At 40.3% G+C, this 72,089-nt stretch overlaps 2 protein-coding genes and 1 non-coding gene across 8 annotated transcripts in view; all 3 read right to left on the bottom strand.

Moving 5' to 3' along the window:
* Window positions 1–3,836, bottom strand: part of LOC127440885 (gastrula zinc finger protein XlCGF7.1-like) — a 16,505-nt gene extending 12,669 nt beyond the window's left edge. Inside the window, exons 1-3 of one of the 3 annotated variants that reach the window (XM_051697964.1) lie at window positions 3,643–3,836; window positions 2,695–2,940; window positions 1,694–1,780 (exon numbers count right to left, since the gene is read on the bottom strand). In XM_051697964.1, the coding sequence (XP_051553924.1) occupies window positions 1,694–1,780; window positions 2,695–2,779 (172 nt within the window). In that variant the 5' untranslated portion in view covers window positions 2,780–2,940; window positions 3,643–3,836. The remainder of the gene's footprint in view (window positions 1–1,693; window positions 1,781–2,694; window positions 2,941–3,642) is intronic. The other 2 variants (XM_051697965.1, XM_051697966.1) reach the window with 2 other exon arrangements.
* Window positions 3,837–13,042: 9,206 nt separating this feature from the next.
* Window positions 13,043–63,445, bottom strand: LOC127440840 (gastrula zinc finger protein XlCGF7.1-like). Of its 4 annotated transcripts, XR_007897202.1 has the most exons (5): window positions 63,407–63,445; window positions 62,303–62,418; window positions 53,510–53,748; window positions 44,190–45,218; window positions 43,777–43,846 (listed from the first exon to the last, which is right to left on the bottom strand). XR_007897202.1 is itself a non-coding variant. In XM_051697812.1 (4 exons), exons 3-4 carry the CDS (start codon window positions 37,024–37,026, stop codon window positions 15,362–15,364), a joined length of 1,059 nt encoding a protein of 352 aa, XP_051553772.1. In that variant the 5' UTR covers window positions 37,027–37,494; window positions 43,472–43,745; window positions 44,190–44,591; the 3' UTR covers window positions 13,043–15,361. The 4 variants fall into 4 exon arrangements, 3 of the variants coding, with proteins under 3 accessions (XP_051553772.1, XP_051553775.1, XP_051553773.1); XM_051697812.1 differs by lacking the exons at window positions 43,777–43,846; window positions 53,510–53,748; window positions 62,303–62,418; window positions 63,407–63,445 and adding exons at window positions 13,043–16,303; window positions 36,910–37,494; window positions 43,472–43,745 and having other exon boundaries at window positions 44,190–44,591; XM_051697813.1 differs by lacking the exon at window positions 43,777–43,846 and having other exon boundaries at window positions 43,853–45,218.
* Window positions 63,446–68,722: 5,277 nt separating this feature from the next.
* On the bottom strand, window positions 68,723–68,795 carry trnak-uuu (transfer RNA lysine (anticodon UUU)). The gene has a single exon. It is a non-coding gene; the product is annotated as a tRNA-Lys (tRNA).
* Window positions 68,796–72,089: the final 3,294 nt, after the last annotated feature.

The following is a 72,089-nucleotide window of genomic DNA, read 5'->3' as shown; positions in this document are numbered from 1 at the left end:
TGTGCAGAGCTGGTCGCTCACACGTCTGCTTCTTGCATGGCGTCACGTGACCTCTACCCTTAGTTCTTAATACTGTTTATTGCCCCCCTATAGCATCACTGACAGCGTGCAGTCTTTTGTAATAGTTGTCTATGAGGCCCCAAATTCTTGCAGGTGGTATAGCTGCCCATTCGTCTTGGCAAAATGCCTCCAGGTCATGCAAAGTCTTTGGTCGTCTTGCATGAACCGCACGTTTGAGATCTCCCCAGAGTGGCTCGATGATATTAAGGTCAGGAGACTGTGATGGCCACTCCAGAACCTTCACCTTTTTCTGCTGTAACCACTGAAGGGTCAACTTGGCCTTGTGCTTAGGGTCATTGTCGTGCTGGAAAGTCCAAGAGTGTCGCATGTGCAGCTTTCGTGCAGAAGAATGCAAACTGTCTGCCAGTATTTTCTGATAACTTGCTGCATTCATCTTGCCATCAATTTTCACAAGATTCCCCGTGCCTTTAGAGCTCACACACCCCAAAACATCAGTGAGCCACCACCATGCTTCACAGTGGGGATGGTATTCTTTTCACTATAGGCCTTGTTGACCCCTCTCCAAACATAGCACTTATGGTTGTGACCATAAAGCTCTATTTTAGTCTCGTCACTCCAAATTACAGTGTGCCAGATGCTGTGAGGCGTGTCAAGATGTTGTCGGGCATATTGTAACCAGACTTTTTTTGTGGCATTGGCGCAGTAAAGGCTTCTTTCTGGCAACTCGACCATGCAGCTCATTTTTGTTCAAGTATCATCGTATTGTGCTCCTTGAAACAACCACACCATCTTTTTTCCAGAGCAGCCTGTATTTCTCCTGAGGTTACCTGTGGGTATTTCTTTGTATCCCGAACAATTCTTCTAGCAGTTGTGGCTGAAATCTTTCTTGGTCTACCAGTCCTTGGCTTGGTATCAAGAGATCCCCGAATTTCCCACTTCTTAATAAGTGATTGAACAGTACTGACTGGCATTTTCAAGGCTTTGGATATCTTTTTTATCCTTTTCCATTTTTATAAAAGTTCCATTACCTTGTTACGCAGGTCTTTTGACAGTTCTTTTCTGCTCCCCATGGCTCAGTATCTAGCCTGCTCAATGCATCCACGTGAGAGCTAACAAACTCATTGACTATTTATACACAGACACTATTTGCAATTTAATAAGCCACAGGTGTGGTAAATTAACCTTTAATTGCCATTTAAACCTGTGTGTGTCACCTTGTGTGTCTGTAACAAGGCCAAACATTCAAGGGTATGTAAACTTTTGATCGGGGCCATTTGGGTGATTTCTGTTATCATTATGATATAAAAAGGAGCCAAACAACTATGTGATAATAAATGGCTTCATATGATCACTATCCTTATGTAAAAGACAGTTTTTTTGCATGATCAGTCATATTTTCAAAATCAATGCCAAAATTTCACAATTTCTGCCAGGGTATGCAAACTTTTGAGCACAACTGTATCTATTAATCATTGTATTTGCATTAGGCTAAACGTGTAATTTTTCATCAGGGAGACTATTTTAAAATTGTTTGTCTAAAGAACAGAATCAATTTATTTTCCCACCTCTATTAGTTACAATGATGCTACACAAATAATACTTAAAAGGAATAGTTCACCTCATGATAGGTGTGGGTGAGAAACAGATCAATATTTTTTACTATAAATCTCACTTTCAAACAGCCCTCCTAAGCGCTCTTCTCTCCTAAGAGTTCTTTTGTTTTCCAACGATTCGCATTCTTCATGCATATCACCACCTACTGGACAGGGAGAAGTATTTATAGTTAAAAAGGACTTAAATATTGTTCTGTTGCTCACCCACACCTATCATATAACTTCAGAAGATATATTTAACCACTGGAGTCTTATGGATTACTCTTATGCTGTCTTTAATGGCGTAACAACCGGCAGCTGAACACAAACAAGCTGATAATAGTGTGATAAAGATACTGACAGTAAATTAATATATTCCTTAAGATGTGGCATATAGTAACAATACTGAGCAAACAAAAAAATTACAATATTATTATGTCAATATTTTAAGATCACTCTAGTAAGGTTACAAGTGGGTGGGTGTGGGGGTTAAGTAGGAGGCCTCATTAAGTTTTTTTTGCACTGGGGCCCTCAAGATCCTAGTTATGCCACTGGCTGCTTTTATGTGCTTTTTTGAACTTCAAAGTTTTGGACGCTTTTGCATTGTGTGGACCAACAGAGCTGAGAAATTCTTCTAAAAATCTATGTTTGTGTTCTGTAGAAGAAAGAAAGTCATGTGGATCTGGAATGGCATGAGAGTGAATAAATGATGAGAGAATTAAACTATGCTAACTAACGGGAAACAAAATGCTACTACCAAAGTCACCAGAACTGAACGCTTTGGTGCTGTTTTTTGCTAAACATTGGCAAGTGGGTGGTGCTTAACTGCTGTCCGGGATGCATCAGAATGGATTAGTGTTTACACCTCAAATGTGATGTGGTCACATGCGTTTTTGTCAACCTCCATATGTGGTTTTTGTGATCCGATCACAGAACATTTGGGACCCATTCTGCAGCTTTATTTAGCGCTGGCCACTTGTGATCAGATCACCCAAAATGCATCTTAATACCAGGTGTAAACGGGGTCTGAGATACTCAAATCACACATCAGCAGTCATTAATAAAGAATCAAGACACAAACCTATTTGTTCCTCAGTTTCTTCATCTTTCACTCTGTGTGGTTCTGGATAACCCATGTCCTCTCTCTCCTCTTTAATAAAATCCATCTTTGCAGTAGTATGTCAGAAATTGTTGACACACTTGAAATTTGTCCTGCTCTTCTGGAAACTCTTCTTCAGTTCAAAGATGACAGGAATATTCAGAGCATTTACTGGTGAATTGCTTTGGGAGTGGATTCACAATCACTGTGTGGTTGCAATGACCAGACCTGTCAACATTAAAAATAAATGTCAGAATTTAAAGGTTTCTGTATTGCCACCTTTAAGTCTTTCTGCTTTACAATTTACATGTACGAAACACATATAAATAAATGTAACAGTAAAAAAGACAGAAATAAGAAAAAAATAAAGGAAGTAAAATGATAAAAGATTTCACAGGCTCTTTAATTCTCATGGGTATAAGGCTACAGTCAGTCAGGCTCATTACCACAGACACTTATCAGGGCATGCATAACTGATAAAAAAAAAAGAAACACAAAGTACTCCGGAGATTGTTGGAACTTTTCTTTCTAAGGCTGCACAATCAAAATCATGATATGGCCTTGTGCAATTATTAAACCACAAAAGGCTGTGATTTAAGCTCAGGGTGGATACAATTAGCAATTATATGTTCTGTGAAGGATATCTAGATTATTTACTTTCACATTTGTACACTTATAATGATTAAGGCTACCTAATGGTATTTTAAACACCATCGTGGTTTTCTGCCTCTCACGGTTAATTAAACATAATCGTCTGCGGTATTATTGAACGAGTAAGCAAATTAGCTGCCAGGTAAAGTTACAAAATGTTCATTCTCATTATGGGCTGTGTCCGTATCCTGTACTGAACAAGAAACATCCTTACATGAACCTCCAGCAATCTGACACACAACAAACCTAAAATATAAGGAGAAAATGTGTTCACTTAACTCTGTATACAACCAGATATCTGATTTACGGCGCTCTGAATACATTAATTCAAGTAATCTCAACATTTACTGAACGGAAAACAGCTATGAAAAATAAATAAACGCGCTTTATACAAATACATTTACAACCAGCACTTCATAAACCAACGCAAAATGATTTCAATGACATGAATAGCATTTACATGTTGTTGGAACACATTTGTAAATCTTATCAGCACTTTTGAACGTTTTGTATCTATTTATTCACATTCAATGCAGAAGACAAACCTGAAACAGAACAACAGACCGATGAATCACGGCGCCGCTTTATGATGTCGAAACAACACGTTAGTTCCGAAATTCAAAATAAAAGTCCTGTCACACTATTTATCAATGTCTATTTCTTAAATCCCACAAAATATTAGAGTGGGGATACAATTATTAAATGTAGCCTAATCTATAGTATATTTATTATTAATTAAATATTTAAAACATACTTTGATTACCTAGAATTTTGTAATTTTTCATAAAACACCTAGATTTTAAGAATTATATGTTTTATTCTAAACGACCAACTTTATCAATATGTCTCCGATTCATTAGGAAATTCTGAGTTGAATATGACAAATATAGTTTTCGCAAGTATGCCCCCAGTTAGGGTTGGTTTGATACCAAAATTTTGGCTTCAGTACGATCTATTGGTATCTATACTAAACTGAATAACCCAGCTAGGGTTGCAGCGGTATACCACGGTATGAAAATTGACGGATTCATACCATGTACATTTGCTTATCTACGGTATTGAGGAAAAAAATTCAACCGAACGGAGAATCTCACCTGCGCGTGCGCATCTCCTTTCCTCCTCGACTGCTGTATGCGCCACACACATATGCAGTGGAGAAAATGTCAGAGAAAAGCGAGGCGAGGTGGGTCTGACATAAGTGTGTGTGTGTGTTAAAGCAGTGTTTCTCAATTGGTGGGTCACGACCAAAAAGTGGGTCGCAGGTCTATTCGGACTGGGTCGCGGACAGCAGGGAAAGAACAATGCCATGGTAATCCCATTGAAGATATTTCGGCGGCCGCCCAAGTGATAGCCTATTTAGGACTGCCGAGGTAGATTTAATGATAATCTCGCAATCAGCTAAAGGCTTTTCATCTGTGCTTTCGCACGAGTGTAACGGAACCAGCTCGCGATCATGATCTGCTCTTCTGTCTGAGGAAAAGAGCAACACTGTGCTATGCACATTTCTTTCCCCCATTATACATCACCATTACAAAATTGTTTCACAATTTTACATTAGTAAAAGTAACTGTTATATTTTGAAAAAAATTTAGTTTCATATGAAATAACCTAAAGGTAGAATCTATTAGACCTCATTTTATATCAACAGTGGCAGTTGCAGTTAAAGTTTCAAGATGTGTTTCAGCTAGTACTTATTTTTTCATAAATACTATAATTTATTAATATTATTACTATTATTTAAGACTAGCTACACTGACATGGTAATGAGGAGCCTTTTCTCCTGTGTAATATGAATGTTCTGTTTGAATTATGTTTGAAATTAGGAAACAAACGGGATAATAATGGGCTCATATATGTAAATATGCTCTTCAATTTTTAAAAGGGGGGAGAGAAAACTTCCTGTCGCTTTTGTTGTTGACGTCAACAACAAAAATAATGTCACTTGATGCATGTCCTTGTACTTGAAAACCATGAACAAAACTATGCAACATAAAAGGAAATGCACCCAGGATACATTAAATACAGGTTACTATGGTGGGTCGCCACTTGATTTCCAATGTAAAATCTGGATCCTGAAGCAAAACCAGTTGAAAACCCGAGTTAAAGGTACAGACAGGAGCAGTCTGGCTGGGCTGTCGTGCACCTACGGTATATATTAATTGTTAATAATCATAGGACATTACTTTAAAAGCTCATACAGCTGATGTTATTCTTCATTTAGTAGTTAATTTAACAAACCATAATTTGGTTTATTATTATAATTCTGTTAGCTTTCTTATTTATTCTATTTATTTTCAAAAGGGAGAAGTTTTTTACACATACTTCCATTAAAAAAAAATGGTTTCAAGTTTCAATTATAATAAGAATTTGTTCAACCAAAAAAAAAAAAAAAAAAACTTCTGTCTTCACTCCTTTAAGGGTCATTGTAACTGACAATAATAATTGTGTAATACCGTATACTGTGATACCGTGATATATTCTGAGATGGTTATCGTACCGTGAAAATCTCATACTGTTGCAACCCTAAACCCAGCTAACAATTTTTGGTTCCCAGAACATTCTAGGAACGTTAGTTTTTGGTTCCCAGAAAGGACATCCTAACGTTCCCTGTTGGTTAGCCAGGAAAGTTTTTTATTTTTGATTTGAACGGAAATAAAACATTCCCTTTAGGTTTGGAAAACGTTCCCTGATCATTTTCTAAAATCGTTTCCTAACCTTCTGCTAACGTTCTACTAACGTTCTGTTAATGTTCCCCTAACCTCAATTTCATTTATTTTTATATATTCATACATGAATACATCATTAATAATAAATAAAACAATCAGTCTATATAAATATGTAAATAATCAGCCCACAATCAAAGTCTTTGTTGAACCATTGTTTAATTCAAAACATTCAATTATCATTTAATACAAAAAAACATTCAAACATTTTCATAAATAAATGTGCAAGAACATTGCATCATTAAAAAATAAATTGTAGCCTAAATGTAAAAACTAATACATTTTTGGTAAACTTCTCCACTACAGAAAAACAGGTTCTTCCACCACTGTCATCTGCAAATTTAGCAAAGAATCACATGGTCATAGATTAAACAATTAGATGAACAATTAAATAAATCTTCTACTACTTTATATAGGCCTTTAATATCATGAAGTGTGTGCACGGCCACATAAATAAAAAAATAAACATATTTTCAGTTAAAATATCTAAATCTTCTAAAAAATATAAATTATCACGAGAAGCAAACATGAATTAGATACAGTGCATCAGGAAAGTATTCACAGCGCTTCACTTTTTCCACATTTTGTTATGTTACAGCCTTATTCCAAAATGGATTAAATTCATTATTTTCCTCAAAATTGTACAAACAATACCCCATAATGACAAAGAAGTTTGTTTGAAATCTTTGCAAATGTATTAAAAAAAAAAAAAATGAAAAAAAAAAAAAAAATCACATTCACAGCCTTTGCCATGACACTCAAAATTGAGCTCAGGTGCATCCTGTTTCCACTGATCATCCTTGAGATGTTTCTACAACTTGATTGGAGTCCACCTGTGGTAAATTCAGTTGATTGGACATGATTTGGAAAGGCACACACCTGTCTATATAAGGTCCCACAGTTAACAGTGCATGTCAGAGAACAAACCAAACCATGAAGTCCAAGGAATTGTCTGTAGACCTCCGAGACAGGATTTTATTGAGGCACAGATCTGGGGAAGGGTACAGAAAAATTTCTGCAGCATTGAAGGTCCCAATGAGCACAGGGGCCTCCATCATCCGTAAATGGAAGAAGTTTGGAACCACCAGGACTCTTCCTAGAGCTGGCCGCCCGGCCAAACTGAGCGATCGGGGGAGAAGGGCCTTAGTCAGGGAGGTGACCAAGAACCTGATGGTCACTCTGACAGAGCTCCAGCGTTTCTCTGTGGAGAGAGGAGAACCTTCCAGAAGAACAACCATCTCTGCAGCACTCCACCAATCAGGCCTGTATGGTAGAGTGGCCAGACGGAAGCCACTTCTCAGTAAAAGACACATGACAGCCTGCCTGGAGTTTGCCAAAAGGCACCTGAAGGACTCTCAGACCATGAGAAACAAAGATTGAATTCTTTGGCCTGAATGGCAAGCATCATGTCTGGAGGAAACCAGGCACCGCTCATCACCTGGTACAATACCATCCCTACAGTGAAGCATGGTGGTGGCAGCATCATGTTGTGGGGATGTTTTTCAGCAGCAGGAACTGGGAGACTAGTTGGGATCGAGGGAAAGATAAATGCAGCAATGTCCAGAGACATCCTTGATGAAAACCTGCTCCAGAGCGCTCTGGACCTCAGACTGGGGTGAAGGTTCATCTTCCAACAGGACAACGACCCTAAGCACACAGCCAAGATAACAAAGGAGTCGCTCCGGGACAACTCTGTGAATCTCCTTGAGTGGCCCAGCCAGAGCCCAGACTTTAACCCGATCGAACATCTCTGGAGAGATCTGAAAATGGCTGGGCACCGACGCTCCCCATCCAACCTGATGGAGCTTGAGAGGTCCTGCAAAGAAGAATGGGAGAAACTGCCCAAAAATAGGTGTGCCAAGCTTGTAGCATCATACTCAAAAAGACTTGAGGCTGTAATTGGTGCCAAAGGTGCTTCAACAAAGTACTGAGCAAAGGCTGTGAATACTTATGTACATGTGATTTTATTTTTTTAATAAATTTGCAAAGATTTCAAACAAACTTCTTTCACATTGTCATTATGGGGTATTGTTTGTAGAACTGAGGAAAATAATGAATTGAATCCATTTTGGAATAAGGCTGTAATATAACAAAATGTGGAAAGAGTGAAGCGCTGTGAATACTTTCCAGATGCACTGTATTTAGACTTGTTTTGTGTATTTTGTCATAAATCTTGTCAATGGAAGATAAAATACACTCCTCTGCGGTTTGGTTCTCATATTAATGTATACATTTTTAAGGATGTTTATGCATCGTCAGTTACAAAATAAGTTAAACACATCATCACACATGATATGGAGTGATGGCTAAATGAATGGATATATTCATATCCATCTGTAACAGGTAAAGATTGGGCAGGGAGGAGGCGGGAACCGGCTGAACAGTCAACATAAAGTTTAATGGACAACAAACTTAAACCAACATAAGGACACACACAATGTGGCCGCATGCGTCTCTCTCGGACCAGCACCTCCGGCTGCCCCTTATCTCGCTCTCCCGCTGATTCAGCGCTGGCCATGCTCCATCACGGCCCGGCCACACTCCTCCTCTGCCCGATTCAGGCCAGGGCACCACCGGTCTGACTAACTCCCCCCATCTCTGGGGGGGGGGAGACAAATCAAAATCAAATCACTTTATTGTCACACAGCCATATACACAAGTGCAATGGTGTGTGAAATTCTTGGGTGCAGTTCCGATCAACATAGCAGTCGTGACAGTGATGAGACATATACCAATTTACAATAACATCAAATTAACACAACACAATTTAAACATCTGTTGTACACATAATTACACTCAACAGTATACAAATAATAACATACACTGTACAGTATACAATACGCACTATATAGGTACACATTATTCAATAAAAATAAAAAATAAAAATATATAAAAAAGTATATATATATATATAGAATGTACAGTATTGTACTGTATTGACATTCAGGCTGTCGGTTGATAGTCAGTTGTTAAGAGAGAACATAATATAATAATAATAATATAATTTATGACAGTCCGGTGTGAGATATAAGAGTAAGGGTAATAAAGTGCAGTGCTGATGTATTTTGATCGTGGGAGATCAAGAGTTCAAAAGTCTGATTGCTTGGGGGAAGAAGCTATCATGGAGTCGGCTGGTGCGGGTCCTGATGCTGCGATACCGCCTACCTGATGGTAGCAGTGAGAACAGCCCATGGCTCGGGTGGCTGGAGTCTCTGATGATCCTCCGAGCTTTTTTCACACACCGCCTTGTATATATTTCCTGGAGGGAGGGAAGCTCACCTCCGATGATGTGTCTGGCAGTTCGCACCACCCTTTGCAGTGCTTTGCGGTTGTGGGCGGTGATATTGCCATACCAGGCGGAGATACAGCCGGTCGGGATGCTCTCCACAGTGCAGATGTAGAACCATGTGAGGATGTGGCGGTTCATTCCAAACTTCCTCAGCCGTCTCAGGAAGAAGAGGCGCTGATGAGCCTTCTTCACAATGACTTCAATGTGGATGGACCATGTGAGTTCCTCAGTGATGTGGACACCCAGGAACTTGAAGCTGCTGACTCTCTCCACTGGTGCTCCATTGATGGTGATGGGACTGTGTTCTCAGTTTTTTCTTCTGAAGTCCACCACAAGCTCCTTTGTCTTACTGACATTGAGGGAGAGGTTGTGCTCCTGACACCAGTGTGTCAGAGTGTGTACCTCCTCTCTGTAGGCTGTTTCATCATTGTCAGTGATCAGACCTACCACCGTCGTGTCATCAGCAAACTTAATGATGCCATTGGAGCTATGTGTTGCCACACAGTCATGTGTGTACAAGGAATACAGTAGTGGGCTGAGAACACAGCCCTACGGGGCTCCAGTGTTGAGGGTCAGTGATGAGGAAATGTTGCTGCCTATTCTAACCACCTGGCGTCTGCTTGACAGGAAGTCCAGGATCCAGCTGCACAGCGAGCTGTTTAAGCCCAGAGCCCGGAGTTTCTCATCTAGCTTGGAGGGCACTATGGTGTTGAATGCTGAGCTGTAGTCTACAAACAGCATTCTCACATAAGTGTTCTTTTTTTCCAGGTGGGAGGGAGCAGTGTGTATTGTAGATGCAATGGCATCATCAGTGGAGCGGTTGTTGCGGTAAGCAAACTGCAGCGGGTCAAGAGAGAGTGGCAATACAGAGCAGATGTAATCTCTGATTAGTCTCTCAAAACATTTGCTGATGATGGGGGTCAGAGCAACAGGACGCCAGTCATTTAAACAAGTTATTTTTGATTGTTTTGGAACAGGCACAATGGTGGATGTTTTAAAGCATGTGGGGACTACAGACAAAGAGAGGGAAAGGTTGAAAATGTCCGTAAAAACATCAGCCAGCTGGTTCGCGCACGCTTTGATGACGCGGCCCGGAATGCCGTCTGGGCCAGCGGGTTTGCGGATATTCACCCGTCGGAAGGATCGTGCTACATCCGCTACAGAGATGGAGAGTGAACTAACCTCTGTAGCTTCAGCTGTGAGAGCTCTCTCCGCGAGGGCGGTGTTATTTCCCTCGAAATGCGCATAAAAAGTATTTAGCTCATCCGGTAGAGAGGCAGCGGTGTTCATGGCGGAGTTTTTATTCCCTTTAAAGTCCGTGATGATGTTAATTCCCTGCCACATGCTTCTAGAGTTGGTGGTGTTAAACTGTCCTTCAGTCTTACTCCTGTACTGGCGTTTTGCGGTTCTGATAGTTTTTCGGAGGGCATAACTGGCTTGTTTATTCTCCTCCACGTTCCCGGAATTAAAAGTGGCCTTCCGGCCGTTCTGTCAGCCGGTGGTCCACCCCACCTCCTGTTAACCTGGGGAAGACCCGGTTCAGTGGATGGAGCATTATCATTACATTCATGCAGGTTAAAGCCGCACTTTGCGGGGGGACACTTTTACATTCACCCGATTTCTCTCTCCCTTTTGTCTTGCAGACAGACGCTTCAGACAGAGGGCTGAGGGTCGTACTCTTGCAGGTGGTGGAGGGGGAGGAGCAACCGGTTCTGTACATTAACCGCAAGCTCTCGCTGAGGGAGACTAAGTACAGAACCATAGAGAAAAAGTGTCTCACCATCAAGTGGGCGGTCCTCACTCTCCGGTACTACCTGTTGGGGTGGGCCTTCACCCTCTGCTCGGATCACGCCACACTCCAATGGCTCCACCGCATGAAGGATACCAACGTGCAGATCACCCGTTGGTATCTGGCTCTTCAGCCATTTAAGTTCAAGGTGGTCCACAGACCGGGAGCGCAGATGGCTGTCGCCGACTTCTTTTCCAGAAATGGGGGGAGTGGTAGACAGGCCGGATGTCTCCCCGGCCTGAGTCAGGCAGTGGGGATATGTGGCAGCGGGGGCGTGGTCAAGCGTCCGTCCGGAGAGAGAGAAAGCTGTAAGGGTGCTTGCACCTGAGCTAGATTATGTGTAACACCTGTCTCTAATTCCAGTGAGCATGGGGAGAGTGGCATATAAGCAGCCACACCACCAGCAGAGAGTCTGGCACAAGAAAGGCCATGGTGCTCCTGAAGCTGCTACGTTTAATCTGTTATGTTTGTGAAGCTGAAGTGTTTAAGTTACTATGTGCCTGTGAAGCTAATGAGTTTAAGTCTACATGCCTGTGAAGCTGACGATTTTGTGAAGTTGTAAAGCACTGAAGTGGCCGATTAAAAGTCCTACCTGAGCCTGGAAAAACCTGCTTCCCTGCGTTCTCCTTCCCTTCTGTTTGTGAGCTGTTAAAGCTACTACTAGAGGGCAAGGAAGGGATTAGCAGATGACTACCACTAGAGGGTGAGGAAGGAGCTAAAGGCTGCACTGGCAGATCGCTACTACCAGCGGGTAAGGAAGGGATTGGCAGCTTGCTACCACTAGAGGGTAAGGAAGGGATTGGCAGTTGGTTACAACTAGAGAGCAAATAAGGGACCAAAAGTTGTACCAGCAGGCGGCTACTATAGGGAATTGAGCATGAGATATAAGACACTTCACTTTGAATACAAAGAGACTATTAAACTATTCTAAACCTACTACACTAACAAATCTAACACACACACAAATGAATAGGTAAAGAACCTGAGTTATGAGTTTTTAATACTGGAAATGAAAGAATATTGAGGTTATGGCAAGGGATGAATTCTGACAGACTCCAACTGAGCAAACCATCAATATATCCGTTTCAGCCGTGTATTCATTCAAATTTGGGGTTATGAAACATTTCTTAAGCACAAGATAAGCCAGAATATAGAGATATTGTGTCGCTGTTTACTTGGGCCTTGATGGGAGCCAGTGTTAATCTCATCAACGAAATCACTGATGAAAATGTTCGTTGACGAAGAGTTTTTGATTTCGTCAATGATATGAAGACGAGACAAAAAAGGTGCATTATGACTATAATTAAAAATTTTATTAAAGCATAATATTGACAAAAATATGATAAAATTATACTGCAAGATATTAACAGAGCAAGATATGAAAAGGAGAAAAAACATCTCTAGAATCTGAAGATATTAGATATCAAATCAAATCAAATCACTTTATTGTCACACAGCCATATACACAAGTGCAATGGTGTGTGAAATTCTTGGGTGCAGTTCCGATCAACATAGCAGTCGTGACAGTGATGAGACATATACCAATTTACAATAACATCAAATTAACACAACACAATTTAAACATCTGTTATACATAATTACACTCAACTTAAAACATCAAATTAACACAACACAATTTAAACATCTGTTATACACATAATTACACTCAACAATATACAAATAATAACATACACTGTACAGTATACAATATGCTGTTTTTGTTTTTGTTTTTTTTACTATATAGATACACATTATTCAATAAAAATTAAAAATTAAAATATATATAAAAAGTATATATATATATATATATATATATATATATATATATAGAATGTACAGTATTGTACTGTATTGACATTCAGGCTGTCGGTTGATAGTCAGTTGTTAAGAGAGACATAATATTAGTAATATAATTTATGACAGTCCGGTGTGAGATAAAAGAGTAATAAAGTGCAGGGCTGATGTATTTTGATCGTGAGAGATCAAAAGTTCAAAAGTCTGATTGCTTGGGGGAAGAAGCTATCATGGAGTCGGCTGGTGCGGGTCCTGATGCTGCGATACCGCGATACCGATATAGATTCATCTAAACCATTAATAATTGGGGATTTCTCCTCTTGAGCTGTGTGAGTTGAACACAGACAAAATTAACTTTAAAACGGGGTAAATACCTAATTCAAATGCATCCTATTTATACATTAAATCACTGTAGTAATGTATATCCACAACATATATGTAATATAACAACTTACACCTGCACAATGAACAGGCTAGTCAGAATATGCATAATTTTCGTTGCGTAACTTGCTTTGTGAATACACTTTCCGTAAGAAACACGCTACATGCAATGTAATATCCTTTCACAGAAAATTAATAACTCTCTAAAGTATGAAGGATTAGTTACAGTAGGCTAACTTCTAAAAAGTAGCTAATACTTCAGTCTATTCATTATTATTTTACAAGCTCCTTTATTTCACAAGGACAGTAGGCAATAAGCGAGGAGCCGAGGCAGGTGTGTTAAGATCCATGTGCAGTTTTATTAACAGTATAAATATTAAAACAAAAGTAGCAAAATAAAAAAAATAAATAAAAAAAGGCAAGCAATAGTTCGATGCACAGGTAAACAGTCCAGAAAGGCTAACAAACAAAGTAAATCCGACAGGCAGAGGTGTAATCCGGTAAACAGGCAATAAATCCACAAAAACTCACAAGTTGGCTGGGAAACACGAGAAACAGGCAGGAGTCAAAACAATAAGAGTCATGGGTAAATAACGCTCAGAAATGTTGACAAGGCAAACAAGACTTCGCACTGAATGTGAGAAAACAGGGAACTTAAATAACCAGAGTTAATGTGATACAGATGTGAGAGTAATCAGTCTGAGCGGAGGATTATGGGAAATGTAGTTCGTGAGATATTAATACTCAGGGGATGGCGAACTCTGGCAGCGTACAGGAGAGGTAGCAGGCACCGCAGGTGTAACAATAGTATAGTATAGTTAAGTTTGATACCGAAATGTTTGAATATTTGATTAAAGTTTGGTCTGTTACAGTTTGACATTTTTTGTCCATTTTGCACATCATCGTCAACTAAAATATTTTATTTTCTTTGACTAAAATGATATGTAATTTTTGTCAGACTAAAACTGCCTAAAACTAATGAATATGAGATGACGAAATATTGACTAATTTTAAAGGACATTTTTGTCAAAAGACTAAAACTATGACTAAAACAAAAAACTGTGAAAACATTAACACTGATGGGAGACTTCTTTCATTGCATCAGCCTTCTGGGAGTCTATTCGATGGTGACGTGCTGTTCAGAGGAGCCAACTGGAGATGGAGAATCAGCAGATGAATAAGCCAGGTGGAGTCTTGTAGTACTACACAGGTTGTACCAGAGTGCTATGGTTGCCAGAGGCAGTTCCCGGCAGAAAAGATGTTAACGAGCGTTAGATTTTGTGGAAAACAAAGACTAAATGGTGAATGCTCAAAATGTAGACTCAAACTTGACACTTCAACGTTAAATTAGACTCGTTCTTCAAATCAGGTTCTCAAGTTAGACTCAATGTTTTGCTTGTGTACAGAGAGTTTTAAACTTCTGGTGGGCCATGCCCTCCAAAAGGGCTGTAGCCAATCAGAAGTTAACTTGGAAGGAGGGCATAGCCAGTTCGCTCCTCCTCCTGAATTAATTCACATTCCTTTTAATTTCTGTTCTGGCTATGCTCAATTTCAGTTATTAATTTATAATCAGAAAACAAATGTCAGCTATCAAAAATTGTCCAACATTGGCAGTTTGGTCATGTAATTCCAAACACATAGATATAAAATATGCTGGGTTTGTGAGACAGCGTTTCAAAATGACACGCAAATCTGATCAAACATAATAAGGATACACTTAATATGGATACAATTGCATTGTTATAATCATTCACATGGTTACAACAGGAATAACATTAAATTGATAATCATTAACATGGTTATAACACAGATAATATTACATTGATATATTCTAGAGAAGATATATTGTAGGAACCACCTCCATGGTTGTGAACATGGGCAGAGACTTGGGAACGACCTCCGTGGTCGTGAACACCAGCAGAGACTTGGGAACAACCTCTGTGGTTGTGAGTACAGGCAGAGACTTGGGAACGACCTTTGTGGTCGTGAATATGGGCAGAGACTTGGAAACGACCTCTGTGGTCATGAACATGGGCAGAGACTTGGGAACGGAGCAGACTCAGACTTGGCTGTGACTTGGCATGGAGCAGACTCAGGCATGGTTGTGACAAGGCACGGAGCAGACTCAGGCATGGTTGTGACAAGGCACGGAGCAGACTCAGGTGTGGCTGTGACAAGGCACGGAGCAGACTCAGGTGTGGCTGTGACAAGGCACGGAGCAGACTCAGGTGTGGCTGTGACAAGGCACGGAGCAGACTCAGGTGTGGCTGTGACAAGGCACGGAGCAGACTCAGGTGTGGCTGTGACAAGGCACGGAGCAGACTCAGGTGTGGCTGTGACAAGGCACGGAGCAGACTCAGGTGTGGCTGTGACAAGGCACGGAGCAGACTCAGGTGTGGCTGTGACATGGCATGGAGCAGACTCAGACTTGGCTGTGACATGGCGTGGAGCAGACTCAGACTTGGTTGTGACATGGTGTGGAGCAGATTCAGACTTGGCTGTGAAATGGTGTGGAGCAGATTCAGACTTGACTGTGACATGGCATGGAGCAGACTCAGACTTGGCTGTGAAATGGTGTGGAGCAGATTCAGATTTGACTGTGACATGGCATGGAGCAGACTCAGACTTGGCTGTGACATGGCATGGAGCAGACTCAGGCGTGGAATCTGGGATCAGGGTAGGGAGAAGAGGAACCTCTGAAGCTAGAGCTTCTAATGTTAACCTCACATGTTCCTCCCTCGCGTAGTCTCCTGTCTTCGTCAATTCCCTCCACCGGTGAGCTGTTAGTCCGATCCGGTAAATTGACTTGAGATGGGAGTCAGCAAATCCTGTGACACTGGCAATGGCGCTGAAACGAAGGGAGTATTCCTTTATGGGTAAATCTGCCTGGCTCAAGTGGGTATATAAAGCTGCTAGATCCATCTTGTATGTTGAGAGACAGGAGACGTAGGATCTAAGTGCAGGCTTTAATAAAAAATTATGACAGTCAAAACAACAAATGGGAACTCAACACAACAACAAACAAGAACTGACAAGGGAATGCAAAAACTAGAGGGTATATATACACAAACAAGAGCTAATGAGTGAATGAAAAACAGGTGAGAACAATCAGGAACAGAAGGCAGTGATGAGGGCAGTGCATGATGGGAAACGTAGTTTGGCGAAACACTTCAAAATAAGCCACTTTATTTTGATGGTCCCAAATAGATATTTAACTGGCTATAAGTGACTTATCAACTGGCTTGCTATAGCTAGTAAACAGTGTTTCAGCAAACATTCAGTAGACTTTCAGTAGCCTGTATATAGATCTCTATTAATGACCAACTTACATTATTGTTGAGAACATCAGTTCATTAAAAGGTAATTAATAAAGATCTATATACAGGCTAGTGAAAGTCTACTGAATGTTTGTTGAAACACTGTTTACTAGCTATAACAAGTCAGTTGATAAATGTAAGTAGGTCATTAATAGAGATCTATATACAGGCTACTGAAATTCTACTGAATTTATTTAAAATTTATTTAAAAATTTTAAATAAAAAAGCCAGGAAGGCAAGAGAGGCAAATCCTGCAGGTCACCAAAGAGGGGTGTTTGAATAGTTGTGTTTAAGAATTTTATAGTATTTTTTTTTTTTTGAGAGAGAGCTCTGTGTTTATAAAGGCCTTGTGTTTGTAAAAAGTGTGAAAGTTTCTGTGTCTGTGAGAGTGTTTGTGTCTGTGTTTGAAAGTGTGTGAAGTGTGACTGAAGTGCAATTGCGTATGGAAGTGTAAGACTGAGTACAAATATGAGCCCAGTAGAGGGACTGGAATGTATGATGTGTCCTTAAAATAAAAGGAACACAAAGTGTATGTTATAGGAGTCCTATAAATAAGAAGACAAGTGTGAATTTGAATGAAATATGAGCCCTAAAAATAAAAAAAAATATTTTTTAAAGGGACACGATGAATGGAGTAAATGTCTAATAAAGAAGGATTGTCTTTTATATGTTGAATGAATGTTGGGAATGAAAGTCTATCTCTTGTGAAAATTTGGAAAGGAATTTCCTTTGTTAACACAGGGAAAACTAAAATGTTTCAAGATATTGGCATTGTAGATTATTCTAGAAGCAAATAAATTAAAGCAGTAAGATATAAGTTTATCCTCTAAATTTAATGATTTATCTAAATGAATTGTGATAAAATCATTTTTCATTCTTTACATGCCAAGTAAATATAACAGTGAAAGAAATAAAGACTCAGCTAATCTAAGAAAAAACAGCTGTTATTGTGATTTGGCACTATTTGGATACAGAGTGATCCTAAAAGTAAATTGACAACATGTAGAAAATTTGGACATGTATGTGGCATAATAATTATTAAAGTGCATGTTATAGAAGAAGAAAAGGGAAATTGGTTGATAAATAAATGAAAAAAAAAAATGTTTAATTTCTTTGGGAAGATGATGTTATTCGAACAAATACAAATTGTTACAAAAACTGATACATTGGTAAATTTGTAAGGGTTTGTTGTATTATAGGAAAAATCATGGCAGCCACTCCTGTGGACAAATTAAAGATTAAAATATCCATTGTGTAGAGAACTCATAAATAAGCTCTCAAGCAAATGGCAAAAGAGAACAAAGATATGATGACAAAATGGCCAAAGGAAGGGATATCTGCTGTAGCGTTGTGTGAGAAAATTGAAACTTTGATAAAAAATTATAAAACTAAAGATAAGAGTAAAAAAGTAAAAAAAGACATGTGCTAGCACTGAAAGGAGAAGATTCTAAGAAAAGATATAAGACTGGCAAGAAAAATACTGAAGGATGCAGAAAAAGAGATAAGTAAAAAAGGAGAGGTCCTTGTCAAATCACCTCCATATGTGCCCTCAGAAGGTCAGTTCCTAATACTCAAGGGAACTGTAGAAGTTTTAGGAGAAATGCAGATGGAGGGTCGTGTGGAGTTAGAAAATAAAGAAAAACAAGGCTGGGATCAAGAAGGGAAAGGATAGAAAAAATGAGAGAAACAGAAAAATTAATATGAGACACAGATAAATTGGTGAGAAATAAAAGTAGACTATTAGACAGTAGGGAGAGAAAAAGTGAAAAGTGGGCACAGGGAAGAGAAAAGGGCTACAAATCAGACTCCTGTTAATGTGTTAGGGAGAGATGCATTATGTAAATTGGGAATGTTTTTTGGAATTGCAATAATGATAGGAGGACTATTGTTTTGTTGTGTACTTTATTGAGGTCACTAGTTATCAAAGCCATGGTTAAGCAAATGGAAATGTAAGATGTCAAGGAAATGAGGAAGAGAAATTAAAAAGAAAGGTGAAAATGACTAATAAGAAAATTATATTTTGTAACTTGAGTATGAAAAGTAAACCATACATGCATTTTCTTAGGTTTGTTCTGTGACCAATCATGCCAGATAATATGGAAAATAAAGTCCCAACCTCCAATAAGGAGGCAGAACTAAGCAAACGTTGTAAACAGTTTTGCTCAGATGCTCTGATATCTAACAAAATAGAAGTTTACTCGCGCTAGAAGTTCTGATTTGAAGATGTAAGAAATATCTTGGACCTATTTGATTGTAAAAATTATTGATAATGCTAAGGAAAAAATTAGTGATTAGTAGTAAGTGAAACCCATGAAGAAACATTAAGATTAAAATTGAACATCATAAATAACTTCATACTCATGCATCTAGTCTTTGATACTAACTATGTTGTATTTCTGTTATCATCATTATGTGTATGTTGTTTCATTAACTCAGTCTGGAACCAGTCTCTCACCATTGCAGATGGCTAGGCCAGATGATTTATTAAGCTGATAATACTGCAGGAAGAAGTCCGGAGAAAAAACACTGAGAATGATGTGGGCTTTTATACGATTGATCCTCCCACTCATATGACTGCTGGTAATCATTACTGATTTAACATTTCAAATGTGGATTCAAATCTCTCTGGATAAGTTGATTTCAGTCTTATACCATCAATGAGATGTATAATTTACCAGACTGCCATCAATGGGTTGAATACCCAGGTCTAAATTGTTCTGAGGGTCTAAATTTAAATCCAGCATCTAACCGCTGATTTATTGATTTAAAGAGTAAATATTACAAACTGATGGCAAAGTTAGAGTTACCTATTGGATTGGTTACTCCCCCAAATTTTCCAGAGAGTACCCTCACTTTAAAGAAAAAGGTTAGTGGGTGCTACAAAGAGTTGATTGAGTTTCTTTTTCTTGTAAACTATTTCTATTTGGAGATTAATCCATGAAAGTATCACTTTAGAGGCCTACAGTTTCTGCACTGTGAATCTTGGTTTTGCCATTTAACTGAATCATTTTTCAAAAAATGCTGAGAAGTATAAAAGAATAATAACTGAAAAATCTTATTGTTAAATGATGCTGAAACAGTAAATAATTTTTTTTTTTTTTAAAACAAAAAAACAAAAAACAAGAGAATGAAGGGAAAAAGAAAGTTGTATTAAATGTAAAGAGAATGTTGGGGAAAGAAAGGCAAAGGTTGTGTTTTACTAAAGATTTGATCATTTTTGTTTTAGGGATCATTTGGGAAATCATGCAAGATAAACAGTTGTGAAAAAAGACAGAGATTATTTTCACAATATTGCATTCGATCTTGTTCTGCTCAACTAACAGAATTAAAATCTCTTACTACTGCATGTCAGTTATAGACAAACAGTTGACATTTTCACTGACTTGGCTTATGCTCATGGTGTTTGACATCTATTTGAAGCAATATGTAAACAAAAAGGTTTTAGAAAAAGTAATGGAAGCTTCATTTAACATGCAGAACAGATTGAACAGTTGATTTCTGCAATGATGTTACCTAAAAGATTGGCTATCATTAAATGTCAAACCCACAAAAAGGGCAATGACTTTGTCATTAAGGGAAATAATGCTGTGGAGTTAGAAGCCAAGAAGGCTTCTGGCTGTCAATTGAAGTATTATTGAATCACATATGAACATACTACATAGGAAAATAGGGATGCATAGAAAATTCACAAGGTATATGGCATTCTCATGAAGGACAGATTGTTGCATAAACTACATTTCTCAATGTTTTTATTTACGATGCGCATGGTTTGACCATTGTGCGAGGGGGGAAGTGATAAGTGATAAGGAAAATTAAACAGCAGGGATATTGGTCTCCATACTTATATGCAAGGATAGACAATTTCTGTCCACATGTGAAGTCTTTACTCAAAACAATGTCAGAAAAGAAATAAAAACACCTACAGGTCACATTCCAGTACCAGAAGGACCATTCAAGCATTTGGTTATGTATTATGTGGACATGATAAAGAAAGTGCATGGAAAGCATTATATGCTTGTAGTAATATTTTTATCAAGTTAAATATAAATTAATCAAGTATAATCAATGTAAATATAGCCATTTTTGTCTACAATTATTTCTAAAGGTCAAGCATGGATTTTACTGTGTGTTTGGGTGTGTTTAGAGGCCTGTGGGAATGAGGCCCCTGAAAATGGAATGTGTAATCACATATGGTACTCATAAATGGTAAACTTGAGTCTCATGTTTTGACACTAGAGAAAATATAGGATAAGGCCCCTTAAAGAGGTTCCAGATGGAGAGGGTCCTCTCTCATAGTTTAATGTTCTCTAAACAGACTAAAGACACAGAACAAAATGTATGGGGTGTATTGGTCACGCCCTAGGTGAATATGTGTATATAGGCCTGTTTGAATACAGAAAGTCAGTTGTGCTGGGAGCAACTCGGCTTTGCTATCTCTAATAATAAAGTCTATCTTCTGGCATCAAAACCCTAAGACTTCAAGAGTGATGTTTCACAGAGGTGGCAGAAGCCACAACACTGTTCGAGGAAACTGAATTTTTTTTTTTTTGTGATGGCTCCGCTAGCGGCTGGAGCTTGTTTTGTGGAGAAACACACCTTTGGGACAGTTTTCTGAATGAATCTACATGTTATTTGTGTTTATTCTGCCTAATGGCTGGAGTTTGTTTTATAGATTATCTTCTGTTATGTAATTCTATCTCACAAAATTTGTATAGAAACACCATACTTGAGCAATCCGATGGCAAAGTTGTCGCTGGGCTTCTCGTAGGCACGCATGGACTGTTTGAGTTTAGAGGGATAAACGCCAGTTGGTGCTGTCGTGCGCGGGGTTAATTCTCACATTTTTCTTTTTTCGGTTTCAAGTTCGGGGTTTACTGTTGCACTAATGTTGGAATGTGGTCTTTAAAATTATATTTTTGACACACAATCTATTTTTTCTCATATGTCAAAATGTCAAATGTTAAAATGAATGGATTATCTCTCTCCAAGTGGAATGTGAATGGGTTGGGGCACCCCATAAAAAGAAGGAAGGTTATTTCTTTTCTTAAACGAAAGAAATTTGATATAGTGTTTCTTCAAGAAATGCATCTTTCCCTGCAGGAAGCTGAAAAATTTGGGAAGATATGGGGTGGACATGTTTTCTTTAGTGCTGGCTCGAGTAAGAGCAGGGGAGTCATTACATTGTTAAGTAAACATCTACAATTCAAATGTCTCAAACAGATTAAAGATAAATTAGGGAGTCATTATAGCAGAAATTCAGGGGCAAAGGTTGATTTTGGCTAAAATTTACACACCTAACTCTAATGATCAGGGTTTTTTCATAGATCTTGAAGGGATGTTGCAAGCTGCTGGCACCCCTATTGATATAATATTGGGAGGAGACTTTAATATTTTGATGGATTCAGTCCTTGATCATAGTGAAGCAAAAGTGTGCAAGCCCCCTAGAGCAAAAGTGATGCTTCAAAGGGTGTGTAAAAATCTTGATCTTACAGATATTTGCAGACTTTTGAACCCATCTGGTAGGGACTATAAATTTTTTTCATCAGTCCATAAGATTTATTCTAGAATAGATTTTTTTTTTTAATATCTAGTCCCTCATTTCATCTGTTGTTGATTGCTCAATTGGAAACATCTTAGTCTCAGATCACACTCTGGTGAGTTTAGATGTGTTGCCACATATGGAGAAAAAGAAATCATATAGTTGGCGCTTTAATGTATCCCTTTTGCAAAATCCTGATTTCCAACAAATGTTAAAGGCTGAAATCAATGTTTATATGGAGACCAACTGGTCTTCAGTATCCTCTGTTGGCATGGCTTGGGAGGAACTTAAGGCGGGGTCGGATTATACAGTATGCCTCACTCATCAAAAAATCCAAAGCATGAGAACTCGTGGAGTTGGACGGGAATATTATAAGTGCAGAGGCAGAGCTGAAGCACCGAATGTCGTCTGATGGCCTCAGAGTATTGACCCGATTGAAATACAGACATAGTACTATTTTGTCACGGAAGGTGGAGTTTTGGTTATTCAGGGCAAGAAAGTAATATTTTGAGTTGGGGGACAAAGCAGGGAAGCTTTTGTCTAGATATATAAAGCAGAGATAGTCTTTTTCTACCATTCCCTCAGTGAAATCTGCTGGTGGTGAAACTTTTACCATGGCCATTGATAATGATAATGCTTTTAAAGATTTCTATCTTGATCTCTATAGTTCCATGTCTTCGTCTGCTGATGAAGATATTATACATTTTGTGGAACCATTAGAACTCCCTAAACTGATGACTTAACAAAAAAATTATCTTGATTCTGAGATAACCTTGGAGGAGCTTGGCGAGGTAATTAAGGCCTTGCCTACAGGCAAGGCTCCGGGGCCAGTTGGCTTTGCCGCTGAGTTTTTTAGATCTTATGCTACAGAACTGGCTCCACTTTTGCTAGAATTTTATATGGAATCATTAAAGAATGGAAAGCTTCTGCCAACCATGATGCAAGTCCGGATCAGTCTGATTCTTAAAAAGACAAAGATACAAGAGAGTGAATGAGTTACCACCCAATTTCCCTGATCCAGCTAGATGTAAAAATATTGCCAAAAACTTTGACTTATCGATTAAGTAAACTTATAACATCTCTTATACAGCTCTTCTGATATAAGAGACCAAGCCTATTAGGCGTTTCATCAATATCATGTAGTCAGTGGCAAATGATCAGACTCCGGTCGCTGCCATCTCACTTGATGCCAAAAGGCATTTGATACTGTAGAATGGAATTATCTTTTTAAGATTTTGGAAATATACGGGTTCGGGAATACCTTTATTGGATGGATTACGTTACTATATAGACACCCGGTAGCGGCGGTAAAAACAAATGGATTAATTTCAGATTATTTTACTCTGGATAGGGGCACCCGGCAGGGTTGCCCTCTTTCCCCATTATTGTTCTGTCTTGCCCTGGAACCATTAGCAGCCGCGATAAGAAGGGAAGATGATTTTCCAGGGGTGGTGGCGGGAGGTATGGCGCATAAGCTTTTGCTTTATGCAGATGATATTTTATTATTCATTTCTGACCCCATAAGATCTATGCTTTGCCTCCATAGAATTATTCATTTATTTTCTAAGTTCTCGGGATACAGAGTCAATTGGTCTAAATCCGAAGCTTTGGCTTTGACAGTCTACTGCCCAGTAACGGCTTTTGCCCAGTAACAGGCTGCTCTGGAAAAAGACGGTGTGGTTGTTTCAAGGAGCACAATACTTACTGACACCTCTCCAAACATAACGCTTATGGTTGTGACCATAAAGCTCTATTTTGGTCTTGTCACTCCAAATTACAGTGTGCAAGAAGCTGTGGGGCGTGTCAAGGTGTTGTCGGACATATTGTAACCGGGCTTTTTTGTGGCATTGGCGCAGTAAAGGCTTCTTTCTGGCAACTTGACCCTGCAGCTCATATTTGTTCAAGTATTGTCGTATTGTGCTCCTTGAAACAACCACACCGTCTTTTTCCAGAGCAGCCTGTATTTCTCCTGAGGTTACCTGTGGGATTTTATTTGTATCCTGAACAATTCTTCTGGCAGTTGTGGCTGAAATCTTTCTTGGTCTACCTGACCTTGGCTTGGTATCAAGAGATCCCCGAATTTCCCACTTCTTAATAAGTCATTGAACAGTGCATCCACGTGAGAGCTAACAAACTCATTGACTATTTATACACAGACACTAATTGCAATTTAAAAAGCCACAGGTGTCGGAAATTAACCTTTAATTGCCATTTAAACCTGTGTGTGTCACCTTGTGTGTCTGTAACAAGGCCAAACATTCAAGGGTATGTAAACTTTTGATCAGGGCCATTTGGGTGATTTCTGTTACCATTATGATTTAAAAAGGAGCCAAACAACTATGTGATAATAAATGACTTCATATGATCACTATCCTTAAATAAAAGACAGTTTTTTTGCATGATCAGTCATATTTTCAAAATCAATGCCAAAATTTCACAATTTCTGCCAGGATATGCAAACTTTTGAGCACAACTGTAAATAATAATAATAAAAACAATTTAGTAATGAAAAATAACCAATAATAGTATCAATAAAGAACCGTATAAGGCATATCAATAAAATAAAGATAAAATTCTAACAATATACACAGCTCTTTAATAAAGTAAAAGTATTTCTTATCAGATTACTCAATTCATCGATATAATAATCAGTAGAATACTTGATTACTAAAATAGCTGTAAGCTGTACCCATTTACAGGCTGTGATATTTGCCAAAGTACTGACCATGCAGGGTGCCCAAACTTTTGTTATGGGCCTTTTTCCCTGTAGGTTGGTTGGTTGGTTCCCTGTAGGGAACCATCAACTGGCTGACGACCTGAATGTGTTCTACTGCTGATTTGCAAGGCCCAATCTCACACCTCACACCCACTCTGACCTTCACTTCACACAAACACCAACACCTCCTGCAACCCCCCTCCTCCCCCCTCCTGCTACTCAACCTGCACTTAAGATCTGTGAAGATGATGTGAGCCACGTTTTTCGGAAACAAAAGACGAGGAAGGCTTCAGGCCCAGATGGCGTCTCACCAGCGTGTCTTCGATCCTGTGCTAACCAGCTGGCCCCCATCTTCACACAGATCTTCAATAGATCACTGGAGCAGTGTGAAGTCCCATGCTGCTTCAAACGCTCAATCATTATTCCTGTCCCAAAGAAACCAAAAATCACAGGACTTAATGACTACAGACCTGTCGCCCTGACGTCTGTGGTCATGAAATCATTTGAGACTGGTGTTGGCCCACCTGAAGAACCTCACTGGACCCTTTCTAGATTCCCTTCAATTTGCTTATCGAACAAACAGGTCTGTGGATGATGCAGTCAACATGGGATTGCATCATATCCTGCAACATCTGGACAGACCAGGGACATATGCAAGGATCCTTTTTTTGGACTTCAGTTCGGCTTTCAACACCATCATCCCAGCTATATTCCAGAATAAATTACACCAACTCTCTGTTCCCATGTCTGTCAGTGGATTAACAGCTTTCTGACGGACAGGCAGCAGCTTGTGAGACAGGGGAAACTCACTTCTAGCACCTGTACAATCAGCACTGGTGCCCCCCAGGGATGTGTGCTCTCCCCACTACTTTTCTCCCTCTACACCAGTGACTGCATCACCAAGGACCCCTCTGTCAAGCTCCTGAAGTTTGCAGACGACACCACTTTCATCGGCCTCATCCGAGATGATGATAAGTCTGCTTACAGAAAGGAGATTCAACAGCCGGCTGTCTGGTGCAGTCAAAACAACCTTGAGCTGAACACGCTCAAAACGGTGGAGATCATTGTGGACTTTAGGAGAAACACCCCAACACTGATCCCCCTCACCATTCTAAACAGCACTGTGGCAGCAGTGGAGTCATTCAGGTTCCTGGGCACTACCATCTCACAGGACCTGAAGTGGGAGACCCATATTGACTCCACTGTGAAAAAGGCCCAGCAGAGGTTGTACTTCCTTTGCCAGCTGAGGAAATTCAACCTGCCACAGGCGCTGCTGATACAGTTTTACTCAGCAGTCATTGAGTCTGTCCTCTGCACTTCAATAACTGTCTGGTTTGGTTCAGCCATGAAATCAGACATCAGAAGATTACAAAGGACAGTTCGGACTGCTGAGAGGATTATTGGTTGCCCCCTGCCCCCCCTTCAAGAACTATAAATTTCCAGAGCAAGGAAAAAGGCTGGAAAAAATCACTCTGGACACCACTCACTCTGCCCACTACCTTTTTGAACTGTTGCCTTCTGGCCGATGCTTCAGAGCTCTGAGCACCAGAACCGTCAGGCACAGGAACAGTTTTTTCCCTAAGGCTATCCATCTCATGAACAGTTAAATTACCCCATTGAGCAATAACTATGTGCAATACACAGTTTAGTCTTTCTTATATTTATCCAACACATCCAACCTCTTCTGCCATTTCATTCCTCTGAAAAAAAAAACAACAAAAAAACATTTGCACTGTACATAACAGATTTGTATTTGCACTGTACATAACAGATTGTATTAGATTTGCACTACCCATGTGTATGTGTGTATGTATTTATGTGTGTGTCTGTACGTATGTGTATAATTATTTTTTTATTTTTTATTTTTTATTATTATCTATGTCTTGCTGCTGTTTTTGTATTGTTGTACACTGGAAGCTCTTGTCACCAAGACAAATTCCTTGTATGTGTAAGCATACTTGGCAATAAAGCTGATTCTGATTCTGATTTTTTTTTTTTGTCATTTTGTAATTAACATTTTTATTGATTCATATGCACATGACAGTGAAAAACTCAACACATATATCCCAAATCAACATTTTACATTTAAACCCCACTAATACAATCCCACCCTGACCGCTAACGAACACCCCTGTGGTCCCACATAACACACACACACAATCCAATATATATATATATATATATATATATATATATATATATATATATATATATATATATATATATATATAAATAAAATAATAATAAGCATACATGGTTAAATGAAACTACACTATCCACATCCCCTCTCCGAGAGTCCCCCCAAAAAACTAAATATTTGCCCCATTTTTTAACAAATAAGTCCCTAAACCCCAGCCTTCTACTTACCGATTCCTCAAATGCAGCTACCCTTCCCATTTCCACACACCACTCCGAAAAATAGGGTGCTCCACTTGACTTCCAACCCCTAAAATTACTTGCCTGCCGATCATGAGACTGGTCAGAACCCAATTTTTAATGTGATTATCCCCTAAATTCATGACCGCCCCATCACCCAAAATACAGAGTTTGGGACAAAGCAAAACCTGAATGTTCAAAACATCACACAAATAACTCCGAACCCTCAACCAAAACTCCTGGATCTTAACACACCCCCAAAATACATGGGTAGTGTCTCCAACTTCTGATTGGCATCGCCAGCAGGTGGGTGTGTCTTTAAGACCAAGCCTATGTAATATACAGGGGGTCCAATAAAATCTATGTAAAATCTTAAATTGCATAAGTCAAACCCTTGCATCTCTAGATACAGACTTGACATTTTTCAGAATCTTAGTCCACACTCCATTTTCCAATACCAAATTCAAATCTTTTTCCCATACTCTCTTGAGAGAAGTCAAGGCTCCATCCCCCAGACTCTGAATTAGCAGGGAGTAATACACTGATGCCTCATGACCTTTTCCAAAAGCAGCAATCACCTCTCCCAAAGCACCTGCCGCTTTAGGGGGGTGTGTGCTACTCCCAAAAACAGGACAGAGCGTGTGGTGCTGCTGTAAATACTTATAGAACTGAAATCTGGGAATCCCAAAATGATGAACCAAATTCTCAAAAGATCTCAACACTCCACTCTCATACAGGTCGCTGAGTGTAGTAACCCCCCCTCACAATCCACTCTGACCAGCAGAAAGGGGACTTGTTGATAAATAATTTGGGGTTCAGCCATATGCTTGTGGCAACATTTAAATAAATGTCCAAATTAAATACTCTGGTCATTCTTGTCCAAATCACGTGCAAATGTGAAATAACGGGGTGTGATTTAACTTCTCCGGTTACTTTGTAGAAAGGCTTTGCAGTGGCAAAATAGGGGCAAGGACTTCCTGTTCAATAGAAAACCAGGGAGGGGCTCTTTCAGGTGGAAGCGACCAATGAGCCAAATGCCTGAGGCCAAATGCATAATAATAAAACAAAATCTTGGGTAGGCCTAGCCCACCTTTGTCTATTGGCCTATGTAACTTATTAAAATGCAATCTGGGACATTTACCATTTCAAATGAAGGACTTTGCTATGCTATCAAATTGCTTGAAATAAGAGAGGGGGACATCTACAGGGAGAGACTGTAGCAGGTAGTAAAATTTTGGAATACAATTCATTTTAATAACATTAACCTTCCCAATCATCAATAAATGTAATGAGGCCCACCTGTCCACATCACTCGAAAACCTTTTTATTAAAGGGTCAAAATTAACACTAACTAAATCAGACAAATTTGCCATGAATAAAATCCCCAAATACTTAATGCCCTGTTTGGGCTACTGTAAGGCGCCCGGCTGGAAAGCCATTACTTGACAGTAGGCTGTCAGAGCCAAAGCTTCGGATTTAGACCAACTGACTTTGTATCCTGAGAACTTGGAAAAGGAATTAATAATTCAGTGGAGGCAAGGCATAGATCGAGTAGGTTCAGAGACAAATAATAAAATATCATCTGCGTAAAGCAGAAGCTTATGCACCACACCTCCCGCAACCACCCCTGGAAAATCATCCTCCTTTCTTATCATGGCTGCTAATGGTTCCACGGCAAGACAGAACAATAAAGGGGAAAGAGGGCAACCCTGCTGAGTGCCCCTATCCAGAGTAAAATAATCTGAAATTAATCAATTTGTTTGTACCGCTGCTACAGGGTGTCTATAAAGTAACTTAATCCAACCAATAAATGTACTCCCAATCCCATATATTTCCAAAATCTTAAAAAGATAATCCCATTCTACCATATCAAATGCCTTTTCGGCGTCAAGTGAGATGGCAGCGACCGGAGACTGATCATTCGCTACTGACCACATGATATTGATGAGACACCTGATGTTATCAGAGGAGCAACGGCTCCGAATAAACCCCACCTGATCTATATGTATAAGACATGTCATAACCTTACTTAATCGGTTAGCCAGAATTTTGGACAATTTTTTTTACATCTAGTTGGATCAGGGAGATTGGACGGTAACTTTTACACTCACTTGGATCTTTGTCCTTTTTTAGAATCAGACTAATCCGGTCTTGCGTCAAGGTTGAAGGAAGCTTTCCATTCTTTAATGATTCTGTATAAACTTCTAACAAAAGTGGAACCAGTTCTGTAGCATAGGATCTAAAAAACTCAAAGGAAAAGCCGTCAGGCCCCGGAGCCTTGCCTGTTGGCAAGGCCTTAATTACCTCGTCAAGCTCCTCCAAGGTTATCTCAGAATCGAGAGAGTTGTCGTCAGTTTAGGAAGATCTAATGGTTCCACAAAGTTTCTAATATCTTCATCAGTAGACGAAGATGTGGAACTATAAAGATCAAGATAGAACTCTTTAAAAGGCATTATTAATATCAATGGCTGAGGTAAAAATTTCACCACCAGCAGATTTCACTGAGGGAATGATAGAAAGAGACTCTCTCTGCTTTATATATCTAGCCAAAAGCTTCCCTGCTTTGTCACCTGACTCAAAGTATGACAGTCTTGCCCTAAATAACCAAAACTCCACTTTCCACGACAAAATAGTATTATATCTATATTTCAATCGGGTCAATTCTCTGAGGCCATCAGCTGACATACGGCGCTTCAGCTGTGCCTCTGCACTTTTAATATTCTCTTCCAATTCCATGAGTTCTCGTGCTTTGGATTTTTTGATGAATGAGGCATACTGTATGAATCCAAACCCTAAGAACCGCCTTAAATGCCTCCCAAGCCACGCCAACAGATTATAAACATTGATTTCAGTCTTTAACATTTGTTGAAAATCAGGATTTTGCAAAAGGGACACATTAAGGTACCAACTATATGATTTCTTTGTCTCTGTATATGGCAACACCTCTAAACTCACCATGGCATGATCTGAGACTAAGATATTTCCAATTGAGCAATCAACAACAGATGAAATGAGGGACTTAGATATATAAAAAAAAATCTAATCTAGAATAAATCTTATGGACTGATGAACAAAATGTATAGTCCCTACCAGATGGGTTCAAAAGTCTCCAAATATCTGTAAGACCAAGATTTTTACACATCCTGTGAAGCGTCAATGTTGCTCTAGGGGGTTTACACACTTTTGCTTCACTGTGATCAAGGACTGAGTCCATCAAAAGATTAAAATCTCCTCCCAATATTATATCATAAGGGGTGCCAGCGGTTTGCAGCATCCCTTCAAGATCTATAAAAAAGCCCTGATCATCAGCATTAGGTGCATAAATATTAGCCAAAATCAACCTTTGCCCTTGAATTTCAGCTAAAACAATAATGACTCTCCCTAATTTATCTTTAGTCTGTTTGAGACATTTGAATTGTAGATGTTTATTAATCAATATAATGACTCCCTTGCTCTTACTTGAGCCAGCACTAAAAAAAACATGTGCACCCCATATCTTCCCAAATTTTTCAGTTTCCTGCGGGGAGAGATGTGTTTCTTGAAGAAACACAATATCATATTTCTTACTTTTAAGAAAAGTAATAACCTTCCTTCTTTTTATGGGGTGCCCCAACCCATTCACATTCCATGTGGAGAGAGATAGTACACTCATATTAACAACTGACATATTGATATAATAGAAAAAATAAATTGTGTGCCAAAAACAAAATTATGAAGACCACATTCCTCATTAGTGAAACAATCAACCCCCGAACAACCCCACGAACAAAACAAACAGAAAAAAGAAAAACGTGCGCATTAACCCCGCGCACGACAGCGCCAACCGGCGACAATCCCTCTAAACTCAAAAGGTCCATGAACGCCCACGAGTCCCCACGATAAATTTGCCATCAGATTGCTCAATTTTGCTTCACCAATTTGTGAGGCAAAATTACATAACAGAAAATACTTTGTGAAATAAACCCAGTCAATAGGAAGAATGAACACAAAGAATGTGTATATTCATTCACAGAACTGTCTCAAAGATGTGATCTTCCACAAATCGAATTCCAGCTGATATAAAACCGTTTAGATTCCTCGGACAGACAAACGAATGTTCCTTGAGCTGGCTGTTATGAGTTCAACGGATGACGTAATCATTCCAATGTCTCGTAAAAAAAAAATAAATAAATCAACAAAACAAACCACAGCCAGCAGGAGGAGTAAGCACTAAGAACGAACAGATGAATCAATAGCTGTTCCAAAGGAATGTTATTCAATAAAACAATCTCCAGCCGCTAGGCGGAACCAATACAAAAAGAAACAAAACCGGCATCCCGGTTCCCCGGATGATCGAGTCAATTCACTCAGAGGCTGCATAAAAGTATACCATGACTTACACAATCCGTCAGATTTATAAAAGACGTCCTTTGTGTGAGCATGTAGATATTTTGCGGTCATCCATAGTGTCCACTCTCAATCTGTCCGGGAACTTAAATGCAAAAGTTTCTTTAAGAAAAGTATTATTCACAAAACAAGCTCCAGCCGCACGGTGGAGCCAACGCAAAAAACCTAAAATGTCGCCCAGCTTCCTCAAGAGGAAGTACAGCGAGACAGGCCCACTCACATGAGAAATATCCAATGGTTTACTCAGACATTGATTCTATAAAAGATATTGCCTGATTTGGACATGTGAATACTTTGCGACCGACCTTCGTTTCTATTCTCAGTTTGGCAGGAAACATTAGAGCAAATGAGATTTTTTTCTGATGTAAGAGTTTCTTGCATTCCTTGAACCGATCGCGTTTCTCTCTTGTTGAACTCGCAAAGTCCGAGAACAAGAAAATATTATGGTTCTTCCAAGAAAGCTTCCCTTTGCTCCTCACCTGGCGCAACACAAGATCTTTATCGGATGATCTCAGAAATCTGGCCAGAATCGATCTGGGCCTATCTCCCTCAGCAGATCTGTGAGCTGGACTCTGTGAGCTGGGACTCTGTGAGCTCGCTCGATTTCAAGAGAAGGAAAGGTTGAAAATGTCCGTAAAAACACCAGCCAGCTGGTTTGCGCACACTCTGATGTCGCGGCCCGGAATGCCATCTGGACCCGCGGCTTTGCGGATATTCACCCGTCGGAAGGATCGGGTTACATCCGCTACAGAGACGGAGAGTGAACTAACCTCTGTAGCTTCAGCCGCGAGAGCTCTCTCTGCGAGGGCGGTGTTATTTCCCTCAAAACGAGCATAAAAAGTATTTAGCTCATCTGGGAGAGAGGCAGCGGTGTTCATGGCGGAGTTTTTATTCCCTTTAAAGTCCGTGATGATGTTAATTCCCTGCCACATGCTTCTAGAGTTGGTGTTGTTAAACTGTCCTTCAATCTTGTTCCTGTACTGGTGTTTTACTGTTCTGTTTTTCGGAGGGCATAACTGGCTTGTTTATGCTCCTCCGCATTCCCAGAATTAAAAGCAAAGGTCCACACATTAAGTGCTGCGCGAACATCGCTATTAATCCATGGCTTCTGGTTCGGATAGATCCGTATTGTTCTGGTCAGAATGATGTCCTCTACGCACTTTCTGATGAAACACATTACGCTATCAGCGTAAAGTTCGATGTCGTCATCAGAGGCGGACCGGAACATCTCCCAGTCCGTGTGATCAAAACAGTCTTGTAGCGCAGAGTCTGATTGGTCCAACCAGCACTGGATCGTTCTGAGGGCGGGTGCTTCCTGTTTCAGTTTCTGCCTGTAAGCGGGCAGAAGCAGAATGGAAGAGTGGTCCGATTTGCCAAATGGTGGGTTGGGGAGGGATTTGTAGCCATCCCGGAAGGGAGAGTAGCAATGGTCCAAAACCCAGTCCCCTCGTGTGTTGAAACTAATGTGTTGGTGGTATTTTGGTGCGACTGATTTTAAACTAGCTTTATTAAAGTCCCCGGTCACAATGAACGCGGCCTAAGGGTGCGCGGTTTCCTGCTTGCTTATACTCCCATACAGTTCCTTGAGTGCCTGGTCTGTGTCGGCTTGTGGCGGGATGTACACAGCAGTGACAATGACCGCTGTGCATTCCCTCGGTAGCCAGAATGGTCGACACAGAAACATAAGAAATTCCAGATCAGGAGAGCAGAAAGACTTGATAGAATGTACGTTCCTCTGATCACACCAGGATTTGTTGTTCATAAAACATACACCACCACCTCTGCTTTTACCTGAGAGGAGAACCCCGTGGGTTCAATGGCTGTGTCTGGAATCTCCGCAGATATCCAAGTTTCCGTAAGGCAGATAATGCAGCAGTCCCTCGTTGGAAAGGGATTCGCGCTTTCAGCTCGCAGAGCTTGTTATCCAGAGACTGAAAATTTGCCAGTAGAATACTGGGTAGGGGGGGTCGATTTGCGCTTAAGTTTGGTTACACTTTATTTTAAGGTGTCATTGTTACAGTGTAATTATACAAGTACTGAGTAATATTAATTAACAACATGTACTTACTATTAGGTTAGGGCTAGGAATACAGTTTGGTTTAGGGTTAGCTGCATGTAATTATGCATAGTTTACTGTTATTACTACAGTAAGTACATGTAACATGTAACAAGGACACTGTAAAATAAAGTGATACGTTTTTTTAAAGAAGGTGAAAGTAGATTCCATCTTAAGGATTTTTAACAAGGTAACAGAATGTTGTTTTGTGGAAAAACAGAGAAAATTATTCAAAGCTCTGTTTTTATATAAAAACTGGAAGGAGTCTTTATTAAACAACATACATTTTAGTAGTATTTGGTAACCAATTAATTACAAGAAGAGTTATACTGAACACAAAATGTTTTCAATTCTGTTTTAGATTAAGTGCAACTATAAAATTGATTTAGCAAACAAGCTAATATTGCTTTGGCAAAATGTCTTTTGTTGTTCTTATTAAATAGATGTAATTTTGTGTTTCATATACATTTCCCTTTGGTACCCAGACTTGGGCCAGTACCGACTAAGTGTACGATTTTTGTTGCCGTGATTGTGGCCCTATGCCGGCAGTGTCGGCTCAGTTTTGTATTTCATATACATTTCCCTTTGGTACCCAGACTCGGGCCAGTACCGGCTAAGTGTACAATTTTTGTTGCCGTGATTGTGGCCCTATGCCAGCAGTGTCAGCTCAGTTTTGGCACCCGGACTCGGGCCAGTGTACTTGGGCCGATTCTGGCACGTCATTCATTGCCGTGTTTCACAAAAGTCCGGCAACCACAAGTGGGCCAAGTTATTTCTTCTGGCCTGCCAGATCTGGGCCATTATTGGGCCAAACCTTTTTGGCTACCTGGGGAAGGTCTGGTTCACCCGATTATCTAACAGTTGTTGTAAACCAGTCCAAAATAAACAACGAGATTTTATATACTAAAACACAACAATACAATCACATAATTTCAGATGTGTACATTACTAATCATTTGATAATTTAATAAATGTTGGCCTATAGTCTATATTTCACCCAGAGGGGCTCCTCAGCCCATGTGGGCAAAGGGGCAGTTGCTTAGGCCACTGTAGCTACCCCCTGTGTACGTGTTTGGAACCAAGTATACTACAGAGAAATTTAATGTCGGAGCGGGATTTGAGCGAACGCTTGTTTACCGGTGAGCGTGAGCGGTACTTGAGCGGAGCGTCTGCTTGGGCTGTGAGCGGCTGAGCGGAGCTCACACACATGGAGCGGGTTATTGAGCGGAGTGTCACACCGCTCCGCTTACATGCTCTGGTTCACAGCAATCCAGCGTCTTGAGATTCCCGCATTAGGAATTGCTCTCCACAAAGCTCTATTTGAACATTAGACTTTCCACTATATCATAATTTTCACACCAGTGCGGTGTTCACATGCAAACCGACTAACACCGGTATTACCGCTGGTTGGATGCTAAGTGGTAATATGGGGTAATTTTCATTAAGCAATAGCCTACACAATAACGCAAGGCAGCTTGATTTCAAACTTTGAACTTTATTTTTTATTTAACTAAAAATTCAAATGAAATTGAAAAAACATTAAGTGCAATTAAAATGTGTGTTGATCTCTTTGGCAACAAACCTATTTCATCCGTGCATTCTCTCCATCATGGGCTACCGGTCGGATATTTCGTTGTCTGGGCAAATACATCACTTATTGTGGGTTGCTGTGGGTTTAATTTTGGTGTTTTTTTTACCTTTCATCCCAGGACCCAGTTTAGCTGCTTCGGAAGGGTAATGACTTTGAATGTGTGTGAATAAATTTGTTTTGTTCCCTCCTAGGGCTGGGCGATATGCAAGAAATATGTTCACAATATATATATATATCACAATATCCAATTACATCGTCAAACCCCCGGCTGAGGGATTGGTGAATATTCTTGCTTTATTGATTCTGCATTGAAAATTTAATTCATTTATTTAAAAAATGAAAAACTTAAACCAAAGACATTTCTAAATTCAAATTGCACTTCAAACGAAATGAAAAAGCAATTAAAATAATGAAGTGGTCAAAAAAGAAAAAAAAATCATATATAACCACCTTTCCATTTTACAGTCATGCAACTATCTGTCTATGACAACAGACAGCAAATTACTAATACAAATTAAGATATAAAAACAATTATAAATGTAAACATAATAATTATAATGATGATAATAATCACCTGGTTCGAGGTGAATGTGTTTTTGTATTATTTTATGTTTTAATCACAGATGTATAGGCTGCAGAGTTGTGGTCACAACGAACTGCACTGTGGAAAGAAATCGAAATGAACTTGAAGCACCTCCTGAACTGAAATGGTCTGAGGTCATTTGCAGCATTCTAATAGACGATATAATTCTCGCAAAAAAATTTCAGAAGACTGAAACAAAGAGTGAGAACCCTTTACATATGCATGTTCCACGAGACTGAATGCCTCCGAACAAACAGCGCATCAGACACACGCATAGACGGCTTTTCTGTCATCTGTTCTTAAAAATAAAGTGTGTTTCTTCAAGCGTGTGTCTGTGTCTAATAGCATTTGTTGTGTCATTCCGAATCAGAGACGTCTAACAGTTACCCACCATGCACATTATATTCTCTACCTGCAATTAAACATCTTCTGTCAGTGTGCCTACTTTGCTGCCTGTGTAATTTGATACGCTAGTAAAGAACATCTGGATTTCAATGCGTTAAGTTAATTTATCATGGGTAGCAAATTCTTAATAAGGAAACTATTCATAATTTAAGGCTATTCTATTGGTTAGGCTGTAGTATTGATATTGGAAGTTCCATTAATAATGTTTCCCCCTTTTACTTGGTATAAAATTTGACACCGGTTTTGGCAGCGGGGGCGTGGTCAAGTGTCCGTCCGGAGAGAGAGAAAGCGGTAAGGGTGCTTGCACCTGAGCTAAATTATGTCTAACACCTGTCTCTAATTACAGTGAGCACGGGGAGAGCGGCATAAAAGTGCCACACCGCCAGCAGACCAGGGAGAGAGCCTGGGTCCAGAAAGGTATTACTGTGAAGCTGAAGAAATTATTATTGTGAAGCTGAAGAGATTATTATTGTGAAGCTAGGAATTTATTATTGTGAAGCTGAAGAAATTATTATTGTGAAGCTGAAGAGATTATTATTGTGAAGCTAAGAATTTATTATTGTGAAGCTGAAGAGATTAGTGTGGTCATTAAAAGCCTTACCTGTGAGTGGAGCAACCTGCCTCCCATGTCCTCCTTATCGACTGTCCTTACACTGGTACCGAAACCCGGGAAAATCTTGGTTGAAGATGGACGGAAGTCACCCCTGTTGGGCCTCATGTATTCAGACAGAAGACAAAGGCAGGCCTAACACAGTCGTAAAACCTAACTCAGGCCCACATACAAAGTCATAAATCTTACTGATAAAAACCGTGCCAAAATCAAACAAAGGGAGTCCAAAACAGACTACAAATCCCATGAAGCCTTGCTCACTAAAGGATCGAACTCTCAACTCCTATAGGATGAGGCACACGACAGAATGCCCCTCAACCATGACGTCATCAGGAGTAGAAATACCTCTGAAATGCTTCCGGGATTTGCTTCCAGCAACTTTGCTTGCCGTGTGTAGATGCAGCTCATCGCTGCTCTCAGGTGTAGCCTCGTGGCACAAGGAAGTAACATCCGACTTGAAACTGTGGCCATACAATCTCGATCTCGCTGGACGAGTTGAGATTACTCTGTGTTCCACCGAACACTCTAACAGATCCGAAGGAGACCGCTGAGCAATCCGCATCTTCATCTGTTTGCCTGTAGAAGTGAAGAGAGAAAAGATTTCTCTTCCATTTTCAATCAAGTCGACGTCGCTGATTTCTCCGCCAGCCTGCCGAGAATCAGCAGCCGTACCGCAGAGATAGAATACTATAGTGTGTTATTCTTGTGTGTCAAGGTTATTGCTTGTACAGATTACGGACCACTGAGTCCGCTCATTGCGGCTAATACTCAAGGTATTAATTATCACAAATGAGATCTGCTGTGTTGTATCCAACCACATTGGACTGTTGTGCATTTCCGCCATCGCGGGTGAGACCGGCACACTGAGTTTATCCATTAAAGAATCAAAGCCCGCGGGACGTTTTACGAGCCATCCACCGCGTCTCTGAGTGATAAACTAACAGCTGCTTTCTCTCCCATGATCGCAAAATTGGCTTTGGGGCCATCACTTTATTCTCTCTCTCTCTCGTACTAACCACACACACACGCGACCCCTCATAAACATTCTCGCACAAATTTTTGACTAGTAGATAGCTTCGTGATAAAGCTCAGCTTAGTCCCTAAGCTATCGTACAAGCAGATACACGCGGTAAACTGGTAGACGCCATTGACTGGTTTCTCTCCACCCACATTCACGGCCATATTCTCTGGCCGGAAGTCTCGCGTAACATACTCTCCACGAGAGTCACGTCCGCCATTTTGTGCGCGTTCCTCCTTCCACACACACACACACACACACACACACCCTCATGTGTTATAGGATTATTTTGGTTACCATATCTAATCATATCACTGTTTAGTTTGTAGTTGTAAGTCGGAAGCTTATTGACTGCATTGTATTAATTATTAATTGATATTACTGCACAAGTAAACTTTGTTATATTTCAAAGAGAAGTGTTTTGGTTTGTTTTGCATACACCTGTGTCCAATGCTGACGGGATGTCAGTGCTCAGATTCAAGCCTTCATTCATTGTTTCTTTTCGAAAATCGATATTCAGATGTCAATTTTCCTAAGAGAACAATCTAATATTGAGACTGTTATACTATCTGGTTATTTGTCCCTGATTCCAGGGTGGTGCCCCGGCGAAATTAATCCTAATTAATATTCTATTGATTTTTTTGATAATTGATCATTATCTTTGATGATTGTTGAATTTGAAGGATCAATAAGCTAGTGTTAATTTTAATTAATGTTTCATCAATTAAAAAAAAGCTAACATTGGTTCAAATCAATGTTCTATTGATTTTAATAATTAATAATTATCTCTGATAAGTATTAATTATTGCTAATAACCAAACCTGCTCCTAAACGTAGCGCACTACATTTACTGGAGCCCCATATGAGGTTTTAATGAGTTAGATTCTATTATTTAATTTAAATATTAATTAATAACTAAATAAATAATTACCAATTATTTCTGATAGTAACACTGATCTAAACAACCAGTAAAGCCCTACACCCCGAAGAGTCCTCCCAGTTGGCGGAGATCCTCCAATCCCTCGCTGGCCTACATCAGAACCACCAGCAAACCCTGCTTGAGCACCGGCAAGACCAAGATCGCCGCTTTGTGGAGCTCCTACCGGCATGCGATCCGGAGCCTCCTCAGCCAGGAGGCCGCCCCAGCCGCGACCCCGGACACCCACACACCGTTGCCCCCGCCCGCATTACAGAAGATGGGGACGGCGGATGACCCAGAAGCGTTCATTGATCTGTTTGAGCGCACCGCCGAGATCTGGGGCTGGCCACTCGGCCAGTGGGTGGCTCAACAACTGCCGGCGACGAGCCTCCTGGCTTATGGTGACCTGAAAAAAAGCCATCTTGCAACGGGTTGGTCGGAGTCCGGAAGAGAATCGTCAACACTTCCGGAGCCTGAAGCTGGAGAAGTCCGACCGCCTGTTTGCCTTCGCCCAACGGCTCCGCGACGCCTGCCGGAGATGGCTGCTAGAGAGGGACCGCGGCGTCGACGGGATCATCGACCAGGTGGTACTGGAACAGTTAATACATCGACTGCCAAAAGGGATGGCAGAGTGGGTCCAGTGCCACCGCCCGGCGTCGCTGGAGGAAGCCGTCCGGCTCGCGGAGGACTACATGGCAGTGATCCCGAGGGCGGAAGAGCCCTCCTACTCTCTCTCCCCTCCCCCTGTGTTTTCCCCTGTCTCATCCCCCTCCCCTCTCTCCTCCCATTCTGCTCTCTTCCCAGGGCCCGTTCCAGCCCCACGCAGGCGAGGAGGACTTCCGCCACCGAGACCAGCTCCCAGGGCATGGGAGGCGACACCTTCCCCTGCCCCGATGCCCCGCCACTCTCCCTCTCAGGTGGGGGTGCCCGCCAATGCAAGTGCGGGCGTAGCGCCTGGGCCAGCATGCTGGAGGTGCGGAGACCCGGGCCACTTCCGGGATCAGTGCCCTCTGATGGAGCTGGGGACGGTGGTATGGGTCTCCAACATCCCGCAGGCTGCCCCCGACCGGGCCGGAGCATACCGGATACCGGTAAGTGTCAAGAGGGGGTACTCACCAAGCGTTGGTGGACACCGGTTTTAATCAAATCACTATCCACCAACGCTTGGTTCAACCCGAGGCTTTGGGCACAGCTAAAACGGTGAGGGTGAAGTGTGTGCACGGGGATATTCACAAGTATCCTGTGGTGACTCTTACGATTAAATTCCGGGGGAAAAAGCATAGAGTGGAGGCCGCGGTTAGTTCCCGCCTCACCTATCCGCTGATTTTGGGGACGGATTGGCCTGATTTTAGAAATGTATTGAAGGGAATTTGTGTGGATGGGTCCTGCACTAAATTGGGGAGATGTGAAATGTGCGATACTCTGGCAGGGGAGGCGGAGCCGTCCTCGACAGCTCCACGTCATAATGACGAGAGAGGGGGAGAGGCTGTAGCCCCTCCCCTTCTCAGGGAATTCCCTGAGGGAGATTTCCCTTTGGAGCAGTCGTGAGACGAAACCCTCAAACATGCCTTCAACCAAGTGAGAGTCATCGATGGTCAACGACTCCAGCCAGACATCGCCCTTTCATATCCCTATTTTGCAATTATAAATGAGCGGTTGTATAGAGTGACGCAGGACACTCAGACAAAAGAAGATACAACCCAGATTTTGATACCACGGAGCCGTCGGGAAGTGGTATTCCAGGCGGCTCATTATAATCCCATGGCGGGTCACTTAGGAGACAGGAAAACATTGAACCGTCTAATAGCCCGTTTCTATTGGCCGGGCATTGGGGGCGATGTCCGCAGGTGGTGTGCGGCATGCCACAAATGTCAGCTGGTTAACCCACTGGCCACCCCAAAAGCGCCATTGCGCCCCCTTCCGTTGATCGAGGTTCCCTTTGAAAGAATTGGAATGGACCTCGTCGGGCCATTAGAGCAGTCAGCACGCGGACATCACTTTGTATTGGTCCTAGTGGACTATGCAACGCGATATCCAGAAGCAGTGCCTCTTCGCAACATCTCAGCACGCAGTGTTGCGGAGGCACTCTACAAAATAATCTCCCCGGTGGGGATTCCAAAAGAAATCCTCACTGATCAAGGCACAACGTTTATGTCACGGACACTATGCGAGCTGTACGAATTATTGGGCATTAAATCGATTCGCACAAGCATGTACCATCCACAAACAGATGGCCTGGTGGAACGATTTAATAAAACCCTTAAAAACATGATTTGTAAGTTCGTGCACGACGATGCTAGAAATTGGGATAAATGGCTCGACTCCGTTATTCGCAGTACGAGAGCCTCCACTGGCTTCTCCCCGTTTGAGCTGCTGTATGGGCGGCGCCCACACGGTGTGCTTGATGTCTTGCGATAAGCCTGGGAGGAGGGACCTTCAAATAGTAAGAATGAAATTCAATTCGTTCTTGATCTTAGAGCAGAACTTTGGGGCAACTAACACAGGAGAATTTGCTCCAAGCTCAAGAACGACAGCACCGACTGTATGACAGGGGAACTCAGCTAAGGGAAATTGCACCGGGAGATAAAGTGCTTGTACTGCTTCCCACATCGAGCTCTAAATTACTCGCAAAGTGGCAAGGACCCTTTGAGGTCACACGACGAGTGGGAGATCTCAATTATGAGGTTAAACGAACCGATAGAGGGGGCGCACGTCAAATAAACCACCTCAACCTCCTGAAATTGTGGAGGAAGGTGGTCCCTGTGACATTGGCTATGGTAGTTCCGGAGAGGGCAGAGCTCGGGCCTGAGGTGAATTCAAAACATAAACAGTTCACCCCGGTCACTTGCGGAGACCACCTCTCACCGAGTCAACTCACGGAGGTTGCCAGGTTGCAACAGGTGTTTGCGGATGTGTTCTCCCCTCTACCGGGTCGTACGAACCTCATTCAGCACCACATCAAGACAGAGCCGGGGGTCGTGGTACGTAGCCGCCCCTCCCGATTACCCGAGCACAAAAAGAAAATCATTCGGGAAGAATTGGATGCAATGCTCGATATGGGGGTAATAGAAGAATCCCACAGCGACTGGTCCAGCCCAGTTGTTCTAGTGCCTAAGAGCGACTGGTCCGTACAGTTCTGTGTGGATTATAGAAAAGTCAACACGGTGTCTAAATTTGATGCGTACCCAATTCCTCGCGTTGATGAGTTGCTCGATCGGTTGGGCACTGCTCAATTTTATTCGACATTGGATTTGACGAAGGGTTATTGGCATATCCCCTTGACACCAATTTCCCGTGAAAAAACCGCCTTCTCCACACCGTTTGGATTACACCAGTTTGTGACACTTCTGTTCGGTTTGTTTGGGGCCCCGGCTACGTTTCAGCATCTCATGGACCGAATCCTCAGACCGCATTCAGCTTATGCCGCTGCCTATTTAGATGACATCATCATTTACAGCAATTATTGGCAGGGGCACATGCAACATCTGAGGGCGGTTCTGAGATCGCTGCGTCGAGCGGGACTCACAGCAAACCCAAAGAAGTATGCGATTGGGCGGGTGGAGGTACGGTATCTGGGGTTCCACTTGGGCCACGGGCAGGTGTGTCCCCTAATTGATAAGATAGTGGTGACTGCGACCAGCCCGAGGCCCAAGACCAAAAAGGGGGTGAGACAGTTCCTGGGGCTGGCTGGCTATTATAGAAGATTCATAACTAACTATTCGGACGTCACCAGCCCGCTGACTGATTTCACTATAAAGGGAGCTCCAGACCCGGTCCAGTGGACGAAGCAATGCCAGCAGGCATTCACGCAAGTTAAACCTTGCCGGGGGCCGCATTTACATTCACCCTATTTCTTTCTCCCTTTTGTTTTACAGACGGACGCTTCAGACAGAGGGCTGGGGGCTGTACTCTCACAGGTGGTGGAGAAGGAGGAGCGCCCAGTGCTGTACATTAGCCGCAAGCTCTCATTGAAGGAAACTAAGTACAGCACCGCAGATAAAGAATGTCTTGCCATCAAGTGGGCGATACTCACTCTCCGATACTACCTGTTGGGGCGGGCCTTCACCCTCTGTTCGGATCACGCCCCACTCCAATGGCTCCACCACATGAAAGACACCAACGTGCGGATCACCCGTTGGTATCTGGCTCTTCAGCCATTTAAATTCAAGGTGGTCCACAAACCAGGAGCGCAGATGGCTGCCACCGATTTCCTTTCCAGAAACAGGGGGGAGTGGTAGGCAGGCCAGATGCCTCCCCGGCCTGAGTCGGGCAGTGGGGATATGTGGCAGCTGGGGCGTGGTCAAGTGTCCATCTGGAGAGAGAGAAAGCGGTAAGGGCGCTTGCACCTGAGCTAAATTATGTCTAACACCTGTCTCTAATTACAGTGAGCACGGGAGAGCGGCATAAAAGAGCCACACCGCCAGCAGACCAGGGAGAGAGCCTGGGTCCAGAAAGTTATTACTGTGAAGCTGAAGAAATTATTATTGTGAAGCTGAAGAGATTATTATTGAGAAGCTAAGAATTTATTATTGTGAAGCTGAAGAAATTATTATTGTGAAGCTAAGAATTTATTATTGTGAAGCTGAAGAGATTAGTGTGGTCATTAAAAGCCTTACCTGTGAGTGGAGCAACCTGCCTCCCGTGTCCTCCTTATCGACTGTCCTTACACCGGTGTTGTCCCTTGTACCTAGTAAAACTGGTAACACTGTACACAGTGGCAACACTATTGAACACAAGAACAAGACTCATGTTGTGCTGTCTGCTTTCAGTAAGTGTGCTTTGTCCTCTGCACAGCTGTGTGTTGCCTATACAGTTGGAGTTTCACTTACTGCCCCCTGGAGAAAACAGGTGGTCCTTCAAGCTTGAATTGCTCCGATGGTAGGAATATTCCTTTTTATGGTCCGGGGATATGATTAATTGCATTCATTTTTTTAATGCACTATTTTTTTATATAATTAATTGCAATGAATTGACACGTTACACCGACAGTCCTAAATAAAAGACATATATTTTCAACCATGCCCAAGTTAGACTTGTTTTTACAAAGCAAAAAATATAAAAGTATAAGGAATATTGGAATAATCAAAATTCATTTCAATGTATTTTTGTTTTCATCCACACAATAAGAGTAGTTGGCTGGTTAAGCCTCTATAATCTTTATCAGTATCTTTCAACAGTGAACAACATGTCACAGAAATACAACTGAAAGGAGACATTACAATAATAGACATTTCTATAAGTAGATTTCTATTGCTACTACTTCCCATCATTAAAGGCATTTCTAAAAACTAGAATTTCTACCAAAAGTACAATTTCATTTATTTTAAGCTTTACCTGAAATTCACACTTTTTAATGCATTGGATCTGAAGATGAACCTGGAAAAGAGCTCAGTGAGACATTTTTCCACAATGCTTTTTTAAAATGAGTCATCTGGGTACTTGATGTGGTGAAACTCTGCCCACATGAATGCTGGTGGAATAGATTCTCTCCATTTGTTTTCAAGACTCCTGTATGAGTGTAACTCTATACACATTATGAACAGTTGTAAGGTTTTTCTTGAATATGGATTCTTTGGTGTATCTTCAAGTTGCCAGCTCCTGAAAAGGCATCACCACACTCAAGGCACACATACATTTTCCCAGTATGAATTTTGTGGTGCTCTTTGAAACGGTGTGGGCATGAAAAACTCTCTCCACAAAAAGAGCACAAATGGGGATCCTGGTGAATTTTCAGGTCTGATTCCAAGATAAAACTTTTATCACACTGATCACAGTTAAATGACTTTGCTCCAGTGTGTTGAGAGTGAATATGATTTTGAAGATTAGTTAAATATTTGAATCTCTCTCCACAGTAATGGCATGTGAACGGTCTCTCTCCAGTGTGAGCTCTCATGTGAATGTTAAGGTTTTCTTTCCGTGAGAAACTCTTTGCACACTGTGGGCATGTGAAGGGCTTCTCTCCAGTGTGAGTTCTTTTGTGGGTATTTAGGCTTGTTTTTTGTCTGAAACTTTTTCCACACTGAGGACATGTGAAAGGATTCTCTCCAGTGTGAATTCTCACGTGACTGGTAAGGTGTCCTTTTTGTCTGAAACTCTTTCCACACTGAGGACATGTGAAAGGATTCTCTCCAGTGTGTATTCTTATGTGTTCCTTTAGGGTTAATTTACGTGTGAAACTCTTTCCACACTGAGGACAGGTGAAACACTTTGTGGCTTTTGTGCTTTGAGTTGTTTGTTGTGAGAAATTATTTTCAGTCTGTGAGCAACTAAATGATTTGTCTTCAGTTATGGATGTATGAGGATCCTGATGTTTCTCCTCCACTTCATTCAGTTCTTGATTTTCCACTTTCACTTCCATCCAGCCTAAAATAAACATATTAAATGGTCAGAAAATAAATAAATAAATAAATAAGGGCAACAAATGTGAAATGAAAATTAGTCCAGCAATATGTCAGATGAAGGTCTTGTTGATATATTGGCCCCTCATGGTTGTTTCCTTTCACCAACATTATACACTGATTAGCCACAACATTAAAACTACCTGCCTAATGTTGTGTAGGTCCCCCTCGTGCCACCAAAACAGCGCCAACCCGCATCTCAGAATAGCATTCTGAGATGCTATTCTTCTCACCAAAATTGTACAGAGCGGTTATCTGAGTTATCGTAGACTTTGTCAGTTCGAACCAGCATGGTCATTGTCTGCTGACCTCTCTCATCAACAAGACGTTTTCATCTGCAGAACTGTCCCTCACTTTATGTTTTTTTGTTTTTGGCACCATTCTGAGTAAATTCTAGAGACTGTTGTGTGTGAAAATTCCAGGAGATCAGCAGTTACAGAAATACTCAAACCAGCCCGTCTGGCACCAACAATAATCCCTGCGATTATCTAATCAGCCAATCGTGTATGTATGGCTTTACTGGTTGTTTAGATCAGTGTTACTATCAAAAATAATTAATAATTATTTCTTTAGTTATTAATTAATATTTAAATTAATTAATTGAATCTAACTCATTAAAACCTCATATGGGGCTCCAGTAAATGTAGTGCGCTACATTTAGGAGCAAGTTTGGTTATTAGCAATAATTAATAATTATCAAAGATAATTATTAATTATTAAAATCAATAGAACATTGATGAGAATCAATGTTAGCTTTTTTTTAATCCTTTAAATCAACAATTATCAAAGATAATTGTTAATTGTTAACATCGATGAAACATTAATTAAAATTAACACTAGCTTATTGATCATTCAAATTAAACAATCATCAAAGACAATTATCAATTATCAAAAATCAACAGAATATTAATTAGGATTAACATTGACGGGGCACCACCCTGAAATCAGGGACTAATAACCAGATAGTAAAACAGTCTCAATATTAGATTGTTTTCTTAGGAAAATTGACATCCGAAGAATAACGATTTTCGGGAAAAAAAAAAACAATGAATGAAGGCTTGAATCTGAGCACTGACATCCCGTCAGCATGACACAAGCGTATGCAAAACAAACCAAAACACTTCTCTTTGTAATATAAACAAAGTTTATTTATGCAGTAATATCAATTAATAATTAATACAATGCAGTCAATAAACTTCCGACTTACAACTACAAACTAAACAGTGATATGATTAGATATGGAAACTAAAATAATCCTATAACACATAAGGTGTGTGTGTGACAGTGTAAGGAGGGACGCGCACAAAATGGCGGACGTGACTTTCGTAGAGAGTATGTCACGCGAGACTTCCGGCCAGGGAATATGACCGCGAATGGAGGCAGAGAGAAACCAGTCAATGGCGTCTACCAGTTACTGCGTGTATCCGCTTGTACGATAGCTTAGGGACAAAGCTGGGCTTTAGCATTAAGCTATCTACGAGCCAAAAATGTGTGGCAGAATGTTTGTGAGGGGTCGCGTGCATGTGTGTGTGTGTGTGGTTAGTACAAGAGCGAGAGATAGAATTAAGTGACGGCCCTAAAGCCGATTTCGCTATTGTGGGAGAGAAAGCAGCTGTTAGTTTATCGCTGAGAGATGCGGTGGACGGCTCGTAAACAGTCCCACGTTCTTTGACTCTTGATGGATCAAAACAGCTTGTCAGTCTCACCCGCGATGGCAAAAATGCACAACAGTCCAATTTGGTTGGACCACAATACAGCAAAACAAATTTGTGATAATTAATACCCTGAGTATTAATAATGAGCGGACTTGGCGGTCCGTAAACTCTACAAGCAAAAACCTTGAAACACAAGAATAACACACTATAATACTCTATCTCTGCCCAGACGTAAACCTCTTACTTGAATCGCATGAGGACACAGGTAGAATGTGTGTTCATCCGTCCTTTAAATCCGACCCGGTTCCTTGAGGCTCGTGTGATGACGGGAGGCCATTTCCTTGCTCTGTTGGCAGGCACGGCTGTTGATTCTCGGCGGGCTGGCGGAGAACTTCAGAAATGTCGACTTGACTGAAGATGGAAGAGAAATCTTTAATCTCTTCACTTCTGCATGCAAACGGATGAAGATGCGGATTGCTCGGCGGTCTCCTTCGGATCCGTTAGAGCGTTTGGTTGAACACAGAGTAATCTCAACTCATCCAGCAAGATCGAGATTGTATGGCCACAGTTTCAAGTCAGACGTTACTTCCTTGTGCCACGAGGTTGCACCTGAGAGCAGCGATGAGCTGCGTCTATACACTGCAAACAAAGTTGCTGGAAGCAAATCCCGGAAGCACTTCAGAGGTATTTCTACTCCTGATGATGTCATGGTTTGAGGGACGTTCTGTTGTGTGCCTCATCCAATGGAAGTTGAGAGTTCAATCCTTTAGTGAGCAAGGCTTCATGAGATTTGTAGTCTGTTTTGGACTCCCTTTGTTTGATTTTGGCGCGATTTTTATCAGTAAGATTTACGACTTGGAGTGTGGGGGCTGAGTTAGGTTTTACGACTGTGGAAGGCCTGCCTTTGTCTTCTATCTGAATACATGAGGCCCAACATGTGGCAGCAGTGCAGTGCATAAAATCTTGCAGATATGTGTCAGAAGCTTCAGTTAATGTTCACATCAACCATCATAATGGGGAAAAAATGTGATCTCAGTGATTTGGACCGTGGCATGATTGTTGGTGCCAGATGGGCTGGTTTGAGTATTTCTATAACTGCTGATCTCCTGGGATTTTCACAAACAACAGTCTCTAGAATTTACTCAGAATGGTGCCAAAAACAAAAAACATCCAGTGAGTGGCAGTTCTGCAGATGGAAATGCCTTGTTGATGATGGAGGTCAACAGAGAATGGCCAGACTGCTTTTGAACTGACAAAATCTACAGTAACTCAGATAACCGCTCTGTACAATTGTGGTGAGAAGAATAGCATCTCAAAATGCTATTCTGAGATGAGGGATGGCTGTTTTGGCGGCACGATGGGGACCTACACAATATTAGGCAGGTGGTTTTAATGTTGTGGCTGATCAGTATATTTTCTCTGTCAAGGATTTCAGGATCTGAAACACCTATTTTAATCTTTTTAAATATGCTGATGATATGGCATTGGTGAGCCTCAACAAGGACAATGGAAAAGACTTGGATCAATTTCTGAACTGAGTAGATGTTTTACTGAAATTTTGCAACAACAGTGTATTTGAGTTTGAACTGGTGATAAGCAATACAAAACAAGAAGTCATATCAGCTCTCTATATTGCGAGTAATTCACTCGCAGATGCGAACAAATTTTGCACTGTGACTGAAATATGAATTTTACTTGCAACTGACGAGTAAAAATTCAGATTTTACTTGCCAGAGAAAAAATAACTTGTCTCGTGAGTGTGCGCCCTGAAGGAAATTGACCTTATTTGGCTGCAGTGGGTCTGGATCTGTCATGATCACGCTGTCTCCATCACTTTAGTTGATCATTGGAATGTCACTGACATTGCATTTAATGACATCAACTCTGATTTTGGTCAAACTGTTCCACGGACTGTTCTTTTTCAACATTCTCCATTTTAAAGCATGCCAGTTACGTGCCTGTTGGACTTCAGTTAGAAGGTAAAAGTGTTGCAAAACTCGAGAGCTTGTAGATTTGAATTTGAGAATGTGTACAATACAGTAAGTATTTGTTCAAGCAAGTCATATTATACAAGTCAAAGTTTCCTTCTGCTTCATTCCATGTATTTTGTATCCAAAGACGAGACCCAGGCACCCCATTTTCATTTCATGTCTCTTTTAATATTTTTTCTGTTATTTACAGTCAGTTGGTGATCAAAAAGATTATTTCTAGTCATTCATTGTACGGATGAGGGAAAAACAACCGTGCAACTTCTCGTTAATGTGCGCTGTGGTCATTCAACCGTAAACACTTCTCTTAGAGAGACAGTATCAATTTAGCGCTTGTTAAACATATCAATGTAAACTCAATGTTAATTGCTCAAGTGCATATAAAACATTCAACAAAATTTAGTAATGAAGTGTAATAAATGTATATATACATGAATATTTAAAAGTACAGTCATACATTATGAAAAATTTTACCTTCAGAAAACACTGTAAATATTAAAGAATTTCACGAATACAAACCTTGGGCATTACTGCCTCCTACATCTCCGCCGGTGCCTTCAATTGTCCAGTTACGGGGTCATCAGCTGGGAGCCACCTATCACAGATGTTTTACCCCATTAATCCCAGAACATCTCCTGGTGGTGGGGCAGCGGTCAGGGAATTCTACCCCCCACAGGTGGACACTGGATCCTCTCGATTGTCTCTCGTTCTTGCTCCCCCATCAAGACATTCCTCCTTTCTCATCAAGACATACCATACAACCAGGGTTCAATAACCCCCCGTCCATACGATCAAACTGGTGTGATTACACTAGGCTGGGCTCAGACGTGTACGATCAGACTGGTGCGGTTTGCTTTCGTGTTGCTGTTTACAAGCAAACGAGGGACTGAAGCGGATGTCATAATAAACCAGCTGCACAAATAGTCTTTTGAAAAGATATATTTATTAATACTATTTATTGTTATACACAATATCTTTATTTTTATGTTTCAAACTTTCATAATCACTAAATAAAAGTATAAAGCCATTACACTCAGAGCGCACCTTCAATGAGGGTCGACCCCCATTGACCAATCACTTCCATATGCCAGGATTGACCTTTCCTCCCTCCGTGCCGTGCCTTGTGCAGCACCTCCTTTTTTTTTTTTTTTTTTACGTGTTCTTCCTCTGAGGAGCATGATAGCCTTTGTTGGCCTTTATTCTACACACCTCAAGGATATCTGCCAGCTTTTGCAGAACCTGATCATGCTGCCATCTGTACCCTCCTTGTGCCAAGGCGGTCTTGCACCCAGCCAACATGTGCTGCAGATTTGCTCTTGGGGCATCGCAAAGGGGACAACTCTCCTATTTACCATACCATATAGACAAATTTCAAGGGCTTGGAAGAGTGTCATAAGTGGATTTTATTAGAAATCTTGGCCTGGCCTGGGGTAACTTCCACAGGTCAGCCCATCCTAAAACTCTATTAGATGCACCTTCCCATAATGTCCAGCACCCTTGCTGCTGCTGGCTGACTGCTCGAATCATATACCCTTCCTCTTCCATCTTAGTTACTTCTGTCACCACCATCGCATTCTTCTATTTTTTAGAGGCTGCTGACCACAGTTTGGGAGCCATGCCTTATCCAAAGCCTGCTCTTCCTGATTGGGTTCTTCCAATGATCTTTTGTTACTCCAGTCTTGAAACCGGCCAGTTTACAACCTCCTTTGCCTTCCAGGAGTGGCCTGTTCGGACCAGGGCTTCTTTTCCCAAAAGCATCATAAGCCTAAGTAGATCATAGAATCCATCTTACGATTCATCTTAGTTGTGCGTCCCATTTCCTAAGAAGCATCGTACCTTAAGTAGTACTTGAAAATGCTTGTAGATTTACAACTTATCCAGAGTACGAGCATCGTGAGGACACAGACATATGCAGATACTTGCAGGACAATCCTGAAATTACACTATACAATTTAAATACCAATAGCTACACTTTATGCTGAGACTTTAATATCAGGATATATTTGTTTTATTTATTTTTATTTTAACAGACAAGTCTAATAATGATGATAATAATAATATTAATAATATGAAATGCATAAAATAGTCTAAATGGATGAACAAATAAACAAATAAAGTTATTTGTGTGGACTACTTGGACTGGTTGGTAACAACAAAGTGGTGGCATTATTGATGCAGACCACTGTATAAATTAATATTAGAAAGAAAAGAAAAAGCAATTAACTTGCTACCGTGTATGAAAATCATCTGTATATATTTGCTCATCATCCTTCATTTACATTTGTTTATTTGGCAGATGCTTTTATCCTCGTCTCCTCTTCCTCTCTGACACCCAAAGGCTCTCTCGACAGCACAAGTTGTGTAGCACCTTATATGCAGCACTGCTGTCACCGTTATCACTTTTGAAAGTAAAGAGCAGACCTCTGCTTTATTGGTGAATGTCCCTAAAGCTGATCTTCCAAACGTTTCCTTATTTTGTGCTCTGTGATAACCCATAATATTCAATGAATGCTTGTAATTAGAAGGATCCTGCACAGGGTCTCCACTGTTTTCACTAATCCTGGAAGCTTTTATATCGAGAGGAATTTGGAAAACTAAATATTATAAATGCACACCTGATTATGGAAGCAGACTGTGTAAAAGAAAAAAGATTGTTCTGCACAAAATTATTGTTAAAACAATATGTAAATATGCAGTTAATTAGGTTGAACATTTAAGAAAATATTTTTAATGATGTTACAATGACGAACAGCACTACGGTCACATTTCAGCACTGTCACATGGACAGAGACTCTGTTAAGTAGCACTTAGAGCACGTCCTCACACGTTTATGTTAAGTGCAGTTTTGGGAAACGTCCATTATATTGCTAGTAGAAAATGCTCGTAACCGCTAAGATTGATCGTTATTGGGAAACGCAGCCCTGGGATTGACAAGCCCTCATTGACTGATCTGTTGATTCCCTTAGTTCTAAAAACAACCTGGTCTTCTCCTGCTTGTAACTCATAGTGATGGACTTTATTGGCAGTTGTAAGGCATTTCTTCCAAACAATGCTACATCTGAAAGACAACACAGCAAGCCCAGCCACTTCCTGATGTAACTGTTTGGCTCTGGTGTCCATCCACTGCCGCTGCAGTGATCTCACATCTTTAGCTGCCACATAGAGCGATGATACAATGTAAATTTGTAACACCAGACCTTGTACAGTATTTGCCTGAGAGAAGACAACTGTCTATTTTATCCAAGCCCTCTTTCAGCTGCTTCAGAACCAACCCTGCCATGTGTTTATCTGACAGATCTGCTGATTATTCTCTTCCTAAACTTTGAATGGGCTGCTCTGCCAGCACCGGGATTCTTTCACCATCCACCTCAAACAATATCTGGTCGCTACTAATCCCTTTATGAATAGAAAGGCTTTGTCATTTGCCAGGTCCAGCCAGACTACATTGAGGTCTTTCTTGCCTCTCTTGGCAGACTGGATCTGCTCCCATATTACTGATGTTGCAGAGGTATACCACCGCTCCCTATACGCATATTACGCAGTCTGACTACGGCACCAACGCTGTCCATCTTCGCACGTTATACATTATTCAATGACCTGATAGCTGTCGCAGAACACAGACGATCGCCTCGCAGCTTGCACCACGTCAGATTATTGCCTTGCAAAAACGATTATCGCAAAAAAAAAAAGATTTTTTTTGGTTTTCCTTTAAGAAATAAAAATAATGCCTGAGTGACTCCAGCTAGGTCTCCTAAGCAACCAAATTGGCCCGGTTGCTAGGGTGGGTAGAGTCACATGGGGTAACCTCCTCGTGGTCGCTATAATGTGGTTCGTTCTCGGTGGGGCGCGTGGTGAGTTGAGCATGGATGCCGCGGTGGATGGTGTGAAGCCTCCACACGCACAATGTCTCCGTGGCAATGTGCTCAACAAGCCACGTGATAAGATACGCGGGTTGGCGGTCTCAGACGCGGAGGCTGGGATTCGTCCTCCACCACCCGGACTGAGGCGAATCACTACGTGACCACGAGGACTTAAAAAAGCGCATTGGGAATTGGGCATTTCAAATTGGGTGAAAAAAAGAAAATGCTACTCCAAAATTACCAGAACTGAACACTTTGGTGCTGCTTTACAGAAATTTGGCAACTGAGTGGATGGTGCTTCACTGCTGTCTGGGACACAACAGGATGGATTAGCATTTGAACCTCAAATGTAATGTGGCCACATGCATTTTTAACTACTGGTATGTCTAGACGGGAAAGGAGGAATGTCTTGATGGGAAAGCAAGAACGAGAGGCAATCAAAAGGATCCGGTGTCCAGCTGCGGGGGGTGGCATGGAGACGTCCCTGACCGCTGCCCCACCACCAGAAGTTCCGGGACTAATGGGGCGAAACATCCGTGATAGGTGGCTCCAGGCTGATGACCCCGTAGCTGGACAACGGAAGGCATCTGACTCTATATGTGGTTTTTGTGACCCATTTCACACCTTTATTTAGCATTGACGTCTTGTGGTCAGATCACCTGAATGCATCTTAATACCAGGTGTAAACAGGGTCTGAGATACTCAAATCACATGTCAGCAATCATTAATAAAGAATCAAGAAGGGACACAAACCTATTTGTTCTTCAGTTTCTTCATTTTTCACTCTGTGTGGTTCTGGATAACCCATGTCCTCTCTCTCCTCTTTAATAAAATCCATCTTTGCAGCAGTATGTCAGAAATTGTTGACACACTTGTCTTGCTCTTCTGGAAACTCTTCTTCAGTTCAAAGATAACAGGAATATTCAGAGCATTTATTGGTGAATTGCTTTGGGAATGGATTCACAATCACTGTGTGGTAGCAACAATCAGACCTGCCAAAATTAAAAATAAATAAATGTCAGAATTTAAAAATGTCTGTATTAACACCTTAAGCTTTTTACTAAAAGGTGGCTTTGTCACCAAATTGATATGGTATTGTGAGCGCTTAGTCACAATGCCACATTGAAAGTTTTATGTCAGTACATCAAAGCGTTCATGAGATACAGCCTTAGATCCTTATTGGCATCTTGCCATGAAATTCATTGATACATGTTGAGTGCCTTCAGGTGCCTTCAGCCCGATGACACACCAAATTTCCTAATGATGTGGCAATGCATTTGTAAAATATAGCACTTCATGACAAAATTCAAAATGACCCATACCCAATATGGCCGACATGGGAAAATTGGGTATCATTCAACTCGGTATGCCCCAAGAAATCTAAGAGAGTTACATGATTTTAGGCCGAACTATTCAGAAATTATAGCAAAAATAGCCATTTTTCATATTTTTTGACTAGGTGGCACTGTGCCGAGAATGTGCAGGTACCCTGCAAATTTTGTGTCAATATGCTAAAGCGTTGCAAAGATACAGCCTCACATTGGTCTCGGTCGAGTTTGTTGAAATGGTATGAGAGAACGGTTTGGTCAATCATCATAAATTTCATTACTTTTTGTCATGAGTGTTTCTAGATGACATGCCAAATTTTGAGTAAATTGGACAAACGGTGCAATGCAACAAATTGGGACTCAGCATGACCCAAAAAAAAAAAAGAAAAGAAAAAGTAAATCTAGGCCTTACAGCACAAAATTTATTGGCCGAAATGTGTTTTCAACTTAGAACTGTTGGTGACGCTAGAGGGTTTGAGTTAAGCCCAAAGTATACTCCGGTCAGACATGCGTGATGAAACTGTTGTCCTCAGCAGAGTGCTTTAGCACTGAACACACACAGCCTGATTTTTCTAATCACGCGTCTTTGTATGCGCAGAATGCGCATGCGCCTAGAATTACTTGCACTAATTAGTGGGTCCACAAGGTGGCAACACTCACATTTGAGCCATTGTTGTCACGAAGAAGCACTAGAAGATGTAATCGCCGGTAAACAACAGGAGACGAATGTCTCAGTGGATGTGCATTTCAAGAACATGTGTGTAAGGAGGTCAGGAGTAGGGTTGCTCCGATACCAAAATTTTGGCTTCGGTACAATACCAGCCCTGGTACCTCGGTTTCGATACTATAATCAACAAATAAAAAGCCTCAGATTTGTTATGAAATTACACAGAAAATGACTTGATTAAAAGAACTACATAAAATCTCACAGATACAAATTATGCGTTTTCTGTTTTCATTTTTCTGGATTCCATGTTAAATGTTTTATTTAAATGTTATGATCAAATGGTGTTTAATCAAATTGATACAGCAAAAAAAAATTTTTTTTAAATCGCAATTTACTTTTGGTAAAATAAAATTCTGCACAACAGAGCTTCACAGTATTAATGAAAACAATGGAGAGAAAAAATCTGAATACCTGTGGCACATGGCTGCTATGGCTGAATCACAACATCACACACAAACACTAGCATTTGTGATATTGCTTACTGATAATAATATTAAAACAACCATTTAATTTTGTATAATTGTTATTATGAGTATTATTGCTACTTTTTAAATATTACTTTTTTTATACAGTAGTTATATTTTCTGTCAATGTCATGCATCCAGTTGAATAGTGATTTTATTTAAGCAGGACTTTTATTTTCAGAATCAGAATGAGCTTTATTGCCAAGTATGCTTACACATACAAGGAATTTGTCTTGGTGACAGAAGCTTCCAGTGCACAAACAATACAACAACAAGACAGAGATAATAATAAAAAAAACAGAATAAAAATAAAAAGTGAATAGAACATATAAGTATATAGAGATATATAGAAATACATAATAAGACTATATATATATATATATATATATATATATATATATATATATATATATATATATATATATATATATATATATGGCCAAAAGTTTGTGGACACCATATGTGCTTGATGAACATTTGATTTCAAAACCTTAGGCATCAATTTCCCCCTTTGCACTTCCACTCTTTTGGGAAGGCTTTCCACTATACTGTATGTAGTAACATGGCTGCAGGGATTTGTTCTCATTCAGACACAAGGCTATCAGTGAGGTCAGGAACTGATGTTGGTCAATGGGGCCTGACTTACAGTTGCTGTTCCAGTTCACCCCAAAAGTGATCAGTGGGGTTCAGGTCTGGCCTTTGTGCAGGCCAGGCAATTTCTTCCATGCCAGACACAGTAAACCATTTCTTTATGGACCTCACTTTGTTCACAGGGGCATTGTTATGCTGGAACAGAAAAGGGCTATCCCCAAACAGTTGCCACAAATTTGGAAGCACACAAAGCCCAAGCCATTACATAAAGATACATTAAGATTTTTCTTTACTGGATTTAATGGAGTAACCAAATTCGTTACTTAGAAGGGGGTGTCCACAAACTTTTGGCCATATAATGTATTTATAAGTATGTACAAATACAAATCTGTTATATACAGATGCAAGGGAATGTATGGCAGAAGAGGTAGGGTATGTTGGATAAATATAAATAGACTAAGCTGTGTATTACACATACTTATTGCTCAATGGGGCAGTTTTAACTGGTCATGAGATGGATAGCCTGAGGGAAAAAAATGTTCCTGTGCCTGACGGTTCTGGTGCTCAGTGCTCTGTAGCACTGTTCAGAAGGCAACTGTTCAAAAATGTAGTGGGCTGGGTGAGTGGGATCCAGAGTGATTTTTCCAGCCCTTTTCCTCACTTGGAAGTGTACAGTTCTTGAAGGGGGGCAGGATGCAACCAATAATCCTCTCAGCAGTCCAAACTGTCTTTGTAGTCTTCTGATATCCGATTTCGTAGTTGAACCAAACCAGACAGTTACTGAAGTGCAGAGGACAGGCTCAATGACTGCTGAGTAGAACTGTATCAGCAGCGCCTGTGGCAGGTTGAACTTCCTCAGCTGGTGAAGGGTGTACAACCTCTGCTGGGCCTTTTTCACAATGGAGTCAATGTGGGTGTCCCACTTCAGGTCCTGTGAAATGGTAGTGCCCAGGAATCTGAATGACTCCACTGCTGCCACAGTGCAGTTTAGAATGGTGAGCGGGGTAAATGTTGGGGTGTTCCTTCCACTATCATCTCCACTGTTTTGATCGTGTTCAGCTCCAGGTTGTTTTGAATACAACAGTGAGCTAGCCATTCAACCTCCCTTCTGTATACAGACTCATCGCCATCTTGGATGAAGCCGATGACAGTAGTGTTATCTGCAAACTTCAGGAGCTTGACAGAGGGGTCCTTGGCAGTGCAGTCATTGGTATACAGGGAGAAGAGTAGTCGGGAGAGCACACATCCCTGGGGGGCACCAGTGCTGATCGTACATGTTCTGGAAGTGAATTTCCCCCGTCTCACTAGCTGCTGCCTGTCCGTCAGTAAGTTGGTGATCCACTGACAGATAGCCGTGGGAACAGAGAGTTGGTGAAATTTAGTCTGGAGAATAACTGGGATGATGGTGTTGAAAGCCGAACTGATGTCCACAAAAACAATCCTTGCATATGTCCCTGGTCTGTCCAGATGTTGCAGGATATGATGCAATCCCATGTTGACTGCACCACAGACCTGTTTGCTGATAAGCAAATTGAAAGGGATCTAGAAAGGGTCCAGTGATGTCCTTCAGGTGGGCCAACACCAGTCTCTCAAATGACAGACATTAGAGCGACGGGTCTGTAGTCATTAAGTCCTGTGATTTTGGGTTCCTTTGGGACAGGAACAATGGTTGAGCGTTTGAAGCAGCAGGGAACTTCACACTGCTCCAGTGATCTACTGAAGATCTGTGTGAAGATGGGGGCCAGCTGGTCACCACAGGATTTTAGACAAGTGGGTGAATCACCATCTGGGCCCTGTGCTTTGCTTGTCTTTTGTTTCCGGAAGACACGGCACACCTTGTCTTCACAGATCTTCAGTGCAGGTTGAGTAGCAGGAGGGGGGAGGAGGTGTTGATGTTTGTGTGAAGTGAAGGTCAGAGCGGGTGTGGGGTGTGAGACTGGGCCTTTCAAATCTACAGTAAAACACATTCAAGTCGTCAGCCGGTTGTTGGTTCCCTACAGTGTTGGGGGATGGTGTCTTGAAGTTAGTAAAGTCTTTTAGGCCTCTCCACACTGATGCAGGGTCATTAGCTGAAAACTTGTTTTTCAGCTCATCAGTGCAGCTTATTTTAGCCACTCTGATTCTCTTATTCAGCATGTTCCTGGCCTGATTGTACAAGATTTTATCCTCTTTGGCCTGACGAAGCTGCCTGAGTTTTGCTGTAAACCATGGTTTGTCATTGTTGTATGTTAAATGAGCCCTAGTAGGAATGCACATATCCTCACAGAAACTGATATATGATGTCACAATATCTGTGAGCTCATCCAGATAGGTGTCTGCAGCCTCAAAATACACTCCAGGCTTGTAGTACCAGCTCTGTTTCATTGGTCCATCTCTTTACAGTCTTTACCTCAGGTTTAGCTGATTTTAGTTTTTGCCTGTAGGTTGGAAGAAGATGAACCAGACAGTGTTCAGAGAGTCCCAAAGCTGCTCTAGGGACAGAGCGATGTGCATCCTCTAATGTTGTGCAGCAATGATCCAATGTATTTCTGTCTCAGGTGGGGCATGTAATGTGCTGTCTTTATTTTGGCAGTTTACAGGTGAGGTTAGCTTTATTAAAATCTCCCAGAATAATAATAAGTGAGTCCAGGTATTGTTGTTCCGTGTCTGTGATCTGATCAGCCAGCTGTTGCAGCGCTGCATTCACGCACACGTGTGGAGGAATATAAACACTCACAAGAATAAACGAGGAAAACTTCCACGGCGAGTAGAAAGGCTTACAGTTAATAAACAGTGCTTCCAAATTAGGACAGCACATCTTCTTTAACGTTGTTACATCTGTATACCAACTTTCATTGATGTAAAAGCATGTTCCACTGCCTCTCGTTTTCCCCGTTAACTCCACAATGCGATCCGCTCTGAACAGCTGAAAGCCAGGCAGATGTAATGCGCTGTCCGGAATGGATTCACTCAGCCAGGTTTCTGTGATGCACAAGGCAGCAGAGTTTGAAAAGTCCTTGTTTGTACGGGAGAGAAGTAGTTCGTCCGTTTTGTTAGGAAGAGAGCGGAGATTCGCTAGATGAATACTCGGCAGCGCTGTTCGAAAGCCGCGCTGTCGGAGCTTGACCAGCACGCCGGCTCGCTTCCCTTGCCTGCGTCTCATAGTGCGCTTAAACAACACAGCTGCGCCTACGACTAAAATGTCCAACAAAATGTCCGAATAGTCCAAAACCGGGAAAAGATTGTTTGACAGCCCTTTGAGTTCTTCCTGTTATATCAAGCTTCCCATTAATGCTGGGATAACCCTGTCACGACTCTCGAGCTGAAATCTCCAAGCTGCACCGGAGGAGTTCATTTAATTGTTGCGTTTGTGTAAGTGTGTGTGCGCGAGTGTGTGTGGGAATCAATATGACAGAGCAGAGCGGCACCTCTTGTTCATTCTGTAGCGTGCAGCGCATGTGACTGTATAATATTTAATTAAATTACATCCTTCTGTTGTTTAATGATCACACATGACCATATCCAGAGGTTTTTTATTTTATTTTAAAACCGTCACATCTCATATCATTTTGCTAATTACAACATACTGTAATATGGTACCGAAATTAGCAACAAGATGATATTGTAACGTTTTAATTTTTTTGGTATCACGATACTTCATTAGTAATAAGTGAGTTCAGGTATTGTTGTACCTGGACTCTCGCAACCCTAGTCAGGAGATACCTACAGTACATTTGTACAACTCGAGTCTGAAGGAATATAAAGACATCTTTATTTGTCTAAAGCGTTCACGTCAAAACCAAAGTATACTTTGGCTTTTAAGACCCCAGATTTGGTGCTAAATTTCATAACCACCATCACGAGTTCTGCCTCTCACAGTTAATTAAGCATAATTGTCTACGCTATTCTTGAGCTAGTAAGCAAATTAGCAAGCAGCCAGGTAAAGTTGCAAAATGTTCATTCTCTGTGCAGGGGCGGTTCTAGAGGGGGGTCCAAGGGTGGTTCTGTCTCAATGGACAGTGTCTACACACGATAGACCAAATCACAAGCAATTTAGTTAAGTTAGTTAATGACCAGTCTGTTTTACTTTTAAGCATGATCTGAAATATGTAGCCGCATGTTGTATGGCTCACACATGCGCCGCTCTGTTCTATCTGTAGCGTATTTAACATTTTCTGAGCACACAAGAGGCTCATGATACAGTGTTTTCAACAGTCTCTGAGCGGTTCTTTGAACAGATCTGCTCTGAATTTTCTGCTGTTGGTTTGCTAATGTGTGCTAACCGTGCTATATTTAAAGCTCTTCAGATTTACTGTAATTGCAAAATGGTGTAACTCCAAATATGTCTGGCCTCCACAGGATTCTAAACAAATCTATAGTAACTCCATGACACCAGGCTTTTAAAATGAGGAGCATAAAGCTGGTGTTAACTACACACAGAAACTCAAAGGTCTTCCTTTAGTTTTCTGCTAGGGCTGCACTATTTGGACAAAAAAAAAAAAATCATATTGTGATTGTTTTGAAAAATATTGTGATTTAAACTGTGATATGATAAACTAACAACTAGTAAGTGATTCCTTTTAACCAAAATTTGGTCATGTTTTCCCAACGTTCTTCTGCCAATAAAAAGACTTACGCTTTTGTTTGAGGGTTCATACATGGGTCCACTTAAAAATAACCAAACTCAGACCTTTTCACTTCAGCCACAAACAACCAAATAAAAAAAAAAACTTGAAAAATGAAAAAACACTGTCTTCTTAATATTCAAATTGTTCCTGTCCACAGTGCAGTTGTTTTTGTCCACTTTGTGATTGGATCTCAGACCACAATTGATCATCATTTTTAGAACCCAGTCAACTTGAATATTAGTGATGCTCTGATCAGGATTTTTTTCAGCCAATACCGATCATCGATTGTCTTTTCATCTGATCAGCTGATACCGATACTAATAATTTAGTCTTTATCAGCAGCTCTGTCAGGTTATGTGTTAGCTTTCTGCTCACTGTCACTGTTAAGTTAACTGAATTTCCTTGTTCATAATACCACAGTTGGTGCCTAGTTTTTGCTGACAAAAATACTGTTGGTTGGTTAAACAGTAATCAATAACAATAATAATAATAAACACAAAAATATTTATTTTGACAATGACAAGTTTTAACAGGCCTAAAAAACAAGTAGGCTTACACAAAATATTCTCTACTGTATATTAGGACAGATGGCCCTATAAAGAACGAGATGATTTAACTTTGGTTTTGGTTATTTATTCAAATATTTTATTTAAATATTTTTTGTGTGATTATTTCATTACATTTCATTTAACAATGAAATTATAGTATTTAAATATTGTTTATCAATTTATTTTATCTACGTGGCTTGCCTTTTCATTTTGTTGGATGTTGGTAACATTAATTCCACTTTCACGTGTTCACGAGTGGAGAAAGCACATTTGCGGACTCAACAAGGTGGTACTGTTAAAGGAATAGTTCACCCAAAAATGAAAATTTGCTGATAATTTACTCACCCTCAGGTCATCCAAGATGTATCTGAGTTTCTTCCTTCATCAAAACAGAACTTAAGACTTTTAGGATTTCATTTCAGGCCTCCTCTTCTAAACAATGCAAGTGAATGTACTCCATTTTTTGACGGTCCAAAATGCATATTTAGGGTATATCAAAATAATCCACATGACTCCAGTCGACCAATAAAGTTCTTCTGAATGCAAATGATTGATTATTTTTAGAAACAAAACAATACTTATATACTTTTTAACTACAAATGTTCGCTTCCGTACATCTCTGTGATGTGCGCTCATGAAAGGGATGACGTAAGCTCGTTGGTATGGTCATGGTCATGTGGAGGAGTCAGGAAGCGCGTCATTGTTTACAAGAGAAACTTGTGACGTTCACAAAACAAAACAGTCCAAAACAATTTCAGAACAATATAAAATTGATTATATATATATATAATTCCAATAATTATTTTAACAAAAAACAATGTAAACAATGACACGCTTCCTGACTCTTCCTCCATGTGACACGTGACCTTACCAATGAGCTTACATCATCCCTCTCATGAGCGCACGTCACAGAGATGTACCGAAGCGAACATTTGTAGTTAAAAAGTATATAAGTATTGTTTTGTTTCTAAAAATAATCAATCGTTTGGGTTCAGAAGAACTTTATTTGTCGACTGGAGTCGTGTGGATTATTTTGATGCACCCTAAGTATGAATTTTGGACCATCAAAAAATGGAGGACATTCACTTGCATTGTTTAGAGGAGGAGGCCTGAAATGAAATCCTAAAAGTCTTAAATTCTGTTTTAATGAAGAAAGAAACTCAGATAAATCTTGGATGGCCTGAGGGTGAGTAAATTATCAGCAAATTCTCATTTTTGGGTGAACTATTCCTTTAATGCAGTTTTCTTGGAAGACATTTAATAAAGATGCTTTAAGTATACCTCATCTATATCCCCGTGTTATTATTACGATTCATGTGCCCGGTGGAGACTGAGATGCCACCACCACAAATGATAATAAAGACTGCTTCACCCAGGATGTGCCAGTGACCCTTTGTCTAAAAAAAAGAAGAAGAAAAAAGCACTCAGTGTACATAAGTTCAGGTCCTTGTGCTTATAGCACATCTGTTATTTTGAGCAGTAAGCACAAGATGCCCTTGTGGCGCACAGAACCGCTTTAAAAAGCACTGTAATAATGCATTATTATAATATAATACTGACAGGACAGAGCAGTACAAAAAACTTTGAAGTGAGCAGCACAAGCAGACTCTTTATTTAATTAAATTGCAGCCATTTGCAGTTTAATCGCACAAGGTCTTATTGCGATTCAATTCAATGCATACCTAAATTATTACAGCAAAAAAGATTAATAATTTATATATTAACAATAATAATTTAGTATTATAAAATATTTTTTACAATAATATACTAATGTACAAGTTGACTGGATACCAAAAATAATTCAATGTGAGATAAGGTAAGACAATTTAACAAAGTTACACCGTTTCATTCATATTTCATTTTCTAATTATTATTTGATTTGGGCTAACATGAAAGTGTAATAAAAAATTTTTTTTAAAAAATTCTCAATTAACAGAATAACTGTGATAATAATTTTTAACAACATAAAAATACTATTAACGTGCAGCCCTAGTGACAATGTTTATATAAACACACAAATATACATATATATATATATATATATATATATATATATATATATATATATATATAATTTTATTTTTTTAACCTATATCTTCTCACAACACTTCTAGGCCCACAGCAGTAACACTAAAAATAACTTTATGAATTTATTCTTTTAACAAGCCGTATTAACATAATATTGTGTTTTAAACATGATAAAAACCATAACCTGTACTGGGGACTTAAAGGCACCGAATTGTTAAAGTGACCCAGAAACACCCTAACATGAACCTCCAGCAGTCTGATACACAACATACATAAAATATAAGGATAAAATGTGTTCATATAACTCTGTATGTGTAATTTGTATCGTTTTATTTACATTAAATGCCGAAGACAAACCTGAAATAGAACAACAGACAGATGAATCGCGGCGCCGCTTTATGACGCAGCTGTTTTGAAATTCAAAATAAAAGTCCTTTCCTACCTATTTTTTTAATCACACAATGCATAGTGAACACATAAAACAATGGGAAGTGAGGCATGTTTTACATTATAACATGTAGCCTAGGGATGGGCAGATCGATATACTTCCGATACTGATGTGGTTTTTGTAAATATGCACATAGTGGTTTGTTATGGTTGAGCGCTGTGTGAGAGAAAAGATAAGTTTCTGTCGCTTCTAACTTTCTCTCTGAGTGATTGATAGATATAGGGAATTAATAGGGTATTACAGTATGTACGGTAAGCACAGAGAAGCAAACACATGTAAAGGGTGGACACTACGCAAAATTCAAATGAGACGCGATGACGTCACGAATATGCTAATTACCGTATGACATCATTTAGTGACATTTAGAGACTTTTCGAGCAAGCTTTTACGGAAGCTCTGAACCGCACAGTGGGAAAAAAAATAAGAGTGAAAAAAAAAAAAAAAAAAGAAAAGAAAAGAAATAGTGTCTCAGTTCCTTCCTGAGCCTAAGTCTCAAAGTTTTTTTTTCTCTTCAAAAATTTTTTTTTTCACGCTTCAAAAAAATGCTTGCGGTACCAACCTTAGCCACCAGGTGCCACTATCAGTAAACATGTAATCTTCTGCTTTTAATGCTTTCTCTGTTGCTATATAGCTGAATAATACATTTACTATTTATTTAAGGGTTTGCAAACCTTAATCAAGACAAAATCAGGTTACATATGTTTGATATGGCATTCGTTGTCGTGTAACAACTGGAGTTATTTTTTTGTTTAAAATTGTTGGTCTTTCTAAACCATCTATGCCGTTTGCTCAGTGTATTGAGGAAAACAGGAAACATGGGGAAATTATTATTATGTCTGTCCTTTTGAAGTGTTAGGGGTACATCTGGTAATGTTAATATTGTTGTAAGTAATCTAATTTCTAAATGAAAAGATCATTTATAAATTAAATCCTCGCGACTGAACGGAGATGTCATGTGCAGACTTTCATGGTGGAATTTAATTATAATAATATATTTTAAAATAACAAGTTGTCTATGCTTTTGAAACACACTGTCTACTGCAGAAGTGAAGAGTTCCAGATGAAGAATGTCAAATAAATAATAAATCAAAGAAATCTGATTACTTACAACAATATTAGTATTAACATTATTTGTTTTTAGTCTTGATATAGCGCCATCCGTTTCTGCTTCTGTGATTTCTTGTGTTACCAGTTTGTTTTGTTCCACACCTACCGATGGTAAATCTAGAGATTCCAGGAAACTTTCAATGACTGAAGATTCCACTGCTTCAGGTTGGGAGTATAATTTCTTATAGTATTTTTCAAAAGACCGTTGTATGTCTTCTGGTTTATAACACATTACATCGGTTTCAGGGTCTCTGATTTTGAAGATTGACTTTGCAGTTTGTTGTTTACGCAGTTTCCATGCTAAAATTTTTTTAGATCTAGGCCCATTCTCGTAATAACTCTGTTTAATATATTTGAGTTTAATCGCCACTTGGTTGTCAAGTATCTTATTTACTTTTTGTTTTGTTGAATTTATTTGTTCTTGTATTTGGGGATCATTTATTTCCATATGTTTTTGTTACAACGTTTTTAGTGTGTTCGTTAAATGGTCAATAGTTTCTGTTTTTCTTTTTTTCTTGAGGACCACTTTAAGAGCTTTCCTCTCATCACCACTTTTGCAGCATCCCATAGAACACTTGGTGATATATCCTCACTATTATTAAATTCCATATAATTTTTTATTTCTTTTTAAATATATTCTTCACATTGATGATCATTTAGAAGACTAGTATTCAGTCTCCAGATGGTGCTCTTAGATTGAACAGCCAAATGAAGTCTTAAATACACTCCCGCGTGATCGGATACATCTCTAGTTCCTATATCGCAATCTATAATTCTATGTCTCTCTGTGTTGAACATAAAAAATAGTCAACCCTTGAGTGGACCGCATGAGGATGGGAGAAGAAGGTAAACTACCTCACGGTTGGGAGGAGTTCCCTCCATATGTCAATCATGCCAATTCCCTTAAGCATTTTTCTTACATACAGCGTCTCAGAATTAATCCTTTTTGTTGGCTTCATAGAATCTAGGATGGGATGCAGCTGTACATTCCAGTACCCTCCGCAAATAAGAATGCCCGAAACTTCTGAAGCTATTATATCAAATATTTCCTTAATTAGTAATTTATCCTGTCCTGGTGGCCTGTAAACATTGAGTAATGTTACTTCCCTAGAATCAAGGATCCCTTTCACCAGAATATAACATCCTTTTTTTTCAGCAATCTGGCTGGAGACCTGGAAAGTCACCTTATTTGATATCAATATTGCAACTCCTCTAGCATGTACTTTAGTATAAGATGAATAAAATGTGTTTCTAAATCCTAACCTTTTCAGTTTTTCATGCTCAGTTTGTACCAGGTGAGTTTCCTGCCAGAAAATTATCTATTGGTTCTTTCTTTTCATCTTGGCTATGAGCTTACCTCGTTTGATAGGATTTTGTAACCCGTTAACATTAAGTGTAATTATTCTATATTCTTGTTGGAACATTTATCACCAGATACACTTTCACATTGTAAACCCCAAGTGACCTTAACATTATAACATAATTAACACAGAACATGAAAATAAGAAATGTACAATCAAACAAAACAACTTCCATAATCGAGGTTTCTATTAACGTAACTTCTATTTGGAAAGGAAAATCATTGATTAACGAAGGGCCTTCCCAGTGCAAACTGATATTATAAATCAGTGCACACTTAGTAAGATATTTCTTCCTAAAACTCCCAAACATCTTGAGGTCTTTTGTTTTTTTTGGATCTATTATGGCTATAGCTCAACAAATAGATCCATAGTAAAACTATTTGTTGTGAAACCTTCATTGGACGAAGAGTAAATATACAGATATTCTTTCATAACACATGTATGAATATTCTCCATATTGTATTAGTCTGTCTTTCTGGTAGTTTTAATCGTGGATGAGACAGTAATCATTAACTGTATTTTACTCTGAGGATAAGTTAAACAGTCTCTCCGGTGTCCTGGCGGAAACCCTGGAGTCTTTTCCGTGCTGTCTCTCGGTGGGCGTCTCAGTTGCAGCACGTTTTTGCGCCCACCATCTCCCAGGAGATTTTACTCAGCCTCTCCATGGGTGTTGATGCAGTGGTGTTATCTTCTCTGATGCTCTCGTGGTTAATCCTTCTTTTTAAGTCCTCCATCACCTCCATTGCGCTGTTGTAAACAATGGGAACTTCCTCAAAAAATATGCGAAGTTTTGCTGGAGGTAGCGTCTGGAAACGGAGACCTTTTTCTATGAGTAGTTTCCTGATAGGGGTGTATGCCTTCCTCCTCCTTTGAGTCTTCATGGGGTAATCTTGGTCAAAGTACACTCTTTTCCCTTTCAAGTAAACTTCCCTCTTTTTCCATGCTGAACGGAGCACCAACTCTTTGATCTTATATTCGAGAAAGTAAATCACAACTGATCGGGGGTTAGCATTTGGCGGCGGCTTGGGCCGAACACCCTATGGCAGTGCTATATCACAAGTTCAGTATCAGGGAGGGACAATTCCGTCTTGATGAAACTTTCAATAAACTCCTGTATGTTGTCTGCTTTGGCCTCTTCTGGAATTCCATATAAGCATACATTGTTTTGTCGTGACCGTGCTTTGAGATCTGTCAGTTTTGTTTTAATTTTTTGTTGGATTTCAAGGGCTTGACATATCACTTCTTTAGCTTCAGTACTCCAATCTTCCAAGTCTGCCAGCCGCTGTACAGCTTCCTCCACTCTACCCACCATATTTTTTAAATCTGTGGCAGTTTCGTTCAGTTTAAGGCTGATGTCTGTCCTAAAGTTTGCCAAGTCATTTATCATATCTCTGCAGAGGATTTCATGAAAGTGGTTTAGTTCCATCTTCACGTCTGATCGGATAGCCTTTATCTCAGCGTGTATAGCACCGATGCTAGTTTGCAGGGTGTCCGTGACCTCGTGCTCGCCAGCGTTGTCGTTGTAGTCTTTTTCCGCTGCTAATTTTTCTCGGGTCTCTGGGGTAATTTGCCTCTAGCCTTTCGTTGCTTCTCCCCCTCCATATTTGCAAATTAATTTCAATGTGTAAAATTAAGTTAAATTAGGGGAGTATAATAGACCTGACTGGGAGATCTCGCTCTACACTGCCACTCATCCTGACACCATACCAGAAGTCCATGAATATAAATATTATTGATGTAATCTGCTAAACTCTAATACAGTAACAGCCAATGATGTTAGACATCATCTCACATCTCAGTTTATATATAGTTTCAGCTATTAAAAAAATGTAGCACAATATTTTGCATCATTAAGGTGATGATCTTGACCTAGCACTTTACTTGAAAATGCTCACCTGTCTATTGCTAAACTGCCTGTATGAGAGCCCTATGAAATCCATTTTATTTTTTTCATACATTTTATTCTTGCCCAAATTCCATGTTTTCTGCTTAATTTTTCTGGATACCATGTTTTATGTTTTATTTAAATTCTAAAATGAAAAAACTGAGTCTAATGAAATGAAAATATAAAACATTAATCAAATGGAAATATAATACTATATAATTATTCAATACTAATAATAATTCAACAAAACATTGATATATTCCCGTCTAAATGTCTTCAATTTCATGCATACAGCTTTTTTTTTTTTTGGTGTACCTTTGAGTTGCTGTGTGTATTTGAATGGTAGTTTCACTCTGAAATTAAATGCTGAAACACACGCAGGCTGAAGATTGGTTGTCCTACTCTCACTGGTACTGGTAATTTTTGTGGTAAAAGACATTCCATCCATGGATGAAAGAAATCATTTCTATTCTCATGCTTTCAGTAGGATTCAAACCTGTGCAGAGACACCCCAATGAATATCTAATCCATCACCTTAACTACTCAGCCACAATTGCTTGAAAATGGACAAGCATAGCTTTTATCTGGCTTGTTGCATCAATACAGCCCAAGCGAAGGGCAGAACTGCTTGGTCAGGCAAAACCTGCCAGTGTTGCTCTCAAAGCAGCACCTTTGCCAGCTTTGTCATACTTCCTTGGAGAGATTGCCACCTAGCCCTCCAGCAGATAAAACTAAATATCATAGTGATGAAATTAAACTTGGATATTACACATTTTGGAGGTCACATCCAAAAAGCAAGTGAAGATTTTTTTTTTTTTTTTTTTTTGGAAGGGAAGACACTAGATTGAGCTCACAGTGAACTGACAGCCTAACACCTGAACAGGGACTTGAAACCTAGGCCCTCAAATTAAAAGTCTGATGCTCTACCAGCTGAGCTATCCAGGCACATGCAAGGTGTGAGACCCCCAGGAACATAAAGACAGTCGAGCCAAAATGTGCACTTGACCTGTTGACTAAGTTAATTTGCCATGAATTCTACAAAAAATAAGGACTGAGAGTGTTGGGCTGCTCTTGGCAGGAAGGGAATGCTAAAAAAAAGGCTGCGATCCCTTTATGGAAGCTTGCCAAATCTTTTGTGGTCTAGAGAGCAGAGTAATTATTACTCAAATGTTATAATGAGCACACTTCAGCTTCATTTATCTAAAAGAGCACATAACAGTTCTTTGAGTGGAGCACCTTTGCATTGACACGAGACTTTCTTCTTTTGAGGAAGATAAAGCAGTCATGTTCCAAAACGCCAGCAGAAAGGCAACATTTCATTGCTTTGATATGCAAGTTTCTAAACTTGATATAAAGCAGTTACTCATGAGCTGTCTATTTAAGACCTCTAAGTCATCAGGGGGTTCCAAAGCCACAGCTCCTACCGCCTGAAATGTATGGACAACTTAAGGGATGACTTGGGCCTTTTGGAACAGTGCCCACTTCAGGCTCGAAACGAGACGCGGGTCAGCAAGTGAAATTGAAAAAAAGAATTTTGTACAAAGACACGGCCAAAGGCATAATTAATGAATCTAAGTGACACCCACTCTAAACCAAGAGAATAAAGCAAAAGCAAAACAGATAGCAACCCTAGTCAGCTTAACAACTCGGCCACTACTACACACTTCTGCACTACTGTACTCTTTTGGCTTGATGGGTAAAGCACAGGACACAGCAGAGCTTGAGGGAACACACACTCAGTTGAAAGGTTGGCGTGAGCAGAAGTGGCAAAATGAGCTAGTTTTCTTCATCTATTGAAAAAGACTTCCATGACCCAGATTTGAACCGGGGTTGCTGCAGCCACAACAGAGTACTAACCACTACAGGATGACTGAACACCACGTGCTTATATAACCTGCTCAGACCTGCCTATATATAAAAATCCTTTGTCTTGCCTGTCTTGCAATGTACTTTTAAAAGGACTTCTGAAGCATACATGGACCACAATTCTTTTCAAAATTCATAACATTGTCACAGATCTTTTTTATTAACCATCGTAATACCAAAAAAAAGGAAAGTAGATGAACAGCAGCACCATAGTAAGCAGGATTTGAACCTATGCAGAGAGACCACAATGGATTTCTAGTCCATCACCTTAACTACTCACCCACAACTAAATGTAAATGGGCAGGTATAGCTTTTATCTGGCTTGTTGCATCAACACAGCCCAAGCGAAGGGCAGAACTGCTTGGTCAGGCAAAACCTGCCAGTGTTGCTCTCAAAGTAGCACCTTTGCCAGCTCCGTCATACTTCCTTGGAGAGATTGCCACCTAGCCCTCCAGTAGCTAAAACTAAATATCATAGTGATGAAACTAAACTTGGATATTATACATTTTGGAGGTCACATCCAAAGAGCAAGAGGACATTTGTTTTGGAAGGAAATGTAAAAGCTAGATTGAACACAGAGCAAACTGACAGTCTATCTCCCAAATAGGGACTTGAACCCTGGACCCTCAGATTAAAATTCTGATGCTCAACCAGCTGAGCTATCCAGGCTCTTGGGTACAGTTTTAAGAAATAATACAAATCAGAGATATGTAATTGTGACAACTGTAATAAGAAAAACGTGTGTGTGTAACAGACTCAGTCAACATACAGAGCAAAGACAGACACACATAATCATTAAGCAAGGAGCTCAATATGGTTAACAACGAAAGATTGACTGTGTTAGTTTAACATTATTTTGTTTGTTTAGAATGTATACTTTCTAAAATAAATACTCTTTTTAAAAAATAGATAGGTTGCTAAGTTTCCACCATTAGAAAGAAACCAGAAGGTCTAAGAAATAATGGTAGCGAGCTGAAGTAATGTAAAATGCTAGTCCATTGGTTAGAGATAACCAGGGCAAATAATTTATGGACTCAGAAGAGATAGCAAATGTGTATAAAACTGGAAGTAGGGAACAGTGAAGGCAGAATGGACAGCTGGCCTTCTCAGGTTTATTGGTTGCTCAATAAACTATTACCTTTGACATCTGGAACCACTGACTCTGAGAGTTTTCTTGCAAAGAGGAGAGAATCTTCAACAATTTTCCACAACATATCTTGGTGACCACAAAGGGGCCGGAATCAAGGCCAGAAGGGTGGAGGAGCCACGAAGGGCCGGCTGGCACGGATTGCACAAAAACACTGGCGCCAAAACTGAGGTAAGCACTTTGCTTAAAAGGTGTCTTTGTCTGATCTGATGTAAGTCCAACCTAGTAAGTGGTTGCTCTACAAAGCCTTGCTGGTCCGAGCCTAACTAAATTGCTAATTGACTAAAATAAAGAGTGCGGTCCAGATTTCAAATATTGTGCATAAGAATATGAATAGATATTGTAAGTGATTTAAAGTGTGCAAAAAGTCTGTGGATGTCGCTCTCAGCAGAGCTCCAGTAATGAAGGGGAGCCTGCACTAAGCCAGAGGCCCTTAGCTGGCTGAGGAATGGTGTGATCAGAGGATAACACTTCACCTCATAGAAGCACTGCTGAGAGACCAGGCATTTACAGAACATGCAGAAGTAGCATGAAACCCAGAAGTGGGTCTTCCCAGAAGTGGGATATAAAAATCCTATATAGGTTGCCAGAAGTGGCATTAAAGAAGGTTTTAAAGTATTTAAAAGCCCGGGCTGAGCAAAGTTGAGAAGTCTTACTGAAAAATTTTATATGTGTTGATGCTTCAAGCATGTGTGACATCGACTGCATTGTCTGCTTGTATGTGTTACTGGTTTTGATTATAACTGTGCTTATGTTGGCTGAGTTGTGTGCTTCTGCTGATTGCGCTAGACTGTGTTGTGTATGCGATTGTGCAGTTAAATATGCTGTAATATAAAGAAACAGGTGTAAACTGTGTATATGATCAGAACAAAATGGATAAAGGAAAAGTAGTAAAAGAGGTTAAAAAAAATATTCCAAAAACTAAGAATGTTCCAAGATATTGGCTATGTCGATTATTTGGGCACCATCCAAATTGTAACTGATGTGATCCAGACAAAGAAACACAGTTGTTGTTAAAAAAAAAGCACCTGTTTCTTGATCTCTCTCCTCCCCTCTCAGAATTAATTATATGATGTGATGTCCCTGAGAGGGAACGAGGGAGGGGTGGGTGAACAAGCTGCGAGGCAAAGAAGGCAGATAAGCTAAGTAGTGTGTGTGTCCAGGGAAAATTATGATTAAATAGATGAGCACAGAAAAGAATTTTCTCTTCTTTCCAGTGTTCCCAA

This window comes from Myxocyprinus asiaticus, chromosome 5 (genome assembly GCF_019703515.2).
Source record: "Myxocyprinus asiaticus isolate MX2 ecotype Aquarium Trade chromosome 5, UBuf_Myxa_2, whole genome shotgun sequence".
NCBI lineage: Eukaryota > Metazoa > Chordata > Actinopteri > Cypriniformes > Catostomidae > Myxocyprinus > Myxocyprinus asiaticus.
This window is presented reverse-complemented; position numbering and strand designations above follow the sequence as displayed.

Coding starts and splice junctions, on each gene's coding strand:
- LOC127440840 (XM_051697812.1), bottom strand. CDS start 37,026: ATGAGGCCCAACAGGGGTGACTTCCGTCCATCTTCAACCAAGATTTTC. Junction 16,304..36,909: donor GCAGGTTGCTCCACTCACAG/GTAAGGCTTTTA, acceptor TTTTTATTAAAG/CCTGCACTTAGATCCTACGT.